The sequence below is a fragment of the Manduca sexta genome, chromosome 27, assembly GCF_014839805.1.
Source record: "Manduca sexta isolate Smith_Timp_Sample1 chromosome 27, JHU_Msex_v1.0, whole genome shotgun sequence".
Classification (NCBI taxonomy): domain Eukaryota; kingdom Metazoa; phylum Arthropoda; class Insecta; order Lepidoptera; family Sphingidae; genus Manduca; species Manduca sexta.
Window position 1 is genome coordinate 6,609,125 of NC_051141.1, and position 72,089 is coordinate 6,681,213.

General features: G+C 33.5%; 3 protein-coding genes and 1 long non-coding RNA gene across 4 annotated transcripts in view; 2 read left to right on the forward strand and 2 right to left on the reverse strand.

Moving 5' to 3' along the window:
- The window catches only part of LOC115446095 (tryptophan 5-hydroxylase 1), an 11,991-nt gene extending 10,434 nt beyond the window's left edge, over window positions 1–1,557 (forward strand). The window contains exon 10 of the mRNA XM_030172657.2: window positions 1,321–1,557. Coding sequence (XP_030028517.1) covers window positions 1,321–1,446 — 126 coding nt within the window. The 3' untranslated portion in view covers window positions 1,447–1,557. The remainder of the gene's footprint in view (window positions 1–1,320) is intronic.
- Window positions 1,558–4,682: 3,125 nt separating this feature from the next.
- Window positions 4,683–20,502, forward strand: LOC115446087 (UDP-N-acetylglucosamine--peptide N-acetylglucosaminyltransferase 110 kDa subunit). Its single transcript, XM_030172643.1, has 8 exons — window positions 4,683–5,525; window positions 15,398–15,792; window positions 16,152–17,392; window positions 17,461–17,752; window positions 17,840–18,020; window positions 18,166–18,270; window positions 19,659–19,831; window positions 20,323–20,502. The coding sequence occupies exons 1-7, from the start codon at window positions 5,407–5,409 to the stop codon at window positions 19,828–19,830; spliced, it is 2,505 nt and encodes an 834-aa protein (XP_030028503.1). The 5' UTR covers window positions 4,683–5,406; the 3' UTR covers window position 19,831; window positions 20,323–20,502.
- A 2,680-nt stretch (window positions 20,503–23,182) lies between these two features.
- On the reverse strand, window positions 23,183–57,427 carry LOC115446091 (gamma-aminobutyric acid receptor subunit beta). Its single transcript, XM_030172648.2, has 10 exons — window positions 56,952–57,427; window positions 38,882–38,982; window positions 37,709–37,776; window positions 35,289–35,515; window positions 33,250–33,332; window positions 31,596–31,733; window positions 30,931–31,215; window positions 30,598–30,773; window positions 30,390–30,524; window positions 23,183–29,812 (listed from the first exon to the last, which is right to left on the reverse strand). The coding sequence occupies exons 1-10, from the start codon at window positions 57,029–57,031 to the stop codon at window positions 29,648–29,650; spliced, it is 1,458 nt and encodes a 485-aa protein (XP_030028508.1). The 5' UTR covers window positions 57,032–57,427; the 3' UTR covers window positions 23,183–29,647.
- Window positions 55,376–56,785, reverse strand: LOC115446092. Its single transcript, XR_003938881.1, has 2 exons — window positions 56,696–56,785; window positions 55,376–55,622 (listed from the first exon to the last, which is right to left on the reverse strand). It is a non-coding gene; the product is annotated as an uncharacterized LOC115446092 (long non-coding RNA).
- Window positions 57,428–72,089: the final 14,662 nt, after the last annotated feature.

Consider the following 72,089-nt stretch of genomic DNA (forward strand, 5'->3'; position numbering starts at 1 on the left):
ATCCGCAAAGCTTTGATCGTTTGATCAAACGTTCTATTTAACATATTTATAAATGTAAAACATAAATTGTGAGATAGCGTAGTTTAAAGCGGATAATGCGAACAAATTTAAGCTCTCAAAAAATTGGGCCAACGAACGCGCCGTGACGTATCTACAATCATCGATTAGAGCGCTATATGTATCAACACGTGCTTTCGATTTAATTTGTTAGGCATTCGAGTGTGAAAATAGAAACTCTAAATATTTATAAAATAGTGTTGAAAGTTGCGATAAAATTACGTCGTTTGACTGGTTAAGTTTGTTCTGTCACCATAAGTAAGTATTTAGAGAACTAAAGTAATATAACAGGTTTGGAATAATTAGTGCTACCGGTCAGCCGAAATTATCAAAGCAATGTTAAACATTGTATATTTTGTAAATTGGCACAGAGTATTAAACACAAATTTGTTTTCGTCTACGAACACCATAGCCATTACAAAATGAAAGCTAACTTGCAGAACTGTGCAGTTACGTACTGAATTTAAAATTATTGCGGGCAAATCAAAGCAAACAGTGAGTGCCAAGCACGCCTTGTACTGAAACTCGGGTTCAGTGTAACGGATAAATTCGACTTTAACGCGTTTACAATTTTTTTCTAGTATATAATATTAATATGCCGAGTAAAAAACACATTATGAAATCATTAGACTCTGTCAGATCTATTTATTCTGTAGTAAATGAATAGCAGTGAGCCTCTACGCAAGAATACAAGTACCACTCGGTACCACAGCGCGCCAAGTGTTTTTAAGACCAAAGCTATTGTGGTTTATAACGTATTTATATTATCACAATCGGGGATACTGACACAAATATTCAATTTAATAACGCTTTTGATTTAATCAAATGTATGTCATTTATAATTTTAAATTACGTTGAATATATATTATTAACATTTATAGTAAACAAATTTCCAACAATTAAATATTCAACCCGTGCCCTGAAAGCCACTTTATATTTCACACATGTTCCTTCCTTTAATGAAATTATGGAAAGGTTTTTAACTGATTAATATTGTTTGATCGGTAGTAAATACAAAATTATTCGTAAGTAATTAATTCGCGATTTTGTATAAAATTTAAATTTAGTAGTATGCAATGACACTGCGTTTAGTAATTTCCTGTCTTTCGAAAAGCTGACTTAATATTTAAGGAATGTTAAACATGTATAATAAGTTTCTGAGTACCTCATCACCAGAATTAAATTTAACTGGTATTAACATTCATTGGAAGGAGATAGTTTATTTTTGCGCTTGGAACACTAACAGACATTATATTATTTTAGGTCCATGAGAGAAGTCCGCAGAGCGCGTCTGGCGGTAGCACACCCAATTCGGAACGTGGGGCGTCGCCCAGACCTGAACCATCTAGATCGGATAATGAAGCACCTAAGAGCTATTCTACCAACTAAAATTACCATGTGTTAAATCATTCGTTCTGTCTTTTTAAGTACTCGAATCATGGGCTCATAATATATTGGTCTAATGTAATCATTTGTTCTAAATTATTCGGTAGTTTAAGAGATTCCAGTATTATATTATATAACTATTATCATAAATAAAAATATGATTAAGAATTGTATTATCAACTTATATAATGTATGTTTGCTAAATGCATTTACTGTTAGAATGTATAAAGTTTACGCAACATTTGTTGTGTGTATATTTTGATGTAAACAAAAGTGTTATCAACATTTAGTTTAGTGTACTGTTTGAAGTATCGTAAATTATGTATCTTGAATAAAATTTAATATTTAGCGAATTCCAGATATTTCACTTTGTTCAATGTACTGTCTACACTTTCCTTGTCATTCATAATTCATAAACGCATGCCAGTTTTAATGAAGTTTCATTTTTGAGCGAAACTGGAAAATGGTTTACAAAAAAAGTTCTAAAGGATTTATTCATAATTAAAAACAGCTGTGAAAATTATTTTGGCACTGTTACGTTTGTTATTCATAAATAAGATGGTGTTTGAATTAGCCAGCTCTTCATATTGAATCGATAAGGATGTTGTTATAGTGTGTCTTATTCTTATAGCACGCTGTCTCGGTGATCTATCTATCAGATCTCGGTGCTATAATACCTAAGACCCAACTCTTTTGATCTATCAAAAGAGTTAATTTCTAATCACATAATAATACTTGATCTAAAAACATTTCGTTTCATTGTTATATCCATTTTAATAGTTATACTTGAGAATATTACAACAAAATCATTCGATTTAAAGGATTTCGTGACAATGGATAAATAGGTTTTAAAGATAGTTGATGTTTTTTTTTTACTAATAGCAGATAAACATAATATAAGTAATATAACGTAATATAAGTACCTGATAATCTGTGATCAAAGCCTTTGGAAAAAGACAAACTCGGAAATAGATCTCCATTGCTCATAAAACAAATAATTACCAAAGAACCATCAATGTTATTTATCCTCAGAACGTAATACGAATTAAGAAATAGAAAGATTCATGAAATTTCACCCGCCATTTCACATACAGCAGGAAGCCGTCATTTCAAATCGGTTATCTGCGAGACAGTGTTATTACCTTATGCAGACTGTAGTGTAGACAAATATATAAACAGCTTAGATCTACTATCTATAGTCTATACTATTGATTATAATATTCATATTTGGGCTTTATTAGTAAAATAATCCTTTTACTTCACCGTCATACATACTAATATTGATTTACCATCGTTTACCATTAACGAGCCCGATTTTTTTTAATCCATCTCGAAATGGACCTATCAGAATATTTTTTTTGTCTCATCCTTACAAATGAATGACTGCCTCTGTGACGTAGTTGTAATTATATATGGTACGAGGACAATACCGGACTGAGGTCCTGGGTTCGAATCCCGGGTCAGCCAATATAATTGTGACTGAATTTTTCCATCTTCAATGAACTGTCGCAGCGCGGAGGCAGGAAGTTGGCGGTGTGATACCACCGTGCCTCGGAAAGTACGTAAAGCCTTTGATCCTGCGCCTGATCTTTCTCCGGTCATGTCGGATTAGCCGCCTCGCTCCGCACATTGCATTAACTTATCTGTGTATTGCACACACACTTGTGCACTATAATATTTCCTGCGTACCTGGCTGATCTCCGTTGAGATTGACGGCCGTGGCCCAAATTCGGCTAGGAGGATTCATTCATTCAGAAATGAATTATGTTAATTGATTGATTCTTAGGATTCGATTGAAGGTTAAGTTTGGAGTCCTCTATTGTAAACGGTCGTAAGACATGAGACTTACGACCGTTTACAATAGAGGACCCCAAACTTAACCTTCAATCGAATCCATTCTTTAATTATTTTAGTATTCTATTAATGTCATTTCAAAATATAGATTATTCTGAAAACATGGTTCAGTTGGTCAAAACTATATTTAGTTATAGCACAGAAGCTGGTCTTAAACTCGTAAATAATTTGCATTGCAACGCTTTGTATCTGTCTAACAGTAATTGAAAATTTTATCAAACTACTAAACATGTTTGTTCCTATAATTATTTGTACAAATGAAAACATCGGTAGATCGATCCAGTGTTCATTCTGAGTGCAGATTAGTTCCAAAACACGCTGCCGAACAACGGAGCGTATGTAAACCAAAGAGCAATAAAATAAGTCCCTGGTTTTCAGCGTAAACTATCGTGTACAGCTGGAACAAAAATTGAGACCGTATCCCACAACTTTCGGTTCACTTACTGACTGAAACATTTTGCCGTCCTCGGCGGAATGAAAATTATTTCTTAATTTTAGTAATAATTCTAACTAAAATTCTCGACGGCGTCGTCGTTACAAATATACCAACATTTTTGGAACATGTCCAATACGATAGATGGAAATTTTACATAAACTTCGTCAGGCATCTGAGCGGCAACTGCAGGTTTTGTGAATAAATGTTAAAAATTAATTGATTCTCAGGTACAATAAGTGCCGAGTCCTTGGCAATGGTTGTTGAATTTAATTATAACTACAAGCGTATCTGTCAAAATCGTTTAAAAGTTGGCAAGTGACCGACAAGAGTGGCGTGTAATTTTAGATTTTAACATTGAAAATTTCGATGTCACACGTGATTTTGTTGTCGCTTTTAGCCCGTTTAAGCCAGACAGCGCTTAAATCAATTTTTTTATCGAAATTGGGTCTTGATATCTTTCTTTGTCATGAGGGATGTAAAATTGTGTCGAATAAAAAGGGGTCAAGTATTTTATTTTAGACTCAAGATACATGAAGATATCTGATGATATCATTTTTATTAAATATAAATATAGCGAATTATCAATTATAATTTAGTAACAAAGGTACGTAAAACACTATTTTTTGTTTACTATTTAAATAATAAGTATTAAATTTTTAAGACCAAGTAAAATATTCAATTACAAAAACAATTTAGGTTTTAGAATAATTGTTTGCAATTTTTTTCTTCTATACGTATACCTAAATGACAGAAAATAGGTCAGTAGAGCGCGTCGGGGATGATAACGCTGCCACCTAATGTGGACGTAGCCTGAGTGAAACCAAATGCGGTTTGGCCGGACGTACTTAATAAAGTTTTCGTTAGTTTTTGTAACACAATTAACAAATGACAAGAGTAGCGAACGTGACGCGTTGCCTCCAGCGGGAAAGCCCAGCGGCAGTCGCGCTAAGATCCCGTCGCGTCGGCACGCCGCCACCGCCGCTGTTCTCTCGCCCACACCGCAAATCAATATCGCCGTATTTACCTTGTTCTCCTACACGCTTTACTACTACTAAACATTTTATTGACGTTAAAAAGTTTTATTGCGTCGTGCTTCAGTACATGGCAGTAATTCATCACATCCTCGTTGTCTTTTAAATAGTTTATCGCCTTCGACGCGCTAAACTAGAAAAGTAAACAATCGACGCGAAAATAACACCTAACAGCTGTTTAATCGCGACAACAGCTGAGAGCAAATGAATAACTTTCTAGCGGTTAATTTTATTTTCAGTCTCTAGACTGACAAAACTTAAAAAATGCCAGTAACCAGGTAAATAGTTTTGAATTTGTCGCCGAATCGATGAAGTCGAGACCGGACGAGGAGTTGGAGCGGCGCGACGTTTTAAATTTACGACGTGCGACTAAATGACGAGTGCGCATGGTGTTCACATCTGTAATAGATTCTGTGATAAATGCTCACGATTTGAGCGTGTATACGTGTGGTCGGGCGAAGGCCGTGAGTTACGCAGAGGCGACGCTGTCGCTGCGGGGAAGCTGGCGAGGTGCGCGGGCGCGGCGCGTCGTCGGCTGTGACGCGTCCTGCCGCTGCTCGACGCTCGGCGTGTCTCCCGCGCCTGCTCCGTCACCACTCAGCTTCAGTACAACCTTGCACGCGCTGAGGACATGTCCGTGTTATGGATTACCAATGCATCGTCGTGTACACGGTCATCAACATCGCGCCGCCACGGCTCTCGGCGCAGGCCACCGAGTTCTCCAATGGATGTGTCACCTGGTTCAAAAATAAAATCAAAAGGTAATTATAATTTCTCCGAAATAATTTGACGGACTTCAAAGCAGATTTAATAGGGGAGAATATTTTTATGGCTTTGAAATGTATCGATTGCGATAATAAATTCGTTCCAGAAAAAAACAAACGCAGTTTGTAGACAAAACAAAAACACTGGAAATAGAAGTATCGTCAAATTATTATTTTATGATATTTTTATCCATGCTTTTAGATAATTTTCAAATTCATAATTATTTTTGTTTTTTTTTTCTGCTGGTTCATAATTGGCATGTAGTATACCTCTGTATTTGTGCATGAATGTCACTTTTTAAAGTAATATATTTCTCACAAGATTTACTTTTTATACTAAAAATACATTTTAATTAGGAACTGCCTCATCATATTATCTGAACTTTTGTTTACGAGCCAACTTTGACCGCGGTTTTAAAAAGACTGGCAGCTGTGTACGTTTTTCCGAGGCCAATAGAAGAAATTTTGTAGTCACGTTTTCATCAAATGACAATTTACTTCACACTGGTCTAAAATAGAAAAAGTTGGCTATTCCTTCAAAAAATTCGCCACTAGTTTAATGTAACTTGGACATTAATAGATAAAGGCAATATGATTTTATTTTAATCTTATAAACCTACTCTATCAATTGATTTACTCGTATAAATTTGTACTAATAATCTCTTTACTATATATCTGTATAATGTTTTATACTATGATACGTGCTTATAAGGTATTATTCTAGATTGCAGTACTGTTTAGATGCATCATTTTAACTCACTAAGCTAAGATACTTAAATATAGAAATAAGGGAAAATATAAGGAGTAATGTGTTATTTGGGTGTTGTGTACATAAGACTCGTATCGTATCGTAGATATCGTTAGCTTGAATGTAAATTATTATAAATTTATCCTTATTTCCACTTCATCAAGTTTGAATTTGATTTACATATTGCAATCATATCTCCTTCAATAAACCACGAATTTGTAACAGGTGATAAATTGGAATAAAAAAAAAAAATATTTCTTGGGGAAATGTAAAATTACTGAGAATACAGTCAGTTAATCAGTGTTCATATATTATGGAGAGTTAGTAACAGTTAAACGAAAACATATTTTTTTCTAATGGTTCACGTTTTATTTTTGGTATCGATCTGAATACATTTTGTTTTATTTACAACTGATTGATGTGATGAAGGACACATAACATATGTCCAAAAACAATAACAACTCTACCCAGGATTTTGAAAGTAGTGCATTGCATTTGAATAGTTTAACGTCAAATCTCACAAAGCCCTTATGTATTACTTGCAGTGTTCTTCGAAATATAACAACAATCTGACGCGCTGTTGCTTGGAGTTGAAATAAATAAAGTTCCAAGTTTTACCATGTTAAAATATCTGTGGTAGACTTTCGTGGTTTCGGTTCCTAAATATTAAAAAAATATTAATACTTATATTACAACTTTTATATTCCATGGGTAGAAACGAACGTCTTGTATTAATGAAAATATATACACAAAATTTACACCTTAAAATCACTAAAATATGATATAATTTTAATATTTCTAAGTATATGTATTCATATTGTGTTATTATTATGTAAAACAATTACCCCCTTATTCATAAACGTTTTTTATCTAAGGACGGAGTAAAGCTTTACTCCGTTGTATTTCAATATTAGCCAATCACAACGGCCCTACGTCTACGCACTGCGAAGACTGCCATGCCGTCAGCACTGAGAAACAGACTTGTTGTCACAGCCTTACTCGGTCGTTAGATAAAAAACGTCTATGAATAAGGGCGTTAGTATTTAAATAAATAACGTAGATTTTCAGTTAGGCGAAAGTAAATAAAAAAACAGACAGCCGAAATTAAACCTGATGGTTCTTGGAATTTATAATTCGAACTGATAAAACATTTGCATACTTACAAGCGATCTTATAGCTATTCCTCGTTTACGTTTTTGCCTAGATAGAAGTCCCAAAATAAAATGTCCATAAAAATCAAGCATATTTCCGAGATGAATAGTAACCCATGTCATTCCTCAACCCATAAATAATCCTTATTCAGGAAATCACGGCTGTTGCTTCATTGGCGCGGAAAAAAGGAAAAACCAAGAAAATAAACAATATTCCTTTATTCAAAGTATTCGCAGTACTTTTTCCCCGAGGTTCCACACCCCTAAAAGTTTTTTGTAGGAATGTCCTTAATATAACTCTAATTTAATATTCATTCTAAGGTAGTGTATCAAAGTGATAAATGAATGTTGAAAATGAGATCAGTAGTTCCGGAGTTTACTTCCTACGTCCAAACTCATAAACCTACCTATGCTTGTAAGTATATACCTACTGGAAAATTGCATAAGAATTATTAATCACATGCTCAAATTTCTTTCATTAGGGAACAACATCACGCCTGATTGATACAGGCTACCTATAATATCCGTCGGACTTACGGGGGTAGAACAACGAACAAAACTTTTTTAAAATTTTTGTAATATTTGTATAGATTAAACATCACGATGTATAGTAGACTTTATATTTAGTAAGGTTTAAGGCGAAATGAACAAATATTCGAAATTACGAACAGAGGCGATCCAAATTGATAGGCGAAATTTATTAGCGTCTCTCGCAGTGTTCGGACAAGATCCGATTAATGCCGCCAACATTAATAGACGTCGGAAATCGTGGAATTTTAAACTAAACTTACCTAGTGCTAGGTTAATTGAATCTCCGGAAATCCAACAAACTATTTCGGATTCAAATTGCGAAATTCAGTTACTACAAATGCATTCGTAAAGATTTATTGGACATTGTGGATGTTTATTGTGGCTCATTAGTTTTATTATATTTAATAAAAATAATAGTATGCTGTGTGACCAAAATGGCTAAAATACGTTTACGAAATTACAGTCTTTAAAAAAATAGGCATATCAATGGGAATCCTTTTATAAATTAAATAATGTATACTTGAATAGCTGAACTACAATCGAATACGAAAAATGTTTTGTTGAAAAATATCTAGGAAACTTAGCAGATCCTAGAGAATTTATAAGCCAGATGGAATCTTAAAAAACTAATTCAGTATTGTTGTTAAGTGTACTCTACAATAAGTCATCAAATAACTCAACGCCAGTTGCAGACCAAGAACTATGCTATGTTACTTTAGCTTCACGTATTGAAAGTAACGTGTAAAAGTAGCTACTGGTGGTAGGTCTTTCATATGTGAGAGTCGGTCTGTGTATGTACCACCGCAATATCTATTTCTGCCGCCCAGCAACATTTCATGTCTCAGGATGGCGAACGCAATGGTATACCAAACAATACTTTGTAATTCAAGTTATTGGATGGTGTTTCTGTTGTTTATGGGCGGTCCTATGCGTTACTATCAGGCGAACGGCAAGCTCGAAATGCTCGCAAAAATAAATAAATAGTGCATATAGTTTGCGGGCTGCATACAATTATAAAAAAATGTGTCGGATATGTGACCTAAGGTTAACTGATAGCTTAGTTTTCGTCTGAAACCCGCATAAGGCCTTATGATTTCATACTTTAATATAAGTAGTAAAATTAGTTTAACAGTAGTATTATGAAACATATTATCTCTATTAAATTAAACGTTAGGCACCATGTATACCTACATGCCGATAAAACATATTCCTGATAAGTGCGAGTTGAACTCGAGCACCGAGGATTCCGTACAAACTTGCAGTTAATCTATTTTAGTATGTATGTATGTATGTAAGTTCAAACTAGAGAAACAAAACTTTGCTGTTGAATCCTAGGACACGGTTATTACACTAACTGCTAATAGTATGTTTGTAGTAGTAAGTTAAAAATGGTCTTGACGGACAGACGGATACCAAGGTCATCCTATAAGGGTTTCCTTTTGAGGCACGGAGGCTTAAAAACATAATTTAATTATAACTTTTTTACAAATAGGCTGCTATTAACAATAAGTCAATGACGAAAGTTGACCTACAATTGTAATTACCGTTATTATTACTAAATTTATTGTCTTCAACAAAAATGGTAAGTGGCGTTATTAAGAGAGTACCAAACAATATTTTAATTGAATTAGTTTCCCTGAACAGATATGTAAATTAGCAACAAACTGCCATTATTTTAACGATCGCTAATGTATCTGATACCAACACAGTGTCAGTCCAGTCTCTAAGGGCAATTGGGTAGTTTAGTATTCTTTTTTAAATATTAAAAATGTATGTCATCCAAAATGTAACGAAAAATTTATTGTCAGATCCTACGCAATAATAAATAAGTTCATAGATTCAAAATTTGTTAGAAGGGTTAGTTCTCAAATATTATTACTAGCAAACTGTGACGTCACCGCCATAACGTATGAGAAAACTACAGCGCGATAACTCCTATCACGATTCCACTGTTGCTCACAACAATACTTCAAATATTATTAATATCTGATTTATTTTCAACCATTTTGAATGACGATTTCATGTAAAAATCAAGCATTGAAACTGTTGTATTCTGTTGGTGTTTTTTCTTAAAACCTACTCAGTATCATTTTACTGGACCTTAAGCCCGGCTGTCACACTCCATAATTTTGTTGATAATTAAACAAAGACCTAGTATACCCAGTAACCAATATTTATTACTCATTTGTGTTAGAATGTTTATTGTTTTTGTTTCCGTTTTTTATTTTATTCAAATTTTTTGTATAACTGGTATAATTTGCAATATAGATGGTATATGGTTTGTTCTTTATATTATGTTTTGGATGTCCACGTTATAAGCATAGCCTAGTGTGGACATCGTTGTTAATTCTTATAAGAAGTGGAATTTTTGTAAAATTAATAGCAGTGATAGCCTAGTTGGTTGTGGAACGGACTACCGAGGCGAATATCTGAAGGTTAAAAACCCAAAGACACACACTCTAACTTTTCTAAAAAAATATGTGTGTATTCTTTGTGAATAATCGCTTGCTTAATGATGAGATACCTGAGTTCTCTATAAGAATTTCAAAGGTGTGTGAAATCTAAATGTCAATTCGCACTAGGCCAGCATGGTGTACTAAGGCCTAATCCCTCTCAGCAGTAGAGGCCCGTGCCCAACAGTGGGACAGTATATAATACAGAGATGATATTATCTATACTATTATATAAAGCTGAAGAGTTTGTTTGTTTGTTTGTTTGTTTGTTTGTTTGTTTGTTTGTTTGTTTGTTTGTTTGAACGCGCTAATCTCAGGAACTACCGGTCCAAACTGAAAAATTCTTTTTGCGTTGGATAGCCCTTTGTTCGTGGAGTGCTATAGGCTATATATCATCACGCTATACCCAATAGGAGCGGGGCAGTAATGGCTAATCTCAGGAACTACCGGTCCAAACTGAAAAATTCTTTTGCGTTGGATAGCCCTTTGTTCGTGGAGTGCTATAGGCTATATATCATCACGCTATACCCAATAGGAGCGGGGCAGTAATGGCTAATCTCAGGAACTACCGGTCCAAACTGAAAAATTCTTTTGCGTTGGATAGCCCTTTGTTCGTGGAGTGCTATAGGCTATATATCATCACGCTATACCCAATAGGAGCGGGGCAGTAATGGCTAATCTCAGGAACTACCGGTCCAAACTGAAAAAATCTTTTTGCGTTGGATAGCCCTTTATTCGTGGAGTGCTATAGGCTATATATCATCATGCTATGACCAATAGGAGCGGAGCAGTAATGAAACATGTTGCAAAATCGGGGAAAATTATAAGTTTTGAGAGCTTCCGTTGCCTGCGCTGCGTAAACGGTTAAAGTTATGCAACAATGATGTATGACGGGATTGTTTCACTTAAAAGTTCTAAATAATATAACAAAAGTCCCCCGCTGCATCTGTCTGCCTTAATGTGTTAAACTCAAAAACTACCTAACGTATTAAGATGAAATTTGGTATGGAGACAGTTTGAGACCCTGGGAAGAACATAGGCTCCCGGGAAACTACTATTTTTATAACGGAAAACTTTAGCCTGAAAAACTTTATAACGCGGGCGGAGCCGCGAGCAAAAGCTAGTTATTATATATTATAAATTTATCTATATTTTTATTACAAATAACAATGATAACTTCCAAGTCTTGGTACAAATGATAAATATTTCTTTGTAAACCTTTCTGTTTCTAGATACTGTGGTGTCTATTAGTTTCTGTAGACTACTCGACCTTGATCACGACTTTGTGATATGTTTTATGGTACTTATTTTTACATTTCCGGTTTGTATCTGAATGCAGTCTGGTAATTATTCCATTTAGTTATTTATATTTGATGATCGATTTGGAATTAATATATCAGTATATAAAGAGTGCATACTTTATATTTTATTATATCCAGCTTGAAAAAAAACTCACAGCAACCTGGGAGCTTTAAATTTAAGTCTACCAAGAATTTCCGCGTTTCGCAGTTTCTAGGTTTAATGTAAGGCAAACTAACTAACGGTAATAAAGATTAATACTTATTTACTTTTTGAGTACGAAGGTACTTTTTTGCTGTATTCGATTATATTTAACATAGTATTTATTCCATTAAAAATCTCTATGATATAAAATGCACCTGAAGGAATATATTTTCTTAATGCTCACTTTAACATTGTATAATAACAACGTGAAAATTTCAACCTTTTAAACCGGCTTAATCTAGGCATTGCCCGTCAACCAGTATTAAGAATTTTATGAAGTTTATTTTCAGAGCCGAGAGTTTTAATCCACAAGTTAACAAAATTAAAATAACGCGCAGGCTTAAAATGGATTAAATATGATCTTTACCCTTAAGAAATTACTGTTTGCACCTATTCCAGAGATACCATAACAATGTTTGATCATATCTATTTCATCATAAAATTTTAACAGGGTATAAAGTTATATTGAAAAGCATAAATCTGTAGAAAGACGTTCATTAAAATATGTCATGAACTACGAACTTTAATTAAAATAGGTAAAGGACGCGTTGTACTATTAAAATCCTGTAAATTAATGAGTTCTTACCCAGAAACCCTGATAAAGTACGGCACATAATTTCACATAGAGGATTACGTTTGCGAGCGGAGTATGGCAATGCTTTATTTTATAAAAGATATAGTTAGATTATGAAATATAAACAGTATTTTCAAATAATATGTAAAACAAATGGATGAAGTAAACAACTCGTAGACGCCCGAATAAACACCGCGATTTGATTATAATATTCATAATCAAGATATAATATTATGAAAAAAGAAATATGATCTGAATATTCTTACTGTAGTTATGTAATAATGAACGCATTGTACTATATAGGTATATATTAACCCACTACTGCGAACAAGCGTCCAGTACTTTGAGTGGGTATAACGATTTTATTCATAAACAAACACAAACACCCATCACGCTATTATCCCCGAAGGGATAGGCAGATGTGAAACGAGGGCACCCACTTTTAGCTTATTGGTTCGATCGGTAACGCAGACGATGTCGGAGTTGTATCTGACTTGGGTGCTGTGGATAATATGTATTTTACATAGAGTCGGAAATTACATTTCGAAGTGTGAATATCAAGTGCGGGATGTTTTAAAGATAGTTTATTATACAGATAGCATATTCTTGTAATAGGATTATAGAAAGGAATAATTTTTGCATACTTGTAAGTTGAACATCCTCATAGATAAACGGGGATTATACTTGGTGTAAAATTTAATAAGCTTTATAAGTATGTTGAATCTGTTTGTTGTAAAGTAGTTTATATATTACTAACTTTTGCTCGCGGCTTCGCCCGCGTGATGGAGTTTTCCAGGATAAATGCCCGCAATATATTTTCCCTGGACAGAAAATAGCCTATAAACTTCTCAGGGTCAACTATCTCCATACGAAACTTCATAATATCCGTTCAGTAGATTTTTAGAAAATCGATAATATACAGACAGAAATGACTCACTATTTTGGTCATAATGCCTTCCACATAAAAGGTAGATATATGCAATCGCGGACTTTTATTTAGAACTATTAAAGATAAACAATCATCTTTGTTTAACTCCATAGACAGCGTAAGCCAAGATAGCAATTTTATTCCGACTTACTTGATATGTATCGTCATATTATGACTAAATTATACAAAAACATTATAAATTGTAGCCTATATGTTATGATGATGTATAACCAATATTACTGTAAAGTTGCATCCAAACCCGTTCAGTAGCGTTTTCGTGAAGCAGGAACAAACTTACATACGTACATACATCCATGTTCACAAACTTTCGCATTTATATTAGTAGGATGATTATTATTTTATTAGATCTTGTTGATTTTTTTCGAGTGGGGTTATCTTAATTTTTATTAATCTGTAATGGCGATTAATGAGTTCTCGACTAAAGCCACTTAAGTAGTTCAGCATCAAGATACTTACTGACATATTGATATTGCATTAATAAGTGAAACCACATTGTCATTGTGGAAAAATCATCCATGTATACCGAATATTTTCACCAAAAGTCCCGGTTTTACATTTCAGATATTTTGAGTTTTTGTATTTTAGTGCTAATTTAGTGCCGTATGCGTCAGTGTATTTCTAACTGAAAGTGTAATAATGCCGCTGCGACGAATTTCTTAGAGTGGTAGTTTAGAGCGTATTAGGGCGCATTAGGGCGTGTAAAAATAAATTACTTTTTATTTTTTCCCATGGGTACACACTATGACTTTTCTAAAAAATCATGTGTGTATTCTTTGTGAATTTATCTTTCGCTTTAACGGTGAAGGAAAACATCGTGAGGAAATCTGCACATCTGAGAAGTTTTCTTTAGAAATTTTGAAGAAGTCTACCAATCCGCACTAGGCCAGCGTGGTGGACTAAGGCCTAATCCCTCTCAGTAGTAGAGGAGGCCCGTGCTCAGCAGTGGGCAAGTATATAATACAGGGCCCTTATTCTGTATGATAGTGTAAACGCGTAACGCGGCCGTGTCATGTTATCTTCGAGAAATGTGTGTGGAATGGTATTCTGTAAGCCAAATTTCTATAGTCCTAAACATGATGCGTTGTGTTACGTGCTTGTTACGCACTGTCAAAATAACGTGCGGAATAGAGAATAAGGCCCCAGGGCTGATATTATTATTATATTATTAATATTTATTTTGTTCAAAACTTACTCTTTTTTATTTTACATCTACGGTTCGAGTAACATGGTTGAGTGTTGGTTTCCAGAAGATAAGTGTGTGGTATTATTTAATAATGTAATGTCAAAATGAGTGTATAGTACTCAAATACCTTATTTCGTAGGCCATAACTTTAAGCGTAGGTATCCATTTAACGCAATAATTGACAATGGTAACTGTTTCATTTCGCATCTGACATTAATTGATGTTACATTTGACATATATGAGATCAGGGCCCTTATTCTGTAAGATAGTGTAAACGCGTAACGCGGCCGTGTCATGTTATCTCCGAGAAATGTGCGTGGAATGGTATTCTGTGTGTCAAATTTCTATAGTCCTAAACATGACGCGTTGTGTTACGTGATTGTTACGCACTGTTAAAATAACGTGCGGGATAGAGAATAAGGCCCCTGGTCCTAATTTATTGTAGTCATTGAATTATTATGTACGACGTACAGCATGTCGCAGTACAATAGTGAGTAGACGTTTGAGGGAAACTATAAAATCTTAAAAAACTCCCCTTTCCTAATCTCTATTCTTCTTTGTTATATTCAACAGCGCATTTTCTACATATCTTTCGTGAGGTGTAAGTTAATTTAGTAGTGTGGAACGCTACGTAATGTATAAATCACGAAAATTAATCCTTATTTATTCACCTGAATATACAATTTTTCCAAAATATAATAATTAAATAGACCTTACTTTTTAAATCCAAAAAATTAAATAAGAAGACCGTGACATAAGTTCTTTTTTTTATTACAGAGCGGTAGCGGTGTATCTGCAATCACTGAAACTGACACCAAGCAATGGCATTATTCACGGAAACTTAGCATGTCTGTACTACAAACAAGGCTTTATCGACCTAGCAATAGAGACGTATAAGCGAGCAATAGAACTCCAACCAGATTTCCCAGATGCCTACTGTAATCTTGCAAATGCTCTTAAAGAAAAAGGCCTCGTATCCGAAGCGGAAGAATGTTATAACAAAGCTTTACGTTTATGTCCCTCGCATGTCGATACACTCAATAATCTCGGAAATGTCAAAAGAGAACAGGGAAAAATTGAGGAAGCTACTGAATTATATATGAAGGCTTTGGAAGTGTTCCCTAATTTTGCAGCGACTCACAGCAATTTGGCCTCTCTGCTACAACAACAAGGTTCGTACCAGTTGCATTATAAGTGTTACGTGGTTTAATTGATAATTCAGGAGGTATTCGTTCGTTTATGTAATATTCGGATAGTGTTTTTATGCCATTTAATTTCGTATTATACTTGTATATGAGAATACCTAAACAGTTTTATTTATAATTAAAATGTTCGTAAATGAATGTTTGTCATAAATTATTTTTGTAGTGTTGTAAATTTCAGTTCACAGCTGGCTGTCGAATAATATTCGATAACTATTAAAGATTCGTACTACTGAACAGTGAAAATGATTTTGCATAAAACATTACGTATACCACCGTCCAATAAGATGATCAGTTTAATTACAATCGTTGTAATATTGCAATTACAGGCAAACTCGGCGAAGCATTGATGCATTACAGACAGGCTATAAATATTCAGCCGAAGTTTGCAGACGCTTACAGTAACATGGGAAATACTCTTAGAGAATTGCAAGACGTAACAGGGGCACTTGTATGCTTCAGGAAAGCAATTCAAATAAATCCATCGTTTGCCGACGCACACTGTAATTTAGCAAGCATCTATAAAGATATGGGCAACATTGATGATGCAATTGAATCATATAAAAACGCTTTGAAATTCAAACCCGACTTTCCTGATGCTTACTGCAATTTAGCGCATTGCTTACAAATAATTTGCGACTGGGATGATTATTATGAAAGAATGCATAATATTGTGTCAATAGTTGAAGATCAATTGAACACAGATAAGTTGTCTTCGGTACATCCACACCATTCCATCTTATACCCATTATCTAACAAAGCAAGAAAAGAAATTGCTTCTCGACATGCTAATTTATACACCGAAAAAGTAAATATTATGTTGAGTAGTATTACTTTTCATCATAGAAGGGAATTAAACGGAAGATTACGAATTGGCTACGTGAGTAGTGACTTTGGGAATCATCCAACTTCTCACTTAATGCAGTCCATCCCTGGATTGCACGATCGTTCGAAAGTCGAAATATTTTGTTATGCTTTGAATGTGGATGATGGAACAACATTCCGTAGTAAAATAGTAAAAGATTCTGAGAATTTTGTTGATTTGTCTTCTGTTACGTGTAATGTGGCAGCTGCCAAAAAAATTTATAATGACGGTATAAACATTCTGATAAACATGAACGGGTACACAAAAGGCGCCCGAAATGAAATATTTGCAATGAAACCAGCTCCTATACAAGCTATGTGGTTAGGCTACCCTGGTACAAGCGGTGCCAAATACATGGACTATGTGATTACTGACGAAGTCTCATCTCCGTTATCTGCAGCATCGGATTTCAGTGAAAAATTTGCATATATGCCGTACACGTATTTTATCGGGGATCATAGACAGATGTTTCCGCATTTGAAGAAACAATATAAAGTAATATTTAATTATAATAATGAAAATAATGACCAAAATGTGGCTCTACTCAATTCGTCCGAATGCGTAGATATTGATGACTTGTTTAATGTAATTCATGAGAGTGAAATGATTAATTTTGAAGAATTCGAGCCAATTGAAGTAAATGTAAGCAAAGTAAACATTCCGAATTACGTAAATGAAACGACAATAAACCCTAAACAAACCCAGGTAATATAAAAAATTGACTATATTTGTATTTTTTTGAAGCGTTATGTTAATTTATGTCTTTGTTTCAGGTATTGGTTAATGGCGTAAAAATAATCAATGGTATATCAATAAATTATAGTAATAAAAAGATGGCTTCTGGCGAAGAAATATTTGATAGTATTGTATTCACGTCGAGGAGACAGTACGGTCTTCCTGACGATGCTGTTGTGTTTTGTAATTTTAATCAATTATATAAAACAGATCCGAGAATTGTCGAGTCTTGGGTGAATATACTTAAACTAGTGCCAAATAGCATTTTATGGTTATTGAGTTTTCCAGCTGCTGGCGAGCCGAATATTCAAAAATACGCCCAAAGTTTAGGTAATATTTTCTTTTAAAATACAGTATATACAGAAGTTTTTGTTAATTTCTTTAATGTAATATTTTATATCATATTATTATTAACAGGGTTATTGCCCGGACGTATTTTATTTACGAAAATTGCTTGCAAAGAAGAGCACGTACGCCGAGGGCAACTAGCAGACGTTTGCTTAGACACTCCTTTGTGTAATGGTCACACAACTGCTATGGATGTCTTGTGGGCGGGTACTCCAGTCGTCACGTTACCTGGCGAAACTTTAGCTTCGAGGTACACTTATTATTTCATAACAGTACTCGCTTAGTAATAACTCTCGAAGGAAATAAACAACTTGAACAGACTTCGTATTAAAAAATATTTTAGTGGCTGCCTTTGATATCATTAAATTTTATAATGTTTACTCGTTATTTTACAGAGTTGCCGCCTCGCAACTAAAAACTCTTGGTTGCTCAGAGCTCGTTGCCAAAAATAGAAAAGATTATGAAGATATAGCTATAAAACTGGGCAACGATAAACAATAGTAAGAATCCATATATATGTTGTTTTGTAATTAATTTTATTGACGTTGTTTATTACAATGCCATATTTATAAACATGCTCTACAGACGATATCTTCTCGGCGCAGGGAGAAATTTGTTGATTTATTTTGCTTTAAAATCAGCTACTGGTTTAGTTCGAAAAAATATTTTTAGCGCGAGTGGCAATAGAATAAAACGAACCTGCGTGATTTTTGATAACAATTAACTGGACATAATGTATTTATCTATTAAAAACAAAACAGGTTAAAATCGTGTATGCTTATAACATTAAAAATTATTGCTGGATAGTAATTATAACACAAGTAATGTGTTCCAGGAAGTAAAAATTAATTGTTAGTTGTACCATATAATATGAAATCACAGATTAAGTATTCATAAGTAAATAGGGTTAGAAGCGTAATGATGCAAGTTAACAATATATGAGATTTATGAGTTTATAATCTTTGAGGATATAGTGGAGGTATTGTTTCAACAAGTCCTAATTAGGATTGTCTTTATTTAATATTTTCTACACATACAAACAATAAAATTGTGTAAAATGGAGTTGTTAATAAAATATTAACGCTTATAGGTAAGTATTTTCAATCTGCATTGGCACTAACTCAATTTCTGTGAGTAATAACAGTTATATAAAATTCTTATAAAGAAAGTCAATTGTCACTTCACTTCGTTCGTTTAGGAATCCGAGTAGATAGAAAACTTGGTGGAGAAGATTCCATTTTTAAATTGTGTTCCCCAGTGATCGATGGCGCATTCTACTGCGAATTCAAACTGCAACTTCGACAGTTACTAATAACTTCGATGAAACTTATTTGTTACTAAGTTCTACTTTATAAATTTAAAATATGACTTTTGTGTGTGGTTATTCATTTATTTACTTATTTATTGAATATAATCTTACAGGATTTACACCCAATGCGATTATATTTACATTGTCGTATAGCCAATTCAGATAGAGGAAGTTATGTATAGCTATATATATATTTCATATAATCGATACATTATCACTCAGAGTTTCTATAGCTTCACTTATGAATTCCGCCATTGTACAATGATAGTTTAAATTTAAAGTTGTAATTTCATAAGTGTATGAAATATTTCTTATAATTAGTTTCGAACAATATCAATAAACGGGAATAAATGAAACTTAAAGACCAAAAAACTGGATATTTAAATGGAAGTTATTTGCATACAAAGAAACTGATTTAAGTCATTATTTCTGTCAAGAAGAGAAAATAACCTTATGTTTATATAGTCGAGGTTGCTTTATTGTTTTTATATTGTCCTAAATTTCCTAATAATTTCGTTTTACCGTATTTTTTAATAATTCTATATTGATGCTTTTAACAATTTGCCTCATTTTTTACAGTCGTAAATACATACGAGCTAAAGTGTCAAGAGCTCGGTTAGACAGCACTTTATTTGATTGCGAACATTATGCCCGTGGACTGGAGAAACTTTACGACAAGATGTGGCATCGGTACGAAGGTGGACATAAAACGGAACATATAAAAATTGAATCATATTTACTAGAAAGTTAAGGTAAAATAGCGAAATGTCGACGTTGAACTTTGTTTAAAAATATTTAATCACTACTGAATTAGAAAGAATAGTGAAACAAATATTAAATAGACGCGCTATATCCAATTATGCTTAATTGTTATTCAGAATAGTTTCACTTCAAATTTCTAATTAAATACTATACGCAGAAGTAGATCGTGACACAAGCCCTAAATCTATAAAGCTTATTTCGACTTTATGAGGAAATCAATTTTAAATTATAATATTATCCCATGTTTGATCTCCGGAAATAACTGCACATAAAAGATTAATATTATTCTTAACTGATTTATTTTGACTTTGTCGAAGGTAGCTTTAAAGATTTCAGCCAATATTTATTGTTTCTGGCCAGAAATTAAATATGTAGCAAAGCGACTTTTATCAAGCTGTCTTCGCGGAGCGATTTTCTTTGTTATCTTTTGTTTTAATTTTTCGTGTCAAACTTTATGTATGTAAAGTTTTACATGTTTCAGATATAGACCAATAAAATAAATCGACCGGTATTGTACATCAGGACATTTAGAGTTATTACTCCGTCCAGAAGCCGTTTATAGAAGATGCCTAGAGCATAGAAATAATCTTTAGATAAAAGCAAGTTAACTTTAACAGTGAACTATACATTCGTTCTATAAATAAAATCTTACGTATACAAGCGTCTCGCATTTTTCTTTAAATTCCCAAGTGCAAATATTATTCGAATACTCGATGTAAATTAAAAAAGGCAACTATTTTATTGCTATATGTAAGTACTGGTAGCGTATATGGATTCTGAATCAGGAAGTCCTGGGTTCGAATCCCAGATTGAGTAACAATTTAAGTGGATTTACCTAACACTGCCTTGGACTGGATTCCCAAGAGATGAAAGTTTTAACTCATCATCGCTTTGTTATTTACATATTATAAACAAAAAAATTGTAAGCACATTTATAAAGTTCCACCTCTCCTACATATACAATTTCTTTTTTTAACTTACGTACATATTTCACTACGCGTACAGCCCAGGGGCCTTATTCTCTATGACTGCAAGTTCGTAACACGGCAGCGTTGCGTTATTATTATTATAAATTACATTTTGTATGCTATTAATTTAGTTAATCACAAAATGAAGCTCCAAAGTATTAGCAAGTCTTTTAAGAGTTACTGTATACATTATTTTAACAAAGTTCCCACTGAGATCAAGTCCTTAAATATTGCGAAATTCTAAGCCAATATTAAGCGCAAGTTGTGTAATAAAGCTTATTACAAGATCTCAGAATATTTAGAGCATATGAATGCCTGGGACAAATCATTTTTGTGTGATTTTCTTTGGAATCATGTCACTTGATCGATATATATATATATTTTTCTTTCTCTTTATTCGTAATATAACTGCAAGCGGCTTGGGTATGAAATACTCTCTAACTGTCTGTAACTGCGGCGGCGTCGTATGACGGGTCGGCCACTTCTAAGAGAAAATAATTATAAGCATAAAAAAATTAATAAAAAATTTAAAAAATCTTGATTCCTGAGAGGGTTGTGCACTCATATGAAAATTTAAATTAATTTATTCCTTATTTTACGAGCATATAAAGAAATTGCTCTAAACAACAATAAAAAAACAATTGTATTCTTTTTTTTCTTCTCTCCTTATCATGTATTGTATGTAGTCTTTACCTTAAACTGATTTTGAAAAGCGCAACACCAGAGTTTCTTGCTCGTTCTGCCCTGGTGAGAACTGCATTTCAAATTGGTGGCAGAGATTATAATTGACGGAATCTAAATAAAGTATAACATTTTATGGATTCAAAAAATCATTTCATTTCATTTCGAAACAAAGTTTATATTGTCATAAACGCGATGAAGTGTTACGTGCTTTTAAACCGACTTCAAAAAAAGGTGGCGGTTCTAAATTCGTCAATCATCATCAATAAGTGTTTTTGTTAATATTTGTTTCCTTCGAAGTCTTTCATTTATTAACCGATTTGGAAAATTCCTTATTTATAACTTCCACTCCTCCGTCCCACTACTGGGCACGGGCCTCCTCAACTACTGAGAGGGATAAGGCCTTAGCCCACCACACGACGTAGGGAGGATGGGCAAACTTCACATACTTTCAAAATTCTTATAGAAAACTTCTCATGTATGCAGGTTTCCTCACGATGTTTTGCTTCACCGTTAAAGCGAGCGATAATTGGTAAACAATACCCACATAACTTTTTAGAAAAATCAGTGGTGTGTGCCCTTGGGTTTTGAACCTACGGATTTGTCCGGGCAGTCCATCCCCCCCCCCCCCCCAACTAGGCTATCGCCGCTTTTAACCAGTATATACGTTATGATAAATTATTTTTTTAAGGATTATTTTTTTTTAAGGTGGTTTAATTATAAACTGTCTTATTTAACGTGTGGCATAGGAAATGGGGGTCCTGATTAGATTGAGCTTGCCTATGTTATAAGTCGAAATATTATTACTTTAATAAACAATTTACAAGCCTAGGTAGGTACAATATAAATAATATATTTAAGATAAAGATGAAAATTTACAGTAGTTATAGGATAACAGAACCACTGATGGCGTACTTAATTTCAAAATGTTTATAAAATCGAATCATGGAACATATAAAGAATAATCTTGGACAAATTGCAACACATCACTAAATAGTATAAAATTTAATAATAAAAAAAAAAAAACAATCATAATATAGTACGATGTCTTTGCATTACAACACAAAATAAAAAAAAAAAACATAATAGATGGCCCGGTGGGCTATGGTAGGAATCCGGCATTTTTAGGTCAAACTACCCCACAAGTAAAATATGTTTCATAAAATTTCTAATTGATATATTTTTTAAGAGAATATAATGTATTTAATACCTAAACTGAAAGTTGAATTTAAATTTTACACGTAGTTGACCCAAGGTGTTCTTGAATTTCTATTAATCAGTTTTGCACATTGGCCGTTCTTGCCTTCCTATGGCATTATCATAAACGCATCACACTTCTACTATACTACTGAGTCAGTTCATTCTAAGCTTGCCTATGATGCCTGTACGATAGTTAAATACACCAGGTGGGAAAGAGTTGGCACGGCGCCAAAGATAGGAGACTAGTATGCCGCAAGAACATCATAAATTGTAACCGATATCAAACAGTGGAATAATACAACTGAATACTTGAAAAATGACTTTATATTTAATTTTATTTATTTTTACATTCATAGGTACACGAAAAGATATAATATAACAATAATAAACTGCGCCAAACTCGTCGACAATACAATATTCTGTAAATAAATATTTCAAAACAAAAACACTTGAAATAAAACATTATGATTCAAAAACAATTGATAATAATTGAAAACATCTAACATTTCTTTCGAAAATATGTATATGGATAACAGGGTCATGAATGTATTTCCTCATTATATAGATAATTTTATACCAATTGGTTAATATTTTTTCACAGCATCGTTGTATTACATTCTAAATTTGATCTATTTTATTCTACCAATATAAATGACGTACCTATTGCGTATTCTATTGTATACTCTCTACATATTTCTATGAGGCTGGATTTAAAACAGCGGCTGATATTATAAATCCTAGTGGTATTTTCCAATAAATCCTATCGTGTCAACATCAAAACTGAAGTTCATGAGTTCAACAATATTGTTGTCCATTTGAAAAACATTGTTTCGAATCGTAAACTCTAGTTTCTCTGACTTTTTTAAATAATGAATTTAGTTTTTATGATTTGTAGCAATACTTAGACGAAAATATTTATTATTCAACTCGCCTCGGATTACGGAAAGCGTAAATTTATATTGGAAAATATCATTAAACTTTAATATAAAAGTGGACTGTGCCCAATATATTTCTGTAAACTAATAAAAGTTCGTGAGCACCATGTCCAAATGTTATCAAGCCGCTGAATGAAGTCGAACCGGTTAATTGGTGTATAAAATTACGATCTGAGGTAACCGCTCGGTTGTAAATACACAAATTTATCATGATATAATTTTACAGTCCAAATGTTTTTAAATCAACATTATTGAGCCATTTATTTTTGCCAATTTCTATAGTTTATTATTATTTATATTTTTCTAAAAATCTAATTTTATCATTAAGTGCGCATCGAACTAGTATTTCCACGTGGCTTAATATTATAGTGAGCAATATTAATAATTTTAGAACTATGTAGTTACGGAGTTATTTTGAAAACGCTGGCTTAATTCATGGTGACTGGTAAGGGTGTCCATATATTACTTGTATTGTTCGTTATGTTTTAAGCCATCGTCTTCCATGTACACATAGATCTTGGTGAAGTAATATTTTATAAGTGTGCGAAGGAATTAGGGACTAGACATAATAATGCGGTGCAGAAAATACTGGCACTTATTGAATAGACTTTTAAAACTTAACATTTTCCATCAAAATAATAATTAAAATTATTTTTAAAACATCAAACTCAGAAACTTGATACCAGTGACGAGGGGTGAAATTTTCTGAAGGCGAACCCGTCACATCATAGGTACCACTAATATGCATAAGTGCTTCTGCAAATCGTTCAAAGATAGTAAGATTTTATATAAATTACGAACGGAAAGCCGGCAGAAATCGGGTTATACGGACCATTGGCCACTTACAACTTTAGTTGCACATTTTAGACTTACTGCATATTTTGTCACATTTAAAATTTTACCTTCAGTTCATAGACCTTTTTCTAGTGTTGATAACATTTTGTGATAAAAGTCACATCTTAATGCCCAAATAATTTATAATTATATAAAAAAACACATTCTGGAATAATTAGGCTTTTTGAAACTATCTAGATTCCAATATAAAATGTTTCACAATTTTTGTATGTGCCAGGCGCTGTTAAACGTACACACTTTTATTTATCCAAAATATACCTATACTATAAGCCAAATTAGAGGAATGTATCATGTCAAATAACATAGTAATCTATTCGATTTATATACCTACTATGGAAAAATCGGCAATAAATTCTTGCCAAAATTATACAATAATACTTAGCTTGTAAAATATAGCCCACATTTATCACGTATTGAAGCCTAAATTGTAATTAAAACGAAAGACTCCGGTAAGTTTTATCAAGCACTTTTTATCATTACTTACAGTTTTATATGCAACTGAAACGCAATACATATAACAATATAATATATATAGGTATATGTTGCATGTAAATATTTCCATGCGTATCCAACAATTGTGCCTATCTGTCGAGAAATCGCTGAACACGTGACAACTGTAATCTCAATTAAACGTCCTGAGTTATAATTTTACTGATGTCCTACTTTTTTCACGTAAATTAATTCACAGATTTTTATGTTTCTAATATGCTGATTTTACTTTTCAAAATTTATCTTTAACCGACATCTAAATTACAACTTATGATCGTTTTGCAAGATTATTGAAAATTGTTTAACACCTCGAAGGGCCGAGACACCAAGTTCAACGCGGGAGCATCGTAGGTATTGTGCAAAGACCTTTAGGGCAACTTATATTATTCTCACATATTTAAAGATATACAATGTGTTTTATTATATATAGTTAATTAGAATCTAAACAGCATGAAATTTGTTGTTCAGTGATTCAGCCAACCGCATCAAGGTTTATTGAACAGTAAATATATTATGTTTCCTTACAATGTTACGTTCATTGTGACGACAACGATATTTGCATGTAAGACCTATTTTAAATTGGCATTGATCCAAAAATGTAGGATCATGACCCGCCCGACTCAAACGTTCGATAGAAACCTTTAGTTCGCTTGAAGTTTTCATAAAAGCTACTCATAATATATTATAAAATTTGAAGATGTTAGCCAATCAAAATAATTTTAATGAATTATTTATCAGTTCATGTCGACTAAAATATTATTATGTTCTTTAAAGTGTAGTTCAAAGGTTTCCAATTTGTCGGGTCACTTTTATTTAGGGACGCTTCAATATGGATAAGGCTGAATATTGTCGATCTTCTTAAATTAATGTAAAATATCATAAAACTTTCATATATAAATTAAAGCTTGGTACATAATAAATGCTATTTCGTTAGGATTCTTACATAATACAAATTTATGTTAAATTACATTTTATTTTTAATTTGACTGAGTTCATCTAGACGACTATATATAATACAAGCAATAATAGTACATAGGTACATCGATGATAGTGGTATCTACCACCTTACCTAGTAGTAAAATAATATATAAATATATCATAATCACCTCTAAAATCACGGTAGACAAGACAATAATATTATATTCAGTGGCGGCCTTAAACGAGCGAGACCCCGGACGGAGCAAAAATGTTCCCTAGTTTTAGCACTTTCGTCGGTAAAATCGTAAACCAAGGTTTTCCAAGGTACCGCGCGAGACGCCAGGCGGTTGTTCGTCTCCACTCCCCTTGGGCTGCCCCTGAATATACTAGTATGCCGTCAAAATATCGAAAGCCCTCTAGACGTGTAACTATTTGCGAGCTTCTAAGTATTTCGTATTATTTAATTTTAAAAACAAAGTATACAAAATGGTTTTTACACGGTAGGTACCTATACATTGAGTTCTTATAAAGTCTAATCTATGTATATAATTTTATACGTAATGAATACATGTTTTTGTTCATTTTTTATGAACATAACATTTTGTAATATTTTACAGTTTTGGTTTAACTGTCTCCGATATTGTTTTGTTAACAAATTATGCATAACGTAATTTTAGGGCAAACGAATGAGCTAGTCTATGCTTTTAAAAAGGATTGTAACTTACAGGATAACGTCGCAATGTCTACGCGAGGAAACATATATAACTAATCATAATAAATTTTTCATAGTTAAAAATATCTAAATGACTACTTCATTTAACACACAAAATTATCTGGTAAGGATAAATGTAATCTTTATAATTAAATAATTATGTGCATACAAATACATGACATAAGTTTAATACACTAAGATACACGTACTTAGATCTATTTGTCCCGTACTTAGTCGCTAATCACTAGACAAATATTTTAGAATTTCGTTTCGGAAAGACGAAGCTACCGCGACGTCATTGTAACAATATAATAATAAAACACATACTGAATCACGCAAAGCAAAGTCGTTTCATTGCTAATATTACATCTAAAACCTTGATGTAAATGACAAAATAAGATGCAACAAGTAATTTTGTTGATACCTGTGCAATAGAATAATGTGACTATCATGTTCAAAATAGATTAAAAACTAAGATGTATTACTTAGGTATAATTAATCTCTTTCATTTAGGTATACCATATTTCCGTTCTATATTATTTGCTATTATGCATTTCCTACGAATCATTTAATTAACAGATCTAATTCGAGCACATTCCTCTGTTTATAAAAAATTATAGATTTCATCATATTATTATATTATTTTATAAGTGATAACTAATGCTATGTCTATTTCAATTCCATATTTTTTAAATGGTGTGATTTGATAAGGCTTTTTATTATCCATTGTCTATAGATATTGCTTCTGTTTGTGCATATGTGTAAACATTTATGTACCTACATTTTATAAATAATTATACTACAATAATATAATGTATACATTTTAATAAATATAAATAAAATAAAATATATCTCCACGGTACATACTATGTATACTTATATCAATTGAGGTATTTATTAAAAAGATTTCAAGAGTATAGAAATGGAAATATCAGTAGCATTTATTGGTGTTATGTGAATTGTTGAAAATGCATACAGGTAGTCGTAGCTGATGAGAGGAGCCCTGCTTGTCAGATAACTGAGGGTTACCTTTGTGGGCTGTGAAACGGGAAATCGTGTTATCGATTACATTTTGCACACCAGCCAAATTGCCGTGCCTCATCATTTCCCAATTTGACAGCACTTTTCTAATGCTCAATCGTCAGAACGCTTTTCAACTACTGGAGCTTTGGAGATAGTATTAGCGAGCAAAATAAGCTAGTTTATCTAAATCAAACTAATTTAGGAAAGCATTGCATGGTCTACTGTGCGGCTAGTAAAGAAATAGCAAATTTTCAAAGATGAAAACTATTTTCGAGATTTCATGATGGATAAAATAAGTGATTTTACTAGAAAAAAATCATTTTACCTTTAGTATACTCAGTAACGGATCTCGATTTCCGAACTATTACTATCGTTTCAATTTTATGTCTAGTAAATACCAGAATACTCCTTGCAGTTCAACATTTTCTGAATTTAAGAAAGCGCACGAAACTTAATTTGCAAAAGTTATTGAATGGGCATAACTGTATGTTAAGCTAAGTCGAGCACGCTTGATCGCGTGTTGCCAGCGGTAGAAGACGATGTCGTAAGTACGAAGAATTCGTGAAGATTTATGACGACATTGAAGTAGTTGATGTTAGAGACCATGATATCTACATATTAATACGCGGGACAACCGTCGACAGTACTGCTGACCCATCGTAGCAGCTATCAGAAAATATATTTTCTCACTGTATAATTTTAAATCTGTATGAGGCCACTTTGTCTTAATCATAAGAACTTTTCATAGAAGTGTCATCATCACGACATTCACAGCACTTTACATCTCAGGTTATTTTAACTTCTGGAAAGACACGTCATGGTGAATGTTCCCAGGAACTATAAAATAAAGTGTACATTTATATTTGTTGGTATATTACATTGGCTTCGTAGAATTCGTCGTCTTGATAATATTAGCTATCGTGTTCAATTACGATACAGGACAAATATTAATACACACTTTATGTTTCTGTTTAATATAAATCCTAAGCAATGCGTATAAGTACTGAACTTTGTAAAGCTAATCTATTTACATAATGTTAATATTTAAAGTACCCTTCAGATGTTTGATTTCATTCGAAAGGTGATTTTTATAAGATAATAAACAAAATAATAAAATGTGTCATCAGATTATATAAAACCTATATCTAATACGACCAAAGTAGGTACATACATGCCGGAGGTATTTAAATTGTAATGTAACTTCGCGCATGCATGCATCTAGTGAAAATTGATCTATTCGTTGCCACTATAATGGTGGAAATTGAATTTTTATATTGTGCATAATATGTCTATCGGATTATTCATACGTAGTTAATATAATGTTCCTAATTAGCATTGACAAACACAGTTGATCTCTGACTTTATCGTTAAAATTTATGGACATTCTAACCATTCAGTAATCCACATGTGTACTGTATGCAATGAAAACGTCACAAAATCAACTTGTATTTGTTGATGGAAAGCGAAGTTAATAATATTAAATAATATTGTTACAGATTAAAACGTAAAGCTACGATATTTTTACTAAAATAGTTTAAAGTTGTTGGTACGTTTTGCGACTACTGCCTTAAATAAAATACCTAATGATTCTGTCATAACAATGTTAGCAAAGAATAAATAAATTACTAAGTTTATTACATTCAATTACAAAATTCTACTAAAACTAATTAATAAATCAAGCAGAGAAAGTTGAGCATCAGATTTAATTATAAAACATCCATACCACGTACTTTGCCACGAAATATCAATTTGAAACTGTTAGGTTAGGATAAATAAATCTTATTCACATAATTAACCGATAACATAAGTACCTCTTGATTTTATTTTCGACAAAACATTTACTCCATCGGAATTACAAATAATATTTTAAAATGTTGCCTTTTTTAATATATTAAATGCTTAAAACATATTTCCAGTCATTTTTGTTTAGGCCGACATTCTTCTAATTGAAACAATGCTTTCAAACGATTTCAAATCAACATTTATATTTACGTGGCTAAGCACGTGGCATGTCCATAGCGCCCTCTATTTATCCTCTTCCAGTAGAACCAGATCGTCAGCCACGACGTCTGATACGTGCAGGTAAATGATCCAATACATCAGGTTAAAACATACGAAGCACACTGGGAACACTATACGAGAATATTTATCGATGTCGGAAGGCGTCATACCCAGTAACTTGCTTATGTCCTGGAAAATAAACGTAATTTTGTTAATAATTAGGATATTAATGCGTGGATGATTGCGATGAATATGATAGTTTAAATCCATATTTTACTGCTATTAGCGTAATTCAAAAACAGTGTGTAAGAAGCTAGCTTTTCTTAGTCATAGTAACTCACCTCATGGCCTCAAATTAGATGATTTTCTTAGAGCATTTCATTTCTAGATAATCACATTGTGCACAAGTTTGGGTGTATGTATTACATTCATAAATCACACACGTATTTCTTGTATTCAACACTTGTTATGCCGTTTGTTAAATTCTAATCGGATGCTATAAAAATATCATCTAAATTTAGCGTAATAACGAACCAATCCCATTTATAAGAAACAAAACAGGGTTATAAAATAATGGATTTACATCTAAATAATCATCCAAACCATCCTAAGTTTAGTAATTTAATAAAACAATTATTATTAGACAAAATTAGCATCACGATTTAATTAAAGAAAGCGCACGCAAACTTTATGACTATGACTTACAAAATATCGCACAGCATTCACGCAAGCACACGCTCAGCTTAATGTTCAGAGTTCAATTTACCTTTCCGGGATGCAATAAGTGAGGTGGCGGCCCTGGATTCTCTTCATCTGCACCACCCCTTCCCCCATTGATTGTGTTTTCTAATGTACCGCCCTTTGAATGTGCTTTTGGATCGTGGACCTTGAAACGGACCTCCTGATTAAGAAAATGTCAATAAATTCATGAAAGTAAAATGTTAACATTGTTTGTGAGACCAATAGCAACATACCGATGGTCTGCCTGGGGGACATCTGCTCAGAGTGCTCATTTTGGAAAGGGTGTGAGGATCTCCCACTGGCGGGCAATCAACTGGCATCTTCTTCTCGGACGCTATCTTCTGTATGGCGACGAATCTCTGTTTCCGCATTTGTATTCTTTTGGCCATGTAGCCGACGGTGGCGTATTCTGAAAAGATATAAAAACGCCGTCTATACTTACGTTGATTTTCAATCAGATAGAACCTATGACATAAATATAATTCGCATCGACGCAGATTTCCATTAAAATTTCGCTTTATGACAAATTAAATCGCAGTGCTATGGTATTATAAAATAGAATATACCTAGTAAACTGGCGAAGACCATCACGAAGCAGGTGCCGAGGTAAACGTCAATAGACTTGACATACGAGATCTTGGGCAGAGCGGCGTTAGTGGAGGACATGAGCGTCGTCATCGTCAATACAGTGGTTACTCCCAAAGCAACGCGGGCTGGAGTAGCATTTCGATTTAGCCAAAATGATACCCATGATATGATAACGATCAGTCCCGAGGGTATGTATATCTGAATTAAATAATATCCCATAGAACGGACAAATTGTATCTCACACGCCAATCTTGAATAGTTTCCTGGAAATTAAATTATTATTTATTACAAAATCTGAAATTCTTTTCTCCGAGAATTATGGGCAACTACTGCTAAATATTTATTACGTATTTTTTACGTATTTAAGGGTTAGTAAAATACATACTTGAATTAAAAAAAAGCTATTGTAACCCCGACTGTCGTAAAATATATTTATAATAAAGAAGTAGTTATTTTGTTAACACAATACTTAAAAAAACACAGTCACAAGTTTATATGACTATATCACACCACTCAGTGTTTTGTGCATAAATACAAAAGCAGGACGTGATAGATTCGTGGCTGTTTTTGTCCAGTGTTCCACGTTGTGGTGTCTTTTAAAATTTCCCAAGTCGTTGTTACTTTCCCCCGCGAACCCATGTACCTGTTGTAAGGGAGATCTCCATGGCTCGCTGGCGATGACCCAGCACTTTGAACTGTGGCAGTGACACCTCGCTGGAAACACCCACAGAGTTGGGCCCCTCGTTCCATTTGTATCGGATGTCCCGCATGGTGTAGCCGACTGTGCGCAGCGGACATTATAAATGAAACAACCCCAGGCCCATCGCAATGGGTTTTACAACACGAGTCATCATTCGGTCGGGGTAAGAGCGGGGGATTCGCGAGCTCAGATTCGCGCGTCTCGTCGTGCGGCTGTCGTGTCGTGTTAGCGTGTGTGCTAGTGTCACGGTATCGATCATCTGCACACGGGCTGAGGGAGACGGGGTCGGTGGCAGAGCGATGGACGGATAGTGCTGGGAGAGCGGCTAATGCAATTTGTTACCTGTCGTCAACGTAACAACAGTGGCGCGCTGACGGTGGCCAAGCACGCGGAACTGCGGCAGCTGCACCTCATTGCTCATGCCGACGCTGGCCAGTCCGTCCTTCCAATTGTACCGAATGTCTCTCATAGTGTATCCGACTCCGGAGACATGCCAAACACACAAAACGCTATCACTTACGCTGCGAAGCATCGCGTATCCCTCACGCGTCCGCGCCAATGTCAGGACGTGACTCGCGAGCTTGAATGGCCAGACGGAGAGAGACGACCCGAGGGGTGACAAACTTGTCCCGCATGACACTCGGATCGCCTCGCAACGGATGATAGAAAAATATAAGTCTACTAAAATCTACCTACTGAAAAGGCTGAAATAAAAATGGTTTATCTACAAAAAACTATCTTGATGCTACTTAGTATATTAATGTCGGTTTATAAAAAAGTGGGGTAAAAAGACTACTGATAGAGCAGTAAATTCGATATCTAAGAACAATCATGCTAGCGATCGTCTGTATGCGGAATGCTGAATGCAGTAGGTTTGCGGTGAGGAGCAGAAGCGGCGATGGTGGAGGTGTTTGGTTGTGTGCGATGGAGTCGAGGCTCAGCCCTCGATGATGAAATCCGCGAGCGTCACCGTCCCCGCCTCCTTCGGCCCGCTCAGCATGTCGCAGCGTCGATGTTGCATTATCATTTCTTTCGCTTGATGCTCGTGAGAACAAAGGCTTACTATCGTTACGAGTCTGCCTTCTGCGGGTGCTGTATGCGAGAAGGAGACATCCCAACTTATGAAAACACGAGGGGATCGCAGCACGTGTCGACGGTTTGTTTAAACGCTTGTGCTCACAAGTTATTCCTGAGTAGCATCTGTGATACAAAAAGTGGTCACAACACAATATCTGTAAGCCTAGTGATATGCATTGTGGTAAAGAATCAAATCAATGATTGCTTATGGTGAGCACAAATACACACGTATCAGTCTTTTCGTTTATTTTTCTATCATCTTTGAAGTGTTTCGCACAAGTCTGAATGTGTTAGTAGTTTCACAAAATCGGATTAAGAATATACTGGGGACACACAGAAAGCGTGCTTCGGTTACTTACTCTGTTATTATACATCGATGATATACGTAATAATTATTGTTTGGTAAAATTATAAATTAAACATTATTAGCAAGAACTGTGGTTAGTAAAAACACGCACAATTTGAACACGTGAGCTTGTTAACATATAATATCAATTAATATTATATTAAAAATACTTACAACTTTCAATTTCTATGTGACATAGTTGTCTATCCATCGGAAAGTACTGAAGATTCATTGGACATGATGCTGTTATGGTCAATCTGAAATGAATATGTTTATACAATTATCATTATTTGATGTAATGTAATAATTTATTCTTAACAATTATGGATTCTAAAAAATTGTGTTTTGTTCCTCGTTGTCTAAATATGTTGATCATGTGATATTCGCAATCCTTAAATTACAAAAAGAATAAATGGCAGAGGGAAAATCATAATTTTGAACAAAACTTAAATCATTTTTATGCCACATTTTGAAAAAGAGGCTAATTAATTATAATAAAAACTATTCGAAACACAATTCGTGAACTCCTGGTAAGTAATATAATATATAAAAATTGGAATTTAAGGCAAACTACTTATAAGTTACCATCGTGGATGACATATTAAAACAACTAACTCAGTTTATTATATATTTAACTGATAGAAATCATTTTTTTCTGGGAATTGTCTTCTGGACATTTCGATTTCGAAGCCGTTCGAATCGACGTTCATCAGAGAGTAGACCCAACATTTTTACTGGCAAAATCTAGATTGATTTATCTAGTCTCTCTTTCCAAAATGGAAAAAACTGTCGACAAAAACGACAGATAGAAACGATAGAGAGATAATAACAGATTAGAATAAGCAAATAAAAAGGTATAAATCTGGGAAGGGCTAATACATAAGTGCATCACATTTTATTAGAAGTTGACCAGACCAGATGCTGACCACAGCGAGTTCCAAGCATATATAAAAGATGGATCGTTTGAAAATTGAATGCATCACAAATTAGCCAGTTTCGTTGTTGTAATATTATACTACTAGAATTTGCCTCCAGCTCCGTCCGCTTGAAAAGATTTTGCAGAATTAATATTTTACCACGATTATGAGTAGCCTACAGCAGCCAGAGCTAATGTAGCTTCTAATTAGTGAAAACAAATTTCAAAATCAGTTGAGTATTCCCTAAGATTAGCGCTTTCCAGGAAATGAGTAAACTCGTCAGCTTCGTATATTAGTATAGATATAAAGGAAGACACGTAGGTCTAGGCAAAAAAATAAAAGTTTAAAAAAACATCAGAGACATAGTTGAGGCAGTACCCAAGACACCTTTCTACAATCGTTGACGCCAATAAAATTGTATAGGAATGACATGTTCAATCGAAAGGCGTATTGCTAGGGCATGGCGTTAAGGATAGGTGCCTTCGCTGTCACTTATGTACGTTGATAAACATTGAAAACCCTTTTCTACTTAAACTTTACTAATTCTCAACTTAATAAGACACGTTAGAAAATGCTTGCTGTGACATCACAATATTAAAACAAAGATTTTCACTCTAGAGTTTATGTTGCAAAATTTTAAATTTGTGCTTTTTAATATTTTAAGACAAAAAGTTCTAAGATTATATAAAGCGGACATTTGGAGGATTGTTATACAAAAATTTTACGCTCATGATAGCATGATAACGATAGGGTTACTCAATCTACCGTGAAATGCAAAACACCTATGTAAATTTTTTCATATTTTCTCTTTGACGTTATTTGCAGGACGACGTGATGACTTGTCACTTGTGATTTGATGTCTAGTATACTGTGTAATGTTTTTTTTTTAAGGTTACTTTTTATTCGCATAATTTAATGTTTTTTTTTCTTGAGATACTTGTATATAAATATGAAGAATATTATTTAGCTTTCAGTGATATATAATTTATACGAAACATTATCATCGCATTAAATAGCTCCGATTCGCCATATCAATAAATTAATATCATATTTTGAAAAGGAAATATATTGTTTTTTGATATTATAATCATTATTATTAAACAAAATAAGGAAGTCTTGCGATAAAACCATTGAACATGGTCATACTAACTACGCACCAGTAGCGAAAATCGTTAACAGTTGCTGTTTATGGGTAAGGCTAAATTGGAAAGCTTGCATAACATTTACTGTCCGGTTTTTGTTATATTCTGGAATATCAAAAAGGCAAGCTTGTATTTTAAAGGAATGAATATTTACCTGATACTTCTAGTAATTGAGCCGGAGTAGTGAATACGGATAAATTCATTACTTGTCGTCGCTATGTGGAAATAAGATTGTTTTTCATTTACGAAGAATGTGTCAGGTACCCATATATTTTTTATAAATTCTGACCCAACGGAAAGCGTCTCCACACCTGTCCTTTTTTTGTACGCTAACCTTGGGTCCGTCCAAAATTGTCTAAAGTAAAAATCCAGCGTGAAGTCCTGAGAAGAATAGAAATGCGGAATTAAAGCGTTGAACATAATGCCAAGCGGAATAGAATATTTGATTCAAATATTTCGTAATTTTGTTACAACTTTATATATTGAAATTCAATTTACATTTGGACATAACTTCTACAACGTCAATTCAATTTATTATAAATTTAAGAAGTTTTGCGATGATATTGTAGGAGCTATGTTCGTTTTTTGATTTTATGAAACAAGTATTAATTCTTTGAACTACGTTTTAAGAAGTTTTAAAGAATTTTACTATTGGTACGTAAACATCTAACATCGGCATGCGTATTTGGAAAAAGGTTCCGTTCAACACAAAATCTGGGACAACATCAATTGCGACACTTATTAAAATAGTAAATTCGAAGACTGCGAATATCCGAAGGTTATTTTATCGTAGATAGAGGCAAAGTTACATTAGATCGACATAGCCACTTTACGACATCCAAGAAACAAATCGAGCGTTAAGCTTGAAACAATTAAAAACAAACAAAATGTGCAGAAAGTTTAGACGTGATGAAGCCTTCAAAACACAGGTGAGATCTAATAATGAAGAGGAAGGTAGGTGCTGTTGTGGTTGGGAAGGGCGATGTGAGTGAGCGGCGGCGCAGGCAGACACCCACGGCTCGATAAAGGCAATCCTGTCTTCACTTAAGCTAACAAGCCCGCACGTATATTTACTCATCAGAAAATTTTGGAAAAGGTCTGTAGAATAAGTTAACGTTCATTAATGATCTGATTGGTGAGTTTGCGATTTGGTATATTATCAGGCGACACCCCTCCCCCGGGCCATGGGTCACGTCTCATTGTGACCTTTCCAACTTTGATTTGGTTTCCACTTCGGGGTCATTCACCCAAACATACGCGTAGCAAGCTCACTCAGTACTTTTGTAAACCGAGTGACGTTCTCCCGACCAGCAAAAAAGCATGGTAGTAAACAGTAAAGTACAGATAAAGGTCAGGAAGCATGGTTTGAAACAACTGATTGGGTACAGTCAGCTTGTATCGATATTCCAAGTCACTGGAGAGTACAATTAATACAGAGATATTACATTTTAGTTGGCACTATTCCAGTAAATACATATAATACGTACATATACGACAAACTACAAAATGAGTTACGATAAGAGTAGTACAGTCGTCGCAAATCCACAGTGGTTACAATATTCCATTCCATTTATTATTATTCACTGAACAATTAAACTTTGCCGATATAACTGAGTCAAGGTTATAAGTACAAAGCAATAAGATTTCATAGTGGATAAATTCATTACATCAACGAATGTAAACTATTTAGTAAGTGATGATGATCTGTTTAGACATATTCATATGTTTTAAATTCCATCTTAAGCTTGTAAAACTGTTGCAAATCGAAATCTATTTAGTGAAATAAAATTATCATGAAACAGACGTCATCACTTCCAAACTATACGGCAGCAACTTTGGAATTACGAGAACTGCAAGAACACACAACTGGATAATTTCAGGGTAGTAATGGTTGCTTTTCTTATTATGACGTCAAGGATCAAATTTGAAAGAAACGTTAATATCACATGACACATAATAAGAAAGCAAGTGGGCTGATAAAGGGCGATCTGCTCCACCAAACGCGGACATGCTCGCAGCCTCGTGTCTGGGGCTGCTCGGTCGCAACGGCGCGGCTGCCGAAGCGACCGAGACAAGCGTGAACTGACAGTGGCGAGTACCATGAGCACTTCGGAGACGGAGCTGATAGAGAGCACATACATGGTGACGCCCACCTCCACTGGCGGACCTGCAATCAAGCCCAAGTGTGAGTCGCGCGCGCGCCTCGCGCCGTGAAAACCAAACCAGAGCACGATGACGTGCCCCATCGCCGGGCGAGCGGGGCGGGCGTGCCGCGTGGCGAGCGGAGAAGGAACGCGAGAGGCGCGGAGTGCGTGTGGCCAGCGGTGGCGAGCGGTACGAGCGGTACGAGCGGACGCGGCACGACGACACAGCGCACCACGCACCCGCGCCCGCGCGACCCACGCGCCACCCGATGCGAATGCTACCCTATCGTGCGTCACGCCTATTGTACAATGCAATCGAACCGTGGACACGGGTGCTACGATGAACGGTATAATGCTGGTGATGTACTAAGGGACAAGAATCTTGCTATGCGCTGTGTCTTTAATACATATTGCACTGAAAATAAGATACCATTTTCACTTCAGACAGAGAGCTGATGGAGAGCACGTACATGGTAACCCCCACTTCCACGGGTGGTCCTGAAATCGATATAATACACAACACATCACAAGTGTCAGGTTTTATATATGCCATAACTGTTTTGCGCATGTCTATAGCTCAGTACAACTCCTAAGTAGTTTTATAAACATAAAATAAATATTCCTCATATTTGAATTTTAGCCACGGCCGCTAATCTCAACTACATGACCAGTAAGAGATCAGATGCAGGACCAAAGGCTTTACATTCTTTCTGAGTTATGAATGTATAACACCGCCAACTTCTTGATTCCGAGCTGCGACTAAGTAATTTTCATGACTTAGTCACACATTCTTCGGCCTGACCCGGAATTCGAATCTGGGTCCTCAGCGCGGTAGTCATACCTAGGCAACATTATATCGGCCAAGTATACCAACAAGCAGTTACTCAGGCGATAAGTTCAAGATATTTTATAATAGGAAGCAGTTAATCGATTACTCATACGGCCCATTCTTTTAAATTATTAACCTAACCTAATCTTTCTATGCGCTTCATACATCCACTATCTCGTTGCATGAGCTCTTCAATTAAATTGTAGACAAAGTAAAGGGTAATTTGAAAGGATAACTTAGTCCAATAACAACGTGCTTGTCTTTATTTATTATTATAAATTTCATTAAATTTAGATAATTTTCCTGTTTGTTAGGAATAATAGAGTGAATTTGGCAAAAAATATTTGTTGTTCCAAAATCTTATTCTATTCTTAATTTTCAATAACATGAATATTATCGTAAGTAGTATTAAAACAAAATATCATTAAAAGTATCCATGAATATATTATTAATATTTCTGATTATACTTTTGTTATTTAAATTTTACTATTTACTAATATTATAATATGAATATATATTTCCACATAGTCCTTATGGGTAGCTATCTCTGTTAAGCATAATCTTCGTATCTATATGGTGCCGCACTAATCTAACCTCTGCACCAAATACGGACGGCGGCATTGAATTACTTTTATATAATCAAATAAGTTTAAAGACACTGTTATTGTGACAGGAAATTGTACTAAACATCTGTATGCCGAAGCATCTCAGATTTGTATTTAGGTTTGATTTATATTTATGTAGAACAAAAATAAATTGTATTTCGTTACTTACCCCCATAGTTCGGTCTTACTCTTTTGTCGTAACTAATACTAAATGAATCCAAAATGGCTGATATATTTACGTCACCAAACATGCCGCCTCCACCCGCACCCCTGCAACAAAAACATGGCTCAGAACATATTCAATTAATAAGAACTACGCCCAAGGACGTTGTCCCGATATTAAAAGAATATAAATTTCCGCCAATAAATGGCAGAGTTAATTTGGCGGCGCTTAATTTCTTTTTTAATGTAAAAAGTCAATATTTTTACATTTATTATTTTACTTCAGAATTAATGAAATAATTTATATTATTGGTGGGCATAAAGATTCGAAAGGAAATACTTTGTCGAATCGAATCTCGAAAGAATGTTTAATAACACTGTAACGTTATGTCCTCGGTCAATTATTTCAGTACTATTGGTAGAAGTTTATAATAATAGGGTGCTGTAGATTTTTTTTATTAAAATTGTATTGCCATGGGCGATAAAACCGCCAATCCACACCACCTCTATATAGGTTTTGATATTAAGTACAGTATACTTTTTCTTTTCTTGTTGGTGTACGTACAATTAAGCTGGATACTAAGTAAAAAAAGAATTTCGTCATTAGTCGTGAAACTGGTAAAATGAAAATGTACTTCAACAATATCTATTATTGCTAACGTACTATGCTACTTTACCGATGCATTGTGTTTACATTTTTTGACAATTTTTAACGAATTGAATGTCACAATTATCAAACATTTATTTATTGTTGAGCTTAACTGTTCAGATCGCATATTCAATATTTTCGCATGAATAAAGGTAAAAATAATGTATCTCTAGTAATACTATCATATATTCTCGTATATTATTCCTTTGATATGATTCTACATTATCAAAATCTGAACTTATATGTAATGAAAGACAGAGCAATTCGCTTGCCTAATGGAACGCGACCGTTTTATACAATAGCGACACTACTTTGGTACTTGGAATTACAAAATTGTGCATGGTACCGAGCTGTACTTGTCATGAGACATTAAATAAAGACTTATGATAGCAGGTCACGTGACATAATATATCAGATCGTTGTCATATAGTTCAACTTTAGCGCTTTATAAGTTTCGTGTTTTTGTGTCTGTTTCCAATTTTGTGTAGGTTAAATGTTAAATCGGCCAAACAAAAAGATATATGGAGACCCGCGTAAAATAACGTATAGTTGACGTGAAACATCAACGCTTTACGAAGTCTACAATTGCTTAACACTCTGAAGAAGGCTCAAATCATTATCTGCGATTGGATAAGCCACAAATCCTTGCCAAAGAATACCGATTCTTACCTAGGTGATTCGCGACGCTATTGAACTTAAAAACATCCGACGTTCAATACAAAAGATGGTTGAAAGCTTGGGAATTCTATTCTACGTTTAATTAAATCGGAACCCAAAAGACCGGCTGCCAGACTTCAAAGACACTGTGAACCCATACAGCGTAGACCTCAAACACATCACTGATAAGACCTGAACAGGTTCACAGAATACAGCTCATCGGTTTTTTTATAGGGTCAATACACACAAATTGTCACTATATCTATAACATCGTAAATATCTGCATTTTCCTGAGACCAATAACATAAAATTTCTACACTAGAACTGACATTGGCTGTGATACGATTGCTGAATAATTAATGATATTATTACATTGCGAATAAAATGATCCAATTAAAACTGTGTCCATGTCCAACTAGGTGTTACTCGCGGTTTCGCCTGTGTCAGAATTCTTTGCCGCTTCAAAAATAGCTACATCAATGTAGCGAGTTGTAACGTCGTCTTAAAATCAGATTAAAAATTTAAATATTCCCCAACGGGGCAATTACCGGAATAAAAAGTAGCTTAATCCAGAACATCTTCTGTCCGTGTGCCAAATTTCATCCAAATCGGTTCAGTTGTTTCCACGATAACTTCCAAGATGCATCAAAACATTTGTATTTATCATATTATTACGAGTATGAAGTAAAATAACATAAGATGAATTTACAGAAAGTGTTCACAATTTATGTTATGTATGTTTTTCTGCCACCAAGCAGCAGTGCGTAGTCACTGCTGTGTTCCGGTTTGAAGGTCATTGTAGCCAATGTAACTAATAGACATAATGAGACTTAACATCTCATGTCTCAGGATGGCGAGCGCAGTGGAATATCAAACAATACTTTGTAATTCAAGGTGTTGGATGGTGTTTCTACTGTTTATGGGCGGTCGTATTGCTTACCATCAGGCGAACGGCAAGCTTCTCTCGTCATTCAAAGCAATAAAAAAATTTACTATTGATGTTGTCATAAACGCCAAAAGTTTTGATCATAGAAGGAGCCAAACAAGCATGTGCCAAGCGTTTATTTGCACTACGCGGTTAATTAAATACCTACTTACACGATTATGAGAATGAGTTCCCTTTGAAATACACGTGTCGATTCAAGTGTTTAATTCCAAAATCAAGATGCTATAATTCCAAATCTATTTTAATACTGCACGAAACGTTAGATATGAAAGCCTTACAATGATATGAATATGCAAATTATACAAAGTCATAGCGCAGTCAACTTTTTGTGAAAATTAAAATTTTAATCCGAAATAATTTCAATTAATATGCTCTGTTTTTTTATGGTGTCTCCAATGTCGCACGCAATGAAACATTTTGCACTGTGTTCATAGCAATGTAGGATCTTGACCTATATATATATATATATATATATATATAGGTTATTGTCTATACCTAATAATATATCAGTTAATATAATAACTTTGTACCTATAAATCGCATTTACTTATCCTTGAATGGCTTCATGACGTTGTGTTAAGTGTTTGTTTACAGATTCAAGTGAACTATCTTATTGTTCTTATTTTTAATTTATTGATATACATACATTTACATCGTATAAATAAAAGTTTAATATTCGGTTGCGAGGCGTTGTGGGCGACAATTCTTTTCCTTTATATGACAACGTAAGTCAAAAAGACGAGTTAAAAATATAAAATTCACTTTGTGTTACATTATTATTATAGAAAGTATACATATTTTATCTCATTAATCTTGAAGCATTTGAGTTAAAGGATATCTGGTTTTACATATAAATATGGGTTTTATGATTTGAAAAATATATCTAAGTCATGTATTTAAATAGTATTATATTATAAATAGTTGTGCATTTATAGGCTTGACGAAATGGAGTTTCAACAGTTATATTTCTCCTCAACCCAAAATATCCGAGTGTAGATCAAGTGTTGTTTCCACTAAGGTAAATGAAAATAATCGCGTTTATTATGAACAATGTAAATAAAGCCTAAATCCCTATGAACAATGTTAAAAACAATTGAAGAGCGTAAAACAATACTCCAGTTTAAAATTTTAGCCTGTAGTATGAGTATGATGATGCCTCTTGGTTTAATAACGTCCTTAGTTATGTAAGCACTACAAGCGGCATGCGGCCTGAAGTATTTGATTCACTCTATTATTTCAGATAGAAATCCTTTTTTATTGTTACGTAATTTTCAGTTCTTTTTGAACATGTTTCGTGGCGTGATTTTAGTTATGAGAATTTTTTAAGTTCTTTTTGTGTTGTGATTTAACCTATCATAAAATCTGTTACAGTGAAGTGAAACGGATTGTCTAAGTCGTAATAACAGAAGATAGGTAGACATATAGGTACATATCGACGATGCACTTCAATTCTCATGAGAGTTCTTAGGTCTTAAGTATCACTGAACTGATTTTTTTTCATCGATCGGTATTCGGTATCCTTAAAATTTTTATATCATTTGAAATTAAGAAATTACGGCGTAAATTTGAAAAGTCTAAAAAAACATTTTAATTAGTATAATGTAAATATTGTGAAACAAAAAATGTTGTTTTATGACTCTCCTGTATCATCGATGTACATACACACACAACATCACGCATTTATCCCCGAAGGGGTATGCAGAGGCGCAACGAAGGCACCCACTTTTCGCCAAGTGTGTTCCGTCCCATGATGCGCGAGCCTATCGCCATATCGGGCACAAATTCGGGACTACGGTCTGACACTGAGTAGAAAAACCGAAATATCACTTTGTCCGACCCGGGATTTGAATCCAGGACCTCCTACGCCACCGAGGCAGGCGATGTTATTGACCCTTATGGTATTTGAATTTTTATCCTCTTCGATATTATAATGCTAACATACGTTACACACTATCAAAATTCAAACCTTCCTTAGCTTCGCTGTGGTTGGCTAATAAAAACAAACATACACTTCAATCAAACCAATAAACCTTATCTATACGTAATGAGTTTGCGAGTGCTGTCAATACAATGACGTAAATAGTAAACATCACAAATGTTACCTAAAAATTAATATGGTTGAACAAACTCGAACGATTCAATATCGAATAAATTTCCTTTAAACATAAAAGTCGTACGAATTTTTCTTCAATGACGAAATTATAGGGAAAAAGGATCGGCGATTAAGACTCCTCTGTGGTTCTTTTTATTTCTTTTGTTCGCTGAAAGTTGTGCTTTGCGAAGTCGACGTGAGTCCCTGTAGAAATACAAAAGCAGTATTGCCCCTTTAATCGAGTTTAAAACGTTTTGGACTTCTGATTAACACACAGCCACAATATATAAATTTTATTATACAGTTCACAGCATAACGTTATGTGCCAGTTTACATTTATACCTACGTATTTGGATTCATTTTTAACTTCTCAAATATTATGTATGACAAATAATGAAAGAATTTATAATTTTGTCCTGTCCTCATATTATCGTTCTTAATATAATCTTTTCCACAACGACTATATTTTTAGAACTTGATCTTCTCTATAAAAAGAATCATAAGGAAAGTAATTACTTTTTGTAAATAATTAAATTATCAGCAAGGAAAAATAAGTACGGAAGACACTAAGTACGACGTCTAAGTACAACTATTTTTACTGCAAGCGTTTTATTATATACCTGTATAAGATAAAATATTTAGTTAAAAAAAACTATAAAATAAAATATTTTAGTTATTTGTCCGTGTAACATGGCATTGGTATTTTACCTGTTACTGTGTTTCATAATATTATTAAGTAAGTCGGGAAAAAAATGCTATTTAGGCGTACGCTGCCTAAAGCGTTTGAGTGGGAGAAAGATGATGTGCCGTAGAATTGTTTGTCTTAATTAGTTCTAAATTAAAATCCGCAATAGTATATACTATCATTTACCTTTTATGTGGAAGACACATGACCAAAATAGAGAGCCATAAATTGAATTAAATCGGATAGTTTTTTAACAATGCACATTTTAGAATAGTTATCACACTCTTATCAAAATAAATAAATTTATCGCTTTAAGTATTTAATGTAGATAAACTTTGTCCTTTTTTGTAACCTATACATTTTTTAAAACAAAATCCCCTTTTCTGTCTGTTTGTATGTTATCGCTTTTCTCAAAATGTACTGAACGGATTTTTATGAAGTTTCGTTTGGAGATAGTTGACCCTGGGAAGGTTATAGGCTACTCTGTATCTCGAGAAAATATACAGCGGGCTTTTTATCCCGAAAAAATCCTTCACGCGGGCGAAACCGCGAGCAAAAGCCAGTAACAATATAAATAAGGCGCTCGCCTATTGTTGAGCAGTACGGTAGCCTACAAACAACTCTCAGTACCAATTAAACTCGATGAGATTTCTCCCAACAACTTCGCACTAATTATTATAGAATACATTAGATATTTTTGCTGGTCACTGTGACGTATTATTTAATCGCTGTGTAATATTGTTGCGTTGAATACACAAAAAACAATTAATCTAAAGAAAAAATCGTTTAAAAATCAACGTAAAGATAAATCATTATCAGTTTCATCAAGAAAATGCTTTATTTTCGATGCAAATTAACTGCTGATTTAAATATTAATATATTCTCGAAACCTGTTGAGGCGGCGTTTAAGCAAAAGGCTTCAATAGTTAATTGAAAAGTAGTTAAGCCCTCTCGCCGCAAGTGTCATCGCAAAACAAGTGGAGCATCAAAACTTTCTCGCCGCCCTTTGACGAAATTAATCTCTTCAAATAATATCAAGTTGGGCTGGTGTTTGACCGCTTGTGCTGTTATGAAGAAAAGTCTTTGTTTTATTTAAATTTATATATACAGTAAGTATATTTTATAATACTGTATTTTTATGTATAGAGGTTTTTCTTTACATTACAATTTGTAAATGTGCATTTAATTCCTTGTTAAGAAGTTCAAGTTTAATAGCAGATTGTTAAATTAAAAAGAGTGTTTACTAGAGAATCTGTGTACAAGTATAACATACGATGATCTAACATTAAAAATAAAATTACTTATGCCACTCTAATGCTCAATTTTGTGAAAATCTATTTCAACCCCACTTGCAAAAATAGTGAAACACGTAATATTTTCTGTGGTAGGTATGTGTAATAATAAAACATGGGATCATGGATTTATTTTTATTACAACTCAAAACCAGTACCTACATTAATATTGATTTAATTCACAATACTATTGATTACATTGCTTGAGGTCGATACGTATTACCTAACTTGAGATAGGAAATCATCTATGCGGACTATCATTTTCATCAATTCAATTGTTAGTTCATTTACTAAAATGGAATCGAATAACTAACTATCTTGGAAGGCACGTATAAATTATGTCTCAGATGCTGCAAACGTAGGCAATGTTCAGTGGCCAACTTACCATTTCCGCGGAATTAAGAGCAATTTAGTCGAAACCTCGGATGTCAAGGTGGAGAAACGGAATACCGATATACAATATAAAGCTTCCCTAGATAGGTACATTGCTGCATATATTTTTTGTAGGTGAAGTTAATCTATAATATATAATATAAAAATGAATCGCTGAATATTTTGCTAAGCGTAAATCTCGAGAGCAGCTGAACCGATTTTGCTAATTCTTTATTTATATTATTCCTTAAAGGACGAGGATGGTTCTTACGGAGAGAAAATTAAGTCTAAAAACAACACTTTTCTGTATTCCCATACAAAAAATTCGTAACAAAACCTTCAAAGTCAATTTGAACATTAATACCATACCATAAAGTTTAGAATATAACAGTAAACTGACGATAGATGTTTATAAAACATTTTTCTTGAATTAACGAAAAGGTATGTCGTTTGAGATTTTTTTTTAATGGAGAGTGAAGTATAAATAAAATAAGTAAATACTTACTGAACTAAAGAAATTTGGTATGAAGATTTAGTATCTTATAGTCCGGAAGATTTCTATGTTTAAAAACATTATATAAATTATTTTCAATTCTAACCAGTAGTTCCTGAGACTACCTCGTTCAAGCAAACTCCTCAACTTCATATAATATTATAGATTATGAATGAAACAATAATTAAGGGCTCTAAGGCTGTACGATATACTAAAAAAACTGAGCATATTATACAATTATTCCATTTTTTATCGATCAAAACCTGCAAAAATATATAAACTTAAATTTAATACTGTACATTATTTGATAATAATGTGAATGTTGCGCTCCGAAGTCCTGGTATTGACGCCGATAACAAATTCTTTCTCGCCAACTGAGGTTTTCGTTAGTGGTTGGCAAAAAGCCAGTAATATGATATATAAACACTTAATACCTCATATCAATAGAAAGGTCCGATCTATGGAATTGATCTATAATGACTTGCAAAATAGAAGCGTTTATATGATAAGTCATTATTGTATTATAAGTAATTTTCAACTTATTTTCCAAAGGTAATTGGGGACGTGTATAGAGAACGCAAGCAATTATGCAAATTACACTGAATTAAAAACGTGGAATTAAAAAGTTTTAACATAATTACAATATAATGTACCGCTAATATAATAATAAATCATAATAATGAGTACAATTTTACGCGTCCTTCGTTGTTTGTAATTAATTTGTTTTTATTATTAGCATTACAGCAAGTCACTTCCATAATCCGTATGATATAAGGATTTATTACCCAATTCCAATGAAATATTATTGTGATGAAATATAATATTATGAACTATAAAATGTAAGTACTTACTTACCTTAAATTGCTGAGATGAAAATCGTCATAATTTTATTAAAAAGTTAAATATCTTTTAAAAAGTTAAACTTAGTGCTTTTTAATTATAACCACAACCAAAATGTCGGAATCACATGATATACATGCGCTGTACCGAAAATTTTTGCCCTCACTAGTCAATCAAAATTGGAAACACCCCACAAAACCTTCATGCGGGCGTGGCCGCAAGCTAAACCTAGTAACTTAATAATACAAACAACAATTTGAGATTATAGACACAGTGGTTAAAAATAAATGTTATCCAGGGTCAACGCAACTTACATTTTTAAGGGACTTGACGCCGCTTACGGCTTCTAAATATAGTCCATAGCGGGAGCTCGGGGTAGGCCGGCCCGGGGCATGCCGAAAACTAAATACTGCCCGCCCTTTTACCCCGGTATCACGGTCTCATTTCGCTCGCAGCCATTCAGCGAGCTGTTTTAATATTCTGTACACCAACTCGCAGGTATGTGATGGAAAATGCATATTTTAAGTTTTGCAATTTAAGCAACGGATACAATGCAGATCCCAGAATACGTTATTCGCGGAATTTATAATAGTACGTTAAGAAAATTGAGCTGATATGAAACGACCTTTCGTTTTTGTGCTCGTTTAGAAAAACATGGACCCGTTTCGACTTTAATTTTCCGTAAATATATTTTCATAATAATTATTTGATCAACATTAAAGATAATTGTTTCTAGTAATTATAAATATCCTAATAGGCAGTGACTAAGTTCCCTATAAGGCACATATAAATATGACCCTGGATGCCAAAAACTGGCACTGTTTGACAGTTATAAAATCCAGGTTACATAAGATAATTATTCGATAAATGATCATTTTTATTGTTCTGAGGGTTTTAGCATTTTCCGACATTTCCGTGGTTGGCAAAAAAAAACTAGACTGCATGCATATTTATCTACAGCAGAACTGAACAAGTTTGGCCTAACTAGTATCCATCTTAGAAAAATAAATAGAATTATGTTACGTTTCCTATGTAGAAATATTCCTCACTCTAAAGCCAGCAAGCAACACATAATTCTTATGAGCTTGCATTTATTTAACCGAGGAGATGAATTAATCTGGTGACCCAGTTCATTTATCGACCTCTACAATAGAAAAAAACGTATCTAGGGTAAGTGGTCACAGGCCACAACAATGAACAAACAAAACGTATTGTCTCCTATTCGCAATGATCGCATGTGTATTTTATACGGTTGCCAGTGTTTGTCAGCATGACATAAGTCAGATTTGTGGGAATCCTGGCCACTTGCGAAACATATCCATTGGTAAACACTTAACAAATATTTGATGACTTGCAATATCATTTCATAGTCTAAATATCCAATATGCATTAGAAGCTATAGTACAAACCTATTGAATCACACAACCAAAAGCAAAATATATTCATCATAATTTTGCTTATTATTAAAATAAATTGTATTTCGCGCCAAGGGATGTGACGTCATTGGCGCACCGCTACGAATTAGTAACTCGACCACAACCCGTCACTAGAAAATGAATAACTAATGTCATCATACAACTTTTATTGGCTATAGTATAAAGGAATTGCTATATTTATAGTGAAGGGATATTTCAATAAGAACAGACAACAAAGTCAAAAGATATACTGGAATTATTTTAACTAGAAATTAAAAAAAAACAAGTTTTATATTCTTACAGTGAGTGAAAATTTAGAACTATTTTCTTTTATCGTTACTACTCGCCCTATAAAATGGTTCCCCTAAGCACGGAGTAAGTTGTAACTCGGCGCATTTTTGATTAAATGTTATTTGTGTAATAAAAACAAATTTTGTTGTACCTGAAATGAGTCTTGTCAAATTCTAAAACAGTCAATTAAAGTAAGCTTTCAAGACATGGAAAGAACTATAAATGAAACGTTATAAATGAAATTACAAAATACTTAATTTTATTCAAATAACAATAACAGAACTTATTTTAAATTAAATTCAAACGAGTTGCAATTATAACCTTATCAAATATATTTCTAGTTGTAAAGGCACAAATGCTACAAAGTTATCGGTTTGAAGTAAAAATTTATTACTCCATACGTGCAAACCACGATTTGGATGTACGCCCAGAATTTTACAGTTTATCGTCAGTTGTTATTTATATTAGCTAATTAATTAACTCATACAAAATCTGCATTATGATAAAATAAACATCCCATTTATGTAACCCGTATGTTAATAATTAACTCGAAAAACCAAACGTGGTATTATATTCCTCTTCCCACTTCGGATGTAAAGTGTGTAATCATGTGTACGCAATTATTGGCCATGTCGATTTACATGACAAAACGCAACTGTTTCATAATAACGTGTTAATATCGGCTGGGTCCCTTTAACAGTTGACGTGAAATTATTTCTGACAAAAGTGTATGTAATATGCCACACTAAGTCACTCGGGCGGCTCTTTATCTAACATCATTTTTTTACGATGGCAAAAGCATCACATGGCACGGGCCTACTCTATTCTTAAAGATGTAGGTCTTTCGTCTCCACTGGCCTCATGCGGAATGAAAGAGCTCTCATTAAAAATAATTGTACAAAGCTTTCAGGAATGCAGGTCGCCGCGTACAATCTTTGTCATTAGCGACATTAAGTATACTAATCCTAAAAAAAGTTAGATTATTAAATAATAAAAGGCTTCGTAAAATTCTACGCGATTAACATGCGCGAAGAGATACATATGCAACTACGACAAGCTTCTGTTGGAAATGTTATTGAAATTATTGATTTCTAACCTCAAATAAAGTGAACACGCAAGCAAATTGCCTGCGGAGGGGCAGTAGGCAATTAACATTAAAATAAAATTTAACTGTCGCAACTCGCAGGTTAGCAACAAGGGTTAAGCTTGACAGCTAAATATTTCGTTGCCAAAATTTCCGTTTTCGAACATCACACGTATAAATTAGAGGTGAGTTTGGTATTATGAAAAGACAATAGGTGACTTTCAATCTAAGTTGCAGTGTGATTCTAGATTATAAAAAAAAAACTCCAAGATTATACTATTTATTTTTAAGGTTAGTGATTTTATATTAACTTCTGGAACTATCTAGTTTGCATTTCATAATTACTATAAATATTACCCATATAAAAACCAGGAATTACATCATAGAATAATTACAAAGAAGTCTAAAAAACATGATCAATAAAATTTCCGCACAACATTGAATAAGGTCCTGAATAGTTACAGAAAATTAAGGGCCAATTTCCGTCGTGAAAAACAAAAAGAATGTATTCTATGAATAGAATTTACAGTCAAACAGAAGCGAAATTTGATTACGAAGATAATTAACAGCATTGAATTGTAAAACAAACAATCGACCGAAATAATATAAAAGTTTCACAAAGAACTCATTAAAGAAATTAAGTGAAAGATAAAGACGTATTACTTTGCACAGCTCTATTATTTCAGTCTGTTCCTCGTAGTAGAGAAAAGAGAAGATTATACGACTTTACTACGCCTTTGAAATGTTTTACTTTCCAAGTCAAGTGAAGCGCGGGCTACATTTATGCACGCAAATCGCAATGAAATTGGAATGGGCGTGCACCATGTTATACAAGTTCTTCGCTATCCATGTGAAATTGTCACCTTATTTCAAACACGGAATATTATTCTTTCTTTAACTCAAGTCCTTTGTAAGAGTTGAGGAAAACCGCATACACAACTTCGAGAATACGTAACATATACATAACTAGGTAAGGTGTCCAAGACCTGCCTAAAGAAGGACGTTAGCCAGCCCGACAAAAACCTTGTCTGTTTCATGAAAGAATTTAAATAAACGGTATCAAAATAATATAATATTACACCAACTTATAGAGTGGAAAGTATTGGACCTGTAGGGATATATTAAATTTTGTTAAAAATAAATCTACATATATAACATACTATGTATAAGATATTTAAGCGGGCACGGAAAAGTGATCCCTCTGTACCTGATGGTAACGAATGGGTTTGATATTGAGTATCGACTGACGATAGATAATTATCCCTCGCCAGTCGATACAATTATGCCGGCCAGTTTGAAACCGGATACATATGTTCCCGGAACGTGATACAGTTTTGTGCGCCAATGTTTCACGTTTAACCCTTTGATGATCGCTTTCCGTGTGAATACAAATATTTTAAATGCAGCGTTAACTTTCATAAGCTTTTTTGTCCCGAAAAAGAACAGGGTGGTCATTTCCTGAGAAGGTTTCCCACGTAGATAAAGGGACGAGTATCACTTATTTACATATAACTTGAATATATCAAGCGGTAAGATAAATCATTACCATTCAAAAGTCATTAAGTCTTGGCACTAACAAAAACGTTTCAGCACCGTAAGTACATTTCGTAAACAACTTAGCGCTTAGCAACAGCTTTTAATTTGATTTGAATACCTTAGTCCGCCTTCCCTAAACCATATCCATCTTATTATTACGCTTTCACTCGAAAAATTGGTTCAACACTTAAGTTTGGGTTAAATAGGACTTCGCGTGCTACGCTCGCGTGTGTAGATTACCTAAATCGAATGCAAATGCCTACAATGTAGAGGGCGAAATGGGGCTTAGACGAAAAATAGTATATAAAAATTTTAGTTTTTAAACATTAGGAAAAACCAGTGACTCATATACATAAGCCACGCTTGTAATTGTATGTTTAATGGAAATCTCATAGTAAACAAACAATTTGTTTTAGTATATTTAATATTTTATTATGGGATGAACACTGACGCCCTAACTGCAAGTTAAACATTCTTTGGGCGCGAGGAGACCAACATTTTATTATAAATATGTAATCATTTTGATTTTTTTTTAATAATTTGAAATCGTCTCATTTCCCGGACCTTCTATAATACATACAAATAATTAATCAGTGTTTTAATTCCCTTAATAGCGGGGTAACCATTGATAGCTTAGTTTATATTTAGTTGTAAGAAAATATAGCGGCCGTGATTGATTGAGAGTTAGAATTTCAGCATAATTCATTTACTAATCGTATTTATAGTGTTCAAAATATATTTTTCCAAGAAATAATATTTACATTATTATCTTGCTAACTAGATATTTTAAATCAAATATCATGAAGTGATAAGGATAATAATGTGTTTTAATACGAGATTATATTCTCGAAATATTATTCTGTGATCAAAAAGTGAAACCTTTTACATATTCACGTAAGCTGACGAATTATTATTTGCAGCGCTTTTGATATTATATTTACGAGATGTGTTCAGACTCTCAAAGATTTTTTTTGCCTAATGCACGTGAATATTATAAGTAGATATTGAATGTAATTGCAGAGTTTGCATCTTAAATTATCAATAGTGGTATTTAATAACATTTTTCAAAGGCAAGATACCGATAAAATAGTTCATATTTAATTAAACTTATGCTACAGTAAGAAATCCCACCTATCCTCAAAATTGAAAGGGTGATGCCAGTGGTTTGAAAAAGAATATAAAAATATTTTTCATCGAGATATTGAATTATATATTACCAGAGTTGCTCAGAATTTAAATGTATACTCTCATATCATGGGACCGCCGTCGGATATAATACAAGAATGCATTAGTTCGCAGTCATCTAGAATACGCGGCCGCAGTTTGGAGCCCTTCTACAGCGTGCACTCACAACGCGTAGAGAATATACAGAGAGTGTTTACACGACACCTGGCTTTTCTCACTCCTGGCTTTTCACATAGATGTCCATATAATCTACGGTTGAATAAATTTAAAATACTATCGCTCACTAATCGTCGTAAACTCCAGAACATGTGTCAGCTTCATAAGATTTTAAACGGTAAAACTAATTGTAACCATATTATACTCGAACGTTTCAGCCTTTCAGTTTCGCGAAATCCAACTCGCAACATTTTTTATACTCCATTTTCTAAAACTAACTTGGGTCTTCAATCGCCCTGTACTAGAATCTGCAACCAGTACAATCACTTTTTAATAGCTTGTAAGGAATTAGACGTGTTCCATGACTCTTACCCGATCTTTAAACGCAAGATTTACGAATTACTTTCATAACCCTCACAATTACATGGTTTATTTCATTTTTTTTTTTTGTTGTCATAGAAGTTAAGTTTTTGTTTTTGTTTTTTTTTTATATTGTATCTGTAGTTTAAAAAATTCTTAATTATTATTAATATTATTTGTACCGTTTTGAGGCCCCATAAAAATATGCTACTCGCTGAGTGCTGTGGCGAATGTTATGTACGCCGTACTTGTTGTACATATCAGTGACTTTAATTATTGTTTAAAACTAGTGTAACCATGTGTAACTGTTATTATATGTAGTACAATGTGGCAGTGCTAATAAATAAATAAATAAATAAACACTCTTTGATGCACTAAAAGCGTATCGGAATAACTCCTCGGGCTATAGACCTGGCCTTTTGTTTTTGTATTTTTCTGACATTTTAACGTTTACAATTTAAGAAATATATTATCTATCTATACATGTTCCCTTGAAAAGATAAGAGAGCTAGTTACGGGGCATCGAACTATCGCGAATAGAAAATACTTAATATTTATTTCAAGAGCATTTAACTGTTTATGTCGACGGAATATTACCCGCTATTGATTTTTAAAAACAAAAGGTTTTCGTGATATCGAAATATAATTTATACAAATGGCTGACTTATTATAATTTGAGTAGGCTAAAGGTTAAATGTAAGAGCGCATAACGGCAATTATTTTTATGTAAAAACGAACTACATACTAAGAACCAAGAAGCTACCAAAATATAAGAAATGTGCAAGAGGAACTTTATCCCAGAGTTCCCATTTATCCAAGAAGGGGTAACCAGAGGTGCAACCAGAGCACCTTCTAGTCTTTGTGTGTTCCCTCCCATAATATTATAGGGTGCGAGCGTATCGTCATACTGAGTTTAAATTTCAGATTTGAGGCTGATACCGAGGCAAAATCCCAAGATCTGAAATGTAAGAAATGTAAGAGCGCATAACGGCAATTATTCTTATGTAAAAACGAACTACATACTAAGAGCCTAGAAGCTATGAAAATATAAGAAATGTGCAAGAGGAAATTTATCCCAGAGTACCCATTTATCCAAGAAGGGGTAACCAGAGGTGCAACCAGGGTACCTTCTAGTCTTTGTGTGTTCCCTCCCATAACATTATAGGGTGTGAGCGTATCGTCATACTGAGATCAAACAGATTTGAGGCTGATACCGAGTCATAAAACCCAAGATAATTTTTCTCGACCCGTGATTAAAACTTGGTACCTTGGAGCGGTGGTCGTACTACGCACGTTATCACGTGCGCAACTACGCCCACGGGACAGTGAGAGTACAAAGTTTTTTTTGTTATTTTTCTAGTTATATTTTTTTGTAATAATATTGAATTGTACGTTTTTGTTTTATTTTTATTGTATATTTCATGTGGCACATAAGCTGTTCAATAATGAAAATTTATCGTTTCTCAATAAGTTGTGTTTATTTAATTTTTTTTTCAATATGTCGATGATATCTGAGATAACGAGAAATGTTATAATATTATAAAACCTACATATAGATTACGTGTAATCTGAAAAAAAAAATGCATTATATTTCATATTTTATTTTACGCTGTCTTAATGTTCAGAAACTGGCAAATGTGGCGCAGCCATTTTTGGCATGAGACGCTGCAAGTAAATGAATGATACACGATTAAGAAAATGCAAGATGTAAATGTGCTTAGGAGAAATCGAATGATTGATGAGGTATAATGTATCCAACATGTATTTCAGATGGAATAATTAGATGTAAATTCTTTAATCCAATAGACCAATACTAGATCTGCCGTATGCCGTCAAAATACAAAAACGAAGAAAAAACGTGAAAAGAAATTAAAGACGTAATAAATAAATCACAAAAGTTATGAAGAGAAAATGAATAATACCCTAGTGAGGATAATATTGAAATCGCTTTTAGAATTAAGTATAGGTATAATATTTTTTATTTTAAAGTACCGAAATGTTTCTTATTAAATTTTCTATCTAATAATGTTGGTTGCAAATAAACATGATGTGTAATTAACAGAATCAATAATTTTAGTGGCATTTTTATTATGAAATCTGTGAAAAAATACCGTAATTACAAAAAAGCTAAACAAACAAGTAAAGATAATATACTGTAGAAATATTGTGTTTATTTTTTCCATATTATGTATTATAAACTTGGATTGATAGCTTTTAAAAATTCTGTTAGAGCGCCGTATTGCTGGGTGTCTACTGCGCATCTAATACCTGACACATGAAAGCCTTTTTAAGAACATCGTCACAGACATTTCGCGTTTTTTTGCTAAAGTGGCTTTATAACTATTCTATAAAAATATACATTAAGATTAAGTTCGATAGGTAATTAATTACGATATCTATTAAATTAATTCTGACCGATAGCTGGGCAATGTGTATAAATAAATTCTGTAGGTATAAACATTTTTTATTTCACTATATTAAAGATTTGTGATAAACAACAAATGTAGTCCTCTTCAATGATGCTTTTGAAGACAGCTTCGTTGTAGTTGAATTCTAACTCACATCAAACCCACGTGTGGACATTCCACATCAGGCACGCTTTTATTGATGTATAGAAATTCTACTTCAGTTTATCCATGGATTTTCCCACGCCGACACCATAACAAATGATGAAACATTAGTTTATTGTTACGAACTGGGAAAAACAAGAGTCGAATGAATGAGTTTCAAAGGCTACAATAGAACAACAATGTTGCTACAAAGTAGGAGTAGAAAAAAAATTAACCAATGCACTTTTGTTTAAACCTGTCACGAGTTTACTATTTGCCTAAAAAATAAATAAATATTCAAGCTTCTGAATTGGAAGTGACATTAAAAAATTCGAATATTGCGTTATGACGATTCTCCTTTTGAAAATAAGCTCGCGGTGCGTCGTCTTTATACTAAGCAGCAACGCTTTTGACTTACTTCTTTCTTAAAAAAATAAATATTTAGTAAAAAGGTTCTATTCATTAAAGCTAAAAAATTCAATGACGACCTTCTATACACACGTCGAATGAATTAACTCATTTAACCTCAAATAAGTGGATAAGAATTATATTATGAATTTGAATATTGGATACTCATTAAAAAGTATTCAAAATATTCTACGGAGTATTAAATAAATCAAGGAACACATTAATTTCGTTTCCCCGAAGAAAATAGGCTTTTTAACATAGTGCAATCGTGTCGACAGAAAAAATATAGATGTCTGTGACGTAATTTGAACACATCATTATCAACAATCATTTTGTGAAATTTTAAAGAATGATTTGGTTAATAATCATTTAAAACATGTATAATGTCTCATTGCAAGTAATTACCACAACAAAAGTAAGGATTATAATTAGGTTCCAATATCTGTCACCTCCCTAAATATTTAGATGGACATTTTGTCACCTTGTAATAAATAAATGATTCGGCCAAACAATAATAATTCTCCGAAATTATTTTTAAATGCAAGGAATGTAGATTTATTCAAAATTGTTTGTTCTAGAAAAAATACTAGCGTCTAACGTATTTAGTTATTTTGACAATGCATGCGATACAGCTTCAGGTACTGTTACATTATATCAAACCTTAAAAAATGTCTTCCCAAATGGTTACATTTCTTGATTTTTAATGCATAAACATTCCTTTGCATTTTTATTCCTTGTATTTTGTATACTAATGCACATTTCACATAGAACATGTTAATATAGAAAACGTGCTCCTTTAATAAAACTGTACCTAGTTGAAGAACAAACTTTTGCCCGCCCATAATCTACACGCTGCAACGCCCAACTTCAAACTGTTTTCGCGATGTGAAAATATAGTCAAAGTTATTTTATCGTAAAAGAAAAATAATAACGTTGTCATACATCGTAAATGTAATGCATTTCGTTTTACTGCCCCGCCGAGATTTACGATCGTCGCAGCTTATCGGGGAACTGTACTAAAGTTTTACGTCACCGGGGACGCTAGTTAAAATGTATGCAGTACTCACGCAACATGGTTTGCCTGCGGTAGGAAGGCGGCTGCCAACGCCAGCAGAAGCGGCGCGCTGCGGGGCCTGGCGCCGCTCATGACGCGTGCGGGCAGCGCATGGGAGCGAGTTGGCGCGTGCTAGACGACGCTCGCCGCAGTCGCTACCGCTCGTCGCTCACCGCTCGTCGCTCACCGCTTGCCGCTCACCGGTCGCCGGTGTCGCGCGGCGGACTGGCCTGGACTGGCTCACTGCTCGCCAGGCTGCCGTACTCGTCTAGTGGCAGAACGCGTAATGCTGGCTCGCAGCGAGTGTTCCCGCCGCGCTGCTATCGATCGCAGCAGGCATGACCCGGACCGCCACCGCCTGTCGCTCCAGCTATCGACCGTCGCGCCGCCCCTACCGATGCGACGCGTACTCACCTCCTAATTACTACACTACTGGACTTCTTGGCATTCAAACTTCAAACCTGCGCGCGACACCGCGGAAAATAAATCTCACTTGATTTAACAAACTTACAAATTTCCTTTGTAAAGTCCATCTTTGTGATGACACGTTTCAATTTAATATTTTTTATTAAAGGTCTTTATTAGAAACAATCTTTAAAATTTAATTACGTCTATCACCTGTACTTAAATAACAATAACGGATAATGACAATTATAGTGTTTTTAATGACTAATTCATAACGTTTTCTTTACATTTTTCTTATTCTGTATGTACTAATGAAACGCGTATTAGCGTATTATAATAATATGAGTCAGAATGTAAGTTTATCAGCTACTTATTTTATTATAAAACAAACATTACGATTTGCATGGATATTGAATATTTAGCGGTATTACCGGCCGCTATTTGCCTGCCAATTAATTATTCATTTCGCAATTAGCTAGCGCTGCATGGGCCTGCACACGGGCCCAAATTTCATCGCTCAAGCGCTTAACTTGCCAAAAAGGTCCATTGAAGTGGCACTTTCTATCATAATTTCCAAACAGATCATCATACATATGTCTTGAACTATTCAAGCAAATTTCTAAGCTTATTTAATTGAATAAAAATTCACATAAATCTTGGAAACTGACAACAAGAATTATTATTATTAAACTAGGTCTTTTCCTTGTTTTGTATAAGCTTGTTCCGTAAGCGAGCCGCATTGGCCGCAATGTTTTTTTGTATTGCAAAACAAATGTTTCTGTTTATTTTGTACTATTAACTGTATCAGTAATAAGACTAAACTAAGGTTTTTACGCTTTATAACATTTAGCGCCTATTTCATAAGTTTTAAGTAAATGATATTCGATACATAAATATATTATAATAATATCAAATACAATTGTTACACCCTAATCTATGCACTCAAATACATTTATTTTTATCATTGTACCTTACTACAAATTATCTACATTAGCTATTTAATATGATAACTATCAAATAAAATTTACTTAAACTTGTTAAACGGGCCCTAAAACTTTTACTAAGAATACTAGTTGCAACCCAATTTATGTCTTATTGTATGAAGCCCACTTCCAATTTATTATATTATTAGAAACATACCCGCGTTGCCCTTCTTTAAATTGAATTAATCAATATTACACTCTTGCGTATCCACACAAATAATTCGCGTAACAATATCTGTTCAGTTTCATTGTCAATCGTAATATTATTGACACTCTAGTAGTCACATTATTTTTTACAAGCAAATATGCGAGACATAGCGCGTCCTAGTGTGTTTTCCGGAATAAAAGCTTGACCTCTTTCCTAGGGAAAAAGTAGCATATTAGTTAACTTATTATATCTGCGTGCCAAATTTCTTTCAAATCCATTCTCAGGCAGTTCATTTTTCTAGCTTATATTCAAAAACCTCTGTAATGTACATTCGACTTAACAGAATTTATGTCGTCACCTATAATTATTTACATGTCACGAATTTCTCATTGTATGTTAGTGTACATAATATAGATTTATTAAAAAAAATAATTAAGATTTTTTTATGTCTAGTTGGTACTTAATAATTCAAATTAACTATAAATATATTAAAATATATTTCCCTACCTAATATATTATGTATAGAAGAAATCCAATGTCATGGACTAAATTTTGTCCATTTCCTATTTGTAAAACATATGTAACATCCGTATTTACAAATAACACAATGAGAACGGACAGTGCGCGCGAACACATGGTAATGACAATTCATAATTTTCTTTAGCTTTGTTCACTTTCATTTATATAACATCCATCTAAAATAAAATCCTATAAATATTAACCAATCGTAGCGCCCCGTTATGTACCATACCCACGCATTGCGAAGGTTATCATACCGAAAGCGCTGAGAAAGTTTCTTATCATAAAATTGTTCTGTATTTTCGTTTTACTGGTGATAGATCTCTTATATGTGAAGTCCGCCTGTGTTGGCACCACCGCATTGTATATTTCAGCCATCAAGCAGCAGTGTGTAGTCACTGTTGTGTTCCGGTTTGAAGAACATTGTAGCTAGTGCTACAGGACATAGTAAGACTTAACATATTATGTCTGAGGATGGCAAGCACAGTGGAATACCAAACAATATGTTGGTATACCAAACAACTGTTTATGGGCGGTTATATCGCTAACCATCAGGCGAATGGTGAGCTCGAATCGTCATTCAAAGAAATTAAATAATAATAAACTTTGATTAAATAATAATAATAAATTACATAATAATAATAATATAACGTTGTGAATATAGCCGTTAGAATTTGTTAAGTCATTTATTTTGTTGTGTCTTAATGTATCTATGAGGCTGTTTGGATGTGGACCTTTTTCTATCGAATTTCGAACCCACATTACACCATGACATAACTCATACTCATATACCGATCACAAACATAATCTTGGATATCAGCAAAATTCTCTGCGTATATGATTTAAAAGTAGAGGACCTTTTTATATTATGTACCGTAACGTCTTTTTATTAATCTCTTATATCTTTCCTTACAGGGTCGTGTATTCATAGACAAAATAACAATACAAACTTCAAACGTAAAGTATATCCGTAAATCGGTTTATGTACCTCAGCCCATTATGTATCGGTCATTGCCCTTTGGCTTTTATGTTCAAAAAATATTTCCTTTAGGTTGCTTACGGTACCAGGATTCATTATGAAAATATTTCTTTAATAATCCTTTATTGAACACCAGTAATAACAATTTGGTAGTACGGCACAACCTCCTGCACTAAGTTCCAATACCTGTATATCAGGAGACAGTTCCTTTCTTATATCTAATTATTTAAACAATAGTAACTGGTGAACAGTTAGTTAATAAAATAAATTAATTCATTAAAAATAAATTTGATTAAATTAGTGTTATATATATTGTTAAATTAACTAACATTAATATATATAATTTTTGTAATGTTATTTTGAATAATTATTTGATGCCGTACGGTCTGTGAAATTGACAACGAATGAAGATATCGTTAGCAACACTAGAATATTTCTATGTAAGTCAGTCAAATAAATTTTATTGCTAAGAGGTAAAAAGTGTATTCCTCACTGAAAAAGTTCAATCATCAATATTATATAATATTTTTTCTTTTATTCGTATGATTGTAAGTAAAGCTGCACCATTATATAACGTGTTCACTAAAACATCGATTTGTATAATTTTTGATATTTTATAAATGAATGAAGCAATTAACAATAAAACATTTTGCTGTTATCTAAATGTTTCGTGACAACCTAAGCATGTATCAAGTTAGTCAACATATCCTTTAAGCAGAGGTTAATATTTTCCATGTTTTCAGCTTTATCAATTGTAGGCAAATAAGGCTTATAAATAGTATTTAATTGCGCCACCCTATGAAACTCCCTATTGGATAATATTGGATCAAATTTAAAAAAATAACTAATTCTAAAAAACCTTTAAATTGACTTCTTAATTAAAATATTCAGACCGGGGTACATTGAGCTGTGCATTCATCATCATCATCATCAGCCCATTGCAGTCCACTGCTGGACATAGGCCTCTCCCAAGGCACGCCACAGAGCCCGGTCTGCTGCTTTATGCATTAATAATTTTATTTACGTCATTATAACTTAAGAGAATAAGCAATTGCATTTTTACCGTTAATAAAATATAGATTTTATTGTAACAGATGACACAAATTTGCAAATGATGATATATTTTAGATGCACTGTCTATGGACTTCCACACTATGCGAGAAATGGCTCGCTAACTAACTTTTAAATAGGAAAATTGCCAAGATGGTGAGTTTCTATCGAATCTTCAGCAATTCGTAGATTTCTTACGAATCTCATTTGTAGTATGAATCCTAAAAGCAATGCTGCAACATAGCGAATTGTCTCAAAGGCACAGGCTTCACTCGGTACGTAGTAGTTTCGGCTCATTCACCTTGCATGTATAATTGTACATATATATGTCTAGAATACTACAAATGTAGAAATTTAGTTAAGGTTCATAGCTGCTTTCGCTACCTACTTAGACTCTGTTCTAGACAATAGAAAGAATATCGCGTGCAACGCCACATTAGATTGGTATAAATAAACGTTCTTCAGCAATAATTCCATCGTTAAATGGAATTAAGAAATTTGAGCATCGTGACTACTGACTTACCACAGAATAGTATTAAACAGATTTTTTCGGACCCATCAGCGATTTAAAAAAAAAATGTGTCGATTATATTAGAATTGTAAACATTTTTGTAAATACTAGACCCGTATTTTGTTGACTGCAAGGAACTGTAATATTAAGAGCGAACTGAGAAAGAAAAAATGAGACCACGTGTTTTATGAATGAACTAGAAAGTACCTTCACGAATTAGAATGAAAGAAAAAATACTGCAACTGTACGGCTAATGCCTAATCTCTTTTTAGTAGACCTAATATAGCCTAAGGTCTTTTCTCTGTGTATATTGGTTGCGTGACTACTGTATCACTCATAATCTTTGCCCATATTCATTTGACAGGATTACATCTATGATTCGTTCTGTAAAATGTATTATCGTTACCATGGTAACCAGGTAAGTACTATACCAATAGCTACAACGAGATACGTAATAATTAATATGCATGGATATTTCGGCCTTTAAAATTTCGTCGTATTAAATTTTTACGTTTAATTATTTTTACGTTTTTCTTTCAACTGCGAGAACTAATCACTAACTAGAGGTGAATTTAAATTCTTTACTTGTCAATACTTGTTTAGTTACCCATAGTCTAAGATCCCGCTGCAGAATTAGTGCACTCATCGAGTACATGTTAAAAACTACATTCTTACACATATTTATGCTTAGAAGAATATATATCTACTAGGTTGCCTATTAAAACTTGGCCGCAAATATTTTTAATTAAATTATTGTTAATTGATTTTTCGGAAAACATTTCATTCATTTGTTTTCAAATAAAATAGCGTCCACTTCATGACAATACACATAAAGACTCTGAAAAACCACGGTTGCCGTTGCGCACTTGGCCGCACCTCTTCGCAGCCAGGTGTAAGCAGGTATGACTATGATACATTTACTCGTTCATAATGTATATTTATTAGCTATACATCAAATTAAAGCTGAATTTTTCTGTTGATCATGATACACGGTTGCCTAATTAAATCTAGCCGCAAATAAGGGTTGCCGACTCTTAAAAATGATAAATATTGAAGGTAGAGTGAAAGAGAGCTAGCGCGTAATATTACCAGTCAGAAAAGGATAGCGAGTACTAGCTGTACGACACTTTTGAGCCATTGCGCATACGCCTGATGATCGTGTTCTCAACCACCAGTTAAAACAATAGTAGATACAACTTAATAAATACTCCAAAAAAAGTCTTCTCAAAATGATAAATGTAAAAATTACCACAATAAATTACTATCCATTAAAAATAAAATTAGGGTTACTCACGTAAAATAAAATTTTATTGTGCAAGTACTGTTTGAGTAAATATTATATTTTATTCAAGTATTCAATAACTTATTACATATAAATGAAGCATTTAAGTAACTCAAAAATTAAACAAACGTATCTTATCTATCCGTAAATTGTATTTAAAAATCTGAACCATCAGAGCTTTCATTTTCACTATCATAGAAGCTATCACTTTCATAACTTTCATCGCTAGAAATATCATAATCATCGTCATTATCGGAAGATTTGTTCGTGGAATCACAGAGAATATTTTCAACTTGCATTGAAGCTGAATCTCCCAGAAACCATGTAGAATTCTTCTGTATCTTTATGCTTTAAAACTGTAATTTTTTTAAGACACGCTGTATCTTATATGTATATCCAAAGTCATAGGTAGATTCAATTGTTAATATAATATCATTGTATTTATATTTTTTTTGATAATGACGATGATTATGATATTTCTAGCGATGAAAGTTATGAAAGTGATAGCTTCTATGATAGTGAAAATGAAAGCTCTGATGGTTCAGATTTTTAAATACAATTTACGGATAGATAAGATACGTTTGTTTAATTTTGAGTTACTTAAATGCTTCATTTATATGTAATAAGTTATTGAATACTTGAATAAAATATAATATTTACTCAAACAGTACTTGCACAATAAAATTTTATTTTACGTGAGTAACCCTAATTTTATTTTAATGGATAGTAATTTATTGTGGTAATTTTACATTTATCATTTTGAGAAGACTTTTTTGGAGTATTTATTAAGTTGTATCTACTATTGTTTTAACTGGTGGTTGAGAACACGATCATCAGGCGTATGCGCAATGGCTCAAAAGTGTCGTACAGCTAGTACTCGCTATCCTTTTGACTGGTAATATTACGCGCTAGCTCTCTTCACTCTACCTTCAATATTTATCATTTTTAAGAGTCGGCAACCCTTAATTGCGTCAAGATTTAATTACGCAACCGTGTAACAAGATCAACAAAAAATTCAGCTATAATTTGATGTATAGCTAATAAATATACATTATGAACGAGTAAATGTATCATAGTCATACCTGCTAACACCTGGCTGCGAAGAGGTGCGCCAAGTGCGCAACGGCAACCGTGGTTTTTCAGAGTCTTTATGTGTATTGTCATGAAGTGGACGCTATTTTATTTGAAAACAAATGAATGAAATGTTTTCCGAAAAATCAATTAACAATAATTTAATTAAAAATATTTGCGGCCAAGTTTTAATAGGCAACCTAGTAGATATATATTCTTCTAAGCATAAATATGTGTAAGAATGTAGTTTTTAACATGTACTCGATGAGTGCACTAATTCTGCAGTGGGATCTCGTACTACCAGATTAAAGGTGAAACAAAATGTATGAAAAATGGACCTTAAGCTATAACCTTAAGTAAGTTTAAGTAAAAAATGATATCAAAACAATCCGCCGTCTTACTATTTAGAGTCGGTAATTGTTAAGTGTTACGGAAAAATCTTTGAATTTAGCCTAATTCAGAGTTTTACAATAACAAATAGGTAGGTAGATATACACCAATATTATTAATATTTAAGTGGCAAATTTTTTCTTCGTTAGTCTTTCTCAACCTTCTCGGTGTAGGCCTCCTTTAACATAAGTGGCAAATTATAGGAGATATTTTTACAATAATACTATATTGAAATAAAACCATTTTTTTCGGATTTTATCGCTTTTTTTCATAATTTTCTCTCGTCGTTTGAAGACTTTGTAGCCTTCGTAGTCATGGGAGGGACTGAGATGTTGGTCGTCCGAAAAGTCAAAGTTTATTAACGAACATTTTACAAATATACAAAATTTTGAATTATTTCGTGTTGACGGACCGATCTATGCTTAATGAGCTCAGTGTCTTGAAGTCTAGCAGCCGATCTTTTGGGTTCTGATTTATTATATCTGAACCCAAAAGACCACAGATGATGAATAAACAAAAACTTTATAATCCTTCTGTAAAATTCCTGTGATTCAGTCTTTGGTATGCAGGAATCCTTTTGATAGGTACCTACTGTCTTTTTCTGCTTTCTTCAAGCAAGAGCGTTTGTTGAACATTGTAGCCAATGTAGACATTATAAATTAAATATCTAATAGAAATTTTAATACCTTACATCTAACATCTCAGTGTGAGGACTGAATTGTCGATCACACGTGGTTCTTCAAAATTTTTGCGTTTGTTATGTTTATGAAACGATAAATCAATTGCTCTTGATCAGATAAGCGACTTGTTTGATCAATAATCGAGTGTTGAATACAAATAAATATTTCTTTGTATATCGTATATGCGTTCCGAACCCATATCCGATTGTTACGAATCTTGCTAAAATTGTTATTCGTACACTTTTAATTTTTCAAGTTCATATACAGTGTCATATTGATATTGCATTATTAAATGAAACCACATACTATTCCTCACCTTTGCTTACATTGTGTCAATTATCATCCATTAATAACGAATATTTTCACCAAAAAATATGGTTTTAGTTTTCAGATCTTTTTATCATTTTGTAGTTAAATACGAAATTGGCGTATGTGGGAGTATATTTCTGCCGGAAAGTATGATGTTGCCGCTGCGACAAATTCTCTTAGAGTTCGAAACTTACAATTTTTTTTATATCTACGGTTAAGTAACATATCGTAAAGTGTTATTTCCAACTAGATCAGTATCTGGTTTTAATTAGTAATGCAATGTCAAAATGACCCTGTATAAAAGTTTTGGATAACAGTTAATTCCATAAATATTTTGATACTGAATTCAGCTGCGAAAAGCTCACAAACGTAGTCGCTTTTAGAGCTGTTTCGGACGTCAGTCGACATTAAAGTTACACACCGCTCCAACTTTTCTAGTGACAGCGACATGACGTATTAATTCCGAATATGAGGTAGTTATATTAAGTCCATCTAATAAAATATTGTTTAATGAAATGAGAACTGAGTGCTATTACTGACGATGTAGCAGTATTTTTATGAAATGTTTGAAGTATTTTACCATGTTTGGGTCTATGTTAGAAATAAATTCTGAAACCGTTGAATGCATTTGGATGAAATTTGGGTCGTAGATCATGTCCTGGCTTTGCTTGCGAGACGTCTCTGTTGAAAGGTTTTTTTAGTATTGTTTACCTACACGGTATTAAAAAAACTGCTAGTATCTAACCTAAGTAATTAAAATATATATTATTGCCAACCTTTTCTGAAAGTACACAATATAACTTTTATGCCAGAAAAGGTCTGTCGCATATAAAATAATAATCCAATAATATTATGTATAGAAAATATTACTCTCTTAATTGACAATGATTTCCGGACTAACTATGTAGCGTTACTATTAATTGTAACTTTTATAAAGATCATGTTATGAGTTTTCCAATTCTAATATAATATATATTATACTACTAATGTACTTATATAGTGCGCACATAATTATATTATCATAGTGTTATTTTTTCTACTACTAGTTTTTTCTGGTACTTATTTTTGTTAAATTGTGTTGGCTCAGTGAATCTAAATATGCTTAGGAAGTATTATTTAACAACAGCAACTTAATAAAATTCTTACAATTAATAATACTATTTCCCCATACGGTAGTATTTTATTTTATATGTTCATACAAAAAATATTTTTGTATTATCAAGGAACATAATACAATTTAGGTTCAAGGATCAATCACATAAGTATTATGTTAAAGTTTTAAATTAATAATAGCCATATGAAAGATGTTTAATTTTATTTAAGAAGTATGAAATATTTTAGAGAGTATATTCTAAGCAGGGTGATAAAAATGAAAATACTTAAATCTGATAGTAGTTAATTAGGAAGGATTATAAAAATAATGAAATTGAATAATACTTTAGAATTGATATCAACATGCGAGATTGTCCACTTATTTCAAAGCAGACTATGGCGTTGTGGTTTAAATGCTTTACTAGGTCTAGCTGAAGTAGATACACTTACTTCAGCGACTACTATGTAGTATACTGGTTATGATTTCATCATCTTGAGTCAAAGCCATGGGGAAAAAGACCACAAATACGCTGAAAGACGAGTTTAAGAAGGTAGCCGGATTGAACTAAAAGAACACCGCTCAATGCAGCAACGAATAGAAGACAGATGTTAAAGAAAGCCTACAACAAAGACGGTGAATTAGTTGTTTATCTTTACTTCTTTAAGCAATCTTCTTACGTTGTATCATTATTACGGTATTAATTATTGGTTATTGGTAGAATATTTAATTTTCTTTTGTATATTCTAGCCATGTGCTACATAGTAGGCAATAATGTATAAACTTGTTCGAATTTTAAAAAACATTCTTGCTGCTCTCTGTATGTAAGGAACTCTTGAACTGCTTTTTATATTTCTAAATCCACTGGCCGTAAGTGAGTGTTGAGAATTTTATTAAGTGAAAAATTTGAAGGCATTTTCTGCTACAAGTACATTATCACCTAATTCTTCAGTGTACCAACTTTATCCATTATAACTCCTGTTTTTATTACATATCTTCAGTTCCTATCGAACGTGGTCTAACTGTATAGAATATTATATTAGTTTGCATGTACATTTCGTCGGTTTAACCCTTACACGGCCATACGAATGGACATAACGTTTTCTAAAGTAGGATTTACTGCCGACAGGTTTCTTGGCGCGTTTACGTTTGCCAATTTCGACAATAATATGTACCGCATTGCGACTTTTATACGACGACGGGTAACATCATTTATTTATCGTAAAGTAAATCTGTGAATATTAAACGTTTCTGTACTAAATGTTCGCAGCGTCGATTCCGTGAGGTTATTTGATTTATATAAGCTACGTTACATGAATATGTTAATGACTCGGTAATTGCGGTGGTGAATTTTTAATGGTTCCTTATAAGTAATAGGTTATTTTAGGTATTCGGTATGGCTGTTATTTAAAAATGAACAAAAAGTAGTCTAGACTACTGTTAAAACACGTAATTGACTATGCGAAGGTACAAAACTTAATATGTGGCCACGAAGTATAGATCATTGCGGCTACTAATTACATCTTTTAATATGAAAAGCATTTACAACGTAACACAAAATAAATAACACCATAATATTATAATTTTAAGATGATTTTTTCCCTATTCACTAATTAAATGCGTTTTTTTCATCTACATGTTAAAGTTCCCTTTGTTTCACTTTATATCGAAATTTTCAACATAATATGTAAGCAGAATTTCTATGTGTGATTAAAGTGTGATACTACATCACATCTAGCGATGGAGGTAGAGTCCAATTGACGTCAAACTATCATTCATTTGTTTACACACATTACAGGTTATTGTGAAAATGTAGGGCAATGTCTTGATGCGATAAAAACCTCACCGAGTATACATATCTAGGTGATATTTACAAAACTGGATCGATAATTGGACGGCGGGCATTCATTATATAAAATTCCGTTAATTATTTATCTAGACTGCTATCAATATTAGCTAATCTTTGTTTTGACATCCTTAAGCCCGTATTAAATTAAATACTAACAAAAAGTCTGTTTTCAGTATTTTCGGAATGTCGGCCTTCGTAATGGGTACTGTGTAGAAACGGATATAACAAGGCATTAAAATACAATGTTACATAGTTAGCGCTATTAGATAAACAAAGCTGAACAAAGCCAAAAAAAAACTATGAAAACGCGAACGTTCGGACGCATCGTCCGTTCATTGTAGTTTTTGTAAATATAGGTGTTACTTATGTGAAATTAATTTGCGAATTAAATAGACAAAACACAAGAAAACAACGTTTTGACTTTTAAAATATTGATAAGGTATTAAACCTTTAATATTTTCTGTCTTATTAATGTTTTCCTTTGTTCCATGTATTAACAACGAAAATATATGGTTCTGTAAGTTTCGTTAAAACTATTTCGTTGCCTACAGTTATTTTGAGAAATACCCAAATATACATGATTTCGATCCGATTAATTATGTCTCTGAATTGTTTTTACCGCTAACTTAGCAGGAGGAACAAGCTTTAGAGTTATCTTTAGCAAAACGAGTTTAAGCTGATTGATTTATAGAGGCAGCACAAGGCAATGCTGACAATACAAAAGATAAAAAAAATTATAACATTCCCACTACTTTTCTCATTATCATTACTAATTAAAGTTAAAATAAAGTTTTTTTAAACAAAATTATAACTATCCACTAATTATAACGTTTTCCCAGTAGTTGGAGCAGAATTAAAAAAAAAGATATCGTTGACATATAATTATGCAATCAATAACGTAGCTAGCTGGTACTAAAAACACAGATCACGCCTTTATATTTTAGGTGAAGGTGCAACTAGGTCACCTAATTTTCACCGTTTCCGTCCAATGATGTGATAGGGGGCGAGTCTATTGCTATATCGTGGACAAATTCGAGACTACGCGCTGATATTGAGAAACAAAACCAAATATCCGACTCAAGCTTCGAACCCAAGACTTCAAAGCGGAAGCTGTACGTCGCATGCAATACATCACCGAGGCAGTCCAAAGACTTACAAGCCTTAAAAAAATAGTTTATATTAAAGAGTACCTAAATATTTTTTCAAGTAAATTTAATAAATATAATGTTTTATTCACCACGTAAGGAAACATAGTTCCACATATGATAATATTTAATTATTACAATAACATAACTAATATAACTTGCGATCTCCTACCTCGATAATGTCCCCAACTGTTGCGCCTATAAAAAAGTTAATGAACTTTCTTGATATACGGAAATATATTTATGTAACAACAATTACGAGCTGGGCTTAACCCAATAACCATGGCGTGCGTGCAAAAACTGGAACACATAATCAGGCAGATTGAAGCGAATATACAAACAGTGTGACCTAGAAATGTATCAACAATCAACCATTTTCATGCACAATTGCCGTTAAATCACGCAAGCAAATACCGTGTAATAGCAAAAATGGGTTAAGGGTTTTTTTTAATGCAAAACTTCCTTTGTTCGTTAATGAGGATTTTTTACTTTTTATAATATAAGGCTAATAAAATCAAATGCTCCTGATGACACATGTTCCCTATATATTTACATACACATACACTAAAACAGTAGCAGAGGTGCAACTGTGTATTCCCATGATGTAATGGGGTCGAGTCATATTAAACGCTAATTGGTCTGCCACGAGCTTAACATCAGTAATATCTGCCTTTCGAACCTGACACCTCTGAGTAGTACTTAGTCCTCCCACGGAAGGAGTACAACTGCGGCGCCAAGGCCGTCGTAAAAATAAGTATTTAATTCTCTTCGATATAGGTTTTCATACTTAATTTGTTACTTTTCAACAAACACAATATTAAATTAATAATATAATACAACTTACATAATAGGAATATAATATTAGGTATATTAACACCATACTCTTTATATTATCAAAATAGTTGTATATATAATGTATAATGGCTGCCATACATGCTACGGTCCATCGGAAAGGTCCACCGGTGCAGGTATGCCTGCGCCGGTAGACCGAAATGTGTGTGCAGATTTTTGAGCCTGTGCAAGCAGGCGCAGGAACGAAAATCAATTCTTTCAATTGATACCTGCGCAGGCATACCTGCACAGATGACCTCTCCGGTAGACCGTAGCGTGTATGGCTTACATTAAGGTGGACCCAATCCAGACCCATCATTTACGTGGCTACCCCCCGGTATTATGTTTGCAGCAATAAAGTACGTACATGTGAGCAGTACTTATTTTATATAGCCTTTGATGATAAGTTATTTCGTCCGTGAAGACGTGCCGTACCACTTTTTGCGCGGGGGAGTTACAGGGAGTCGCGGTGTTAGAGGCTGAACGAAGCCTTTGCCTCGAGGCTGTCCATCGCATTGTGATACACTGATGCTGCTCACGCACACTGTAAACGATTAGGGAAAGTAGTGGGGCGCGTCTTCGTGCATGAAATGTTCTATAAATAGGATTGGTTATTTCACTGACAATCGTCGTCTATTGCTCATCGTCTAGAAACTAGAAGACTGTCCAATCTGGGCTATGATTAAATCACGCAGATTTTCTGAAATGATATTGATATGTCCTTACATAATGTTTACTAGTTTTTCTTAAGAATAAAATGTTTAAAATATACCTAAGTTATTTCTGTTTCAGCTACATTATATTCAAATAAGCATTTAGCTCTATATGAATGTATAGATATTTATTTATATGCTTTTGACAGTTCCTTCTATAAACTGCTTTTCTAAGGGATTAATGCCTAAGTTATAAAACAAATTTTAAAAATTACTAACCTTTTCCAGATGTATTTAGGAATATATTAGCTTGACAGCAGACTTGAGTAATTTTTATTAAGAGCCTATAAATATAGGTGAGACATAGTTTTTTTGCACAAAATAATTAAAAATATTATTCACAAAACGTTGTTTAAAGTTTAAATACTGCGGTATCACATTGCAAAGATCTAAGTAATTTGAAAAGCAAGGCTCGAAAACTGTGATGAGCGCTGTTTTGGAGCATTTTTTGACTGCGTTAAACCTTTTGATGATGCGCCAAGCAAAGCTCAAACGTTCTAGTGGGTTTTGTTAACTACGCTCACACAAACTAAAATGTAGGTGTCCCAGCACTAAGATGTACGTGCAAAGAATCGTGTGTACTAGTTTTTGAATCAGTATAAAAAGGTATGCATTAATTTGTAATGAAATAAAAAAAGATGAAAGGAAACAAACAATAAAAATTGATTAACATTAAATCTACCTACTCCATAAAATTGCGAGGTATAGGCAAAAGATTAAAGCTAAGATAATTTTTTGATTGATCACGATGTAAATGTATTTTGACAACGTCTGTAGCCGAAGGCCTCAGTGGGCAAAAGTGTGATGTACCAGAAAAATATTCACAGAAAAACGATGGTTTCGCGATGTTGTTACTTACCTACAGATCTTAACTCTCAAACCGCCACGAGACGTTTTATTTTATATGTTATTATTATTTCTTGAATAATATTAGGTTTTATGGAAAATAGTAGGGATTAGTAAGTGTTCAAAGATGTTTCTAGCTTGCTGCAGTCACAATTATCATCCGAGACGCAACAGAAAACTGTCACTTCCTATCGATACATATACATATTTATAACATAATGTAATTAAAAAGTACTCTCAACAATTCGGTCTACAACTAACTAACTAATGTTGTATATCTCTCGTCTAATCTCTCATAAAATCACGAATAACCCGAAAATATCTAGTTTGCACCCAACAAGACTCAATTT

What these genes read in the sequence shown, in the direction of transcription:
- LOC115446091 (XM_030172648.2), bottom strand. Translation starts at nt 57,031, where the DNA reads ATGAGCGGCGCCAGGCCCCGCAGCGCGCCGCTTCTGCTGGCGTTGGCA. An exon ending in TCACATAGAAATTGAAAGTT is followed by an intron (nt 31,734 to 33,249) that starts GTAAGTATTTTT and finishes CGCTGCGCACAG; the next exon opens with TCGGCTACACCATGCGGGAC. An exon ending in ACTTATTGCATCCCGGAAAG is followed by an intron (nt 29,813 to 30,389) that starts GTAAATTGAACT and finishes TTTATTTTCCAG; the next exon opens with GACATAAGCAAGTTACTGGG.
- LOC115446087 (XM_030172643.1), top strand. Translation starts at nt 5,407, where the DNA reads ATGGATTACCAATGCATCGTCGTGTACACGGTCATCAACATCGCGCCG. An exon ending in GGCGAAACTTTAGCTTCGAG is followed by an intron (nt 18,021 to 18,165) that starts GTACACTTATTA and finishes GTTATTTTACAG; the next exon opens with AGTTGCCGCCTCGCAACTAA. An exon ending in CTGGGCAACGATAAACAATA is followed by an intron (nt 18,271 to 19,658) that starts GTAAGAATCCAT and finishes CATTTTTTACAG; the next exon opens with TCGTAAATACATACGAGCTA.